Source organism: Cornus florida, unplaced genomic scaffold (genome assembly GCF_030987335.1).
Source record: "Cornus florida cultivar Cherokee Brave unplaced genomic scaffold, ASM3098733v1 CherokeeBrave_3.0.0_Hap2_Chr03, whole genome shotgun sequence".
NCBI lineage: Eukaryota > Viridiplantae > Streptophyta > Magnoliopsida > Cornales > Cornaceae > Cornus > Cornus florida.
Window position 1 is genome coordinate 22,260,599 of NW_026775573.1, and position 60,948 is coordinate 22,321,546.

General features: G+C 33.5%; 3 protein-coding genes across 13 annotated transcripts; 2 read left to right on the forward strand and 1 right to left on the reverse strand.

Annotated features, from left to right (window-relative positions):
• Nucleotides 1-7,315: 7,315 nt before the first annotated feature.
• LOC132298693 (receptor kinase-like protein Xa21) lies at nt 7,316-8,202 on the forward strand (the record flags this gene model as incomplete). The annotated part of the gene is made up of 1 exon (XM_059795080.1): nt 7,316-8,202. A coding segment is annotated over one exon (714 nt), but the record flags the coding sequence as incomplete, so codon positions are not given.
• Nucleotides 8,203-25,953: 17,751 nt separating this feature from the next.
• Nucleotides 25,954-30,942, forward strand: LOC132299901 (F-box/LRR-repeat protein 13-like). 5 transcript variants are annotated; one of them, XM_059796781.1, is made up of 6 exons: nt 25,954-26,259; nt 27,698-27,848; nt 28,041-28,127; nt 28,273-29,199; nt 29,369-29,515; nt 30,285-30,942. In XM_059796781.1, the coding sequence occupies exons 2-6, from the start codon at nt 27,789-27,791 to the stop codon at nt 30,582-30,584; spliced, it is 1,521 nt and encodes a 506-aa protein (XP_059652764.1). In that variant the 5' UTR covers nt 25,954-26,259; nt 27,698-27,788; the 3' UTR covers nt 30,585-30,942. The 5 variants fall into 5 exon arrangements, with proteins under 5 accessions (XP_059652764.1, XP_059652763.1, XP_059652761.1 ...); XM_059796780.1 differs by having other exon boundaries at nt 25,955-26,259; nt 27,682-27,848; nt 28,273-29,262; XM_059796778.1 differs by having other exon boundaries at nt 25,955-26,259; nt 28,273-29,262.
• Nucleotides 30,943-52,205: 21,263 nt separating this feature from the next.
• On the reverse strand, nt 52,206-60,543 carry LOC132299898 (putative pentatricopeptide repeat-containing protein At3g16890, mitochondrial). Of its 7 annotated transcripts, none has more exons than XM_059796772.1 (5): nt 60,427-60,543; nt 57,990-60,313; nt 55,907-55,965; nt 54,062-54,234; nt 52,206-52,605 (listed from the first exon to the last, which is right to left on the reverse strand). In XM_059796772.1, exons 1-2 carry the CDS (start codon nt 60,473-60,475, stop codon nt 58,140-58,142), a joined length of 2,223 nt encoding a protein of 740 aa, XP_059652755.1. In that variant the 5' UTR covers nt 60,476-60,543; the 3' UTR covers nt 52,206-52,605; nt 54,062-54,234; nt 55,907-55,965; nt 57,990-58,139. The 7 variants fall into 7 exon arrangements, with proteins under 7 accessions (XP_059652755.1, XP_059652757.1, XP_059652754.1 ...); XM_059796774.1 differs by having other exon boundaries at nt 54,199-54,234; nt 57,979-60,313; XM_059796771.1 differs by having other exon boundaries at nt 57,979-60,313.
• Between the last annotated feature and the right edge of the window lie 405 nt (nt 60,544-60,948).

The following is a 60,948-nucleotide window of genomic DNA, read 5'->3' on the forward strand; positions in this document are numbered from 1 at the left end:
ATACCCATTTATTTTCTCATCCGGATCCGATGTGGGACAAACTCCCTCTTTTAGCACATCCACAATACACCCATGATAGTGTCCACTAATGCACAGGACACACAGAGCTCAAAAGAATTTGTACTCTCAATCTCAAAGGCTATGCTTGGTATAGTGGAAAAGAAATGAAATTAAATAATAATATTAGTTAGGAAAGAAAATAAAAGAAAGGAAATGAGATAATATTGTTAATCATTTATTGTGTTTGGTTTACTAAGAAAGAAAAAGAAAGAAAATGAAACTATTTTAATGAATTTATTATCATACCCATTTTTATAGATTTTGTCTTTTATAAGAGTAAGGACAAAATTGATATTTATAAAGTTTCATTAAAAATGATTGTCTTTCCTTCCCTTATTTTCCATTTCCTTTCACTTTTGGAAGGATAACAAAACCAACACATGTTGCCTAAATTCAGGGTTTTTAAATTTAGTGGTAAGTGCAAAAAACCCTTTATCGGTATAGTGTAAAAAGGTCCCTGTGTAGTATAAAACTCCTATCAATTTGGTGCAAATACCCCCCTATTTGCATAAAAAGACTATGATACCCTCTTGTCAATGAATTATATTTATTTTTCCTATTAATCAAAGTATTGTGATACAATAATATGGGGACCAAATTTTTTTTTTTTTTATTTTATGAAAAATAACAAAGCTATATATATATATATATATATATATATATATATATATATATATATATATATTATATTTTGTTTCATCATAGACCAAAAAAAAAAAAACACTAAAGAACATAATTGAAAAGATAAAAGTAAATGATTTTATATGTATAATTGAAAATTTAAAATTTTCTTACCAAAATTTATTAGGAAGAATAAACAAATAATTTGAAAGCATTATATAAAATATGAAATTATATCTATATAGTTTTCATATAATTTTAGACCTAAATAAATAAATATATAGATTTAATATAATTAAAAGTAAAATTGTATAGTATTCATATAATCTGTGACCTAAAAAATAAATATTTACATTTAATATGTTTCATACTGACACCAAAACTGTAAAACATTCATATACTCTTTGACCTAAAGAAATAAATATTTGCATTTAATATGATTCATATTTAAAGTAAAACAAAAAAAAAAAAGCCAAAGTAAAAGAAAACATATTCTTTGATCTTGATGAAATGAGAAAAGGGCAAATTAGGATTTTTAAATTTACTTTATGTCAATTTTGAACAAAAAGTGGTTAGAGGAGCTTATTTGCACATTTTTTTAATTTTATGGAATGAAATACACATTTTAAAAAATGAGGGATGCATTGTGCACATAAACTATATTACATGGGTTTTTTTTTGCACTTAACCCTTAAATTTACTTTATGTCAATTTTGACTAAAAAGTGGCCAGAGGGGCTTATTTGCACCTTTTTTTGAATTTTATGGACTGAAATGTATATTTTCAAAAAGGAGGGACTACTTGTGTACAAAACCTATATTACAAGGGCTTTTTTTTTTTTTTTTTTTTTTGGCACTCAACCCCTTTTTTCAATTATTTAGGGTATAGCTACATGAATTGTATGTTTCAATTCTGCTTTACATAAAGTTTTAATCTTAGTCCATCCATATGCTATCATATATTTCTTTTTCTTCTCTTCCTTTTTAATATTATTCTTAATTTTTTTCCCCCCCCAAAGTATTACCTGAATTAGACTATGTCAATTTTTCTAACCTATACACACAAAAAGTCTTATTTGCACATGTCCAAACCATCTTAACCAATTTTCTTTCATAATATCAATAATATTATGCTACCAAATAGATAATGTCATTTAACAGTAACCTTAATATAAAGAACATGTAGCAATAAAAATTGAGAAGTCATTACATGTTACATGGTCCTGTGCCGAACACGCAACTAAATGTGTTAATTTTGTATCAGTTTTATTAAACTTTTTTGTTTACGTGAAACAATGATGGGTCGGGAACAATAATTCTAGGATCGTATAATAAATTCTTATATATATATATATTGTATTTTTGATTAGTTAAGACATTAGTATACTTATACACTGTAACGGATGGGCACTTGCATACCTATCCATTTTTTCATCTGGATCCGATATGGGACAAATTTCCCTTTGTAACATTATTCCCTACCTGAACTCGTAACGCCCTTATTGCAGCTCGGGCTACCCTGCCTACTCGGGGTGAAAACCTAAACATTTGAAGGCGCTTGACATGACACTGGATCAATTACTGAGTCTGCTTCTAATACTAACTATAACGGGTGGGTGCTTATCCATTTACCCAAAAACTTAAGCTATTGTGTAGTGCTGCATACCCATTTATTTTCTCATCCGGATCCGATGTGGGACAAACTCCCTCTTTTAGCACACCCACAATACACCCATGATAGTGTCCACTAATGCACAGGACACACAGAGCTCAAAAGAATTTGTACTCTCAATCTCAAAGGCTATGCTTGGTATAGTGGAAAAGAAATGAAATTAAATAATAATATTAGTTAGGAAAGAAAATAAAAGAAAGGAAATGAGATAATATTGTTAATCATTTATTGTGTTTGGTTTACTAAGAAAGAAAAAGAAAGAAAATGAAACTATTTTAATGAATTTATTATCATACCCATTTTTATAGATTTTGTCTTTTATAAGAGTAAGGACAAAATTGATATTAATAAAGTTTCATTAAAAATGATTGTCTTTCCTTCCCTTATTTTCCATTTCCTTTCACTTTTGGAAGGATAACAAAACCAACACATGTTGCCTAAATTCAGGGTTTTTAAATTTAGTGGTAAGTGCAAAAAACCCTTTATCGGTATAGTGTAAAAAGGTCCCTGTGTAGTATAAAACTCCTATCAATTTGGTGCAAATACCCCCCTATTTGCATAAAAAGACTATGATACCCTCTTGTCAATGAATTATATTTATTTTTCCTATTAATCAAAGTATTGTGATACAATAATATGGGGACCAATTTTTTTTTTTTTTTTTTTTTTATGAAAAATAACAAAGCTATATATATATATATATATATATATATATATATTATATTTTGTTTCATCATAGACCAAAAAAAAAAAAACACTAAAGAACATAATTGAAAAGATAAAAGTAAATGATTTTATATGTATAATTGAAAATTTAAAATTTTCTTACCAAAATTTATTAGGAAGAATAAACAAATAATTTGAAAGCATTATATAAAATATGAAATTATATCTATATAGTTTTCATATAATTTTAGACCTAAATAAATAAATATATAGATTTAATATAATTAAAAGTAAAATTGTATAGTATTCATATAATCTGTGACCTAAAAAATAAATATTTACATTTAATATGTTTCATACTGACACCAAAACTGTAAAACATTCATATACTCTTTGACCTAAAGAAATAAATATTTGCATTTAATATGATTCATATTTAAAGTAAAACAAAAAAAAAAAAAGCCAAAGTAAAAGAAAACATATTCTTTGATCTTGATGAAATGAGAAAAGGGCAAATTAGGATTTTTAAATTTACTTTATGTCAATTTTGAACAAAAAGTGGTTAGAGGAGCTTATTTGCACATTTTTTTTAATTTTATGGAATGAAATACACATTTTAAAAAATGAGGGATGCATTGTGCACATAAACTATATTACATGGGGTTTTTTTTGCACTTAACCCTTAAATTTACTTTATGTCAATTTTGACTAAAAAGTGGCCAGAGGGGCTTATTTGCACTTTTTTTTGAATTTTATGGACTGAAATGTATATTTTCAAAAAGGAGGGACTACTTGTGTACAAAACCTATATTACAAGGGCTTTTTTTTTTTTTTTGGTACTCAACCCCTTTTTTCAATTATTTAGGGTATAGCTACATGAATTGTATGTTTCAATTCTGCTTTACATAAAGTTTTAATCTTAGTCCATCCATATGCTATCATATATTTCTTTTTCTTCTCTTCCTTTTTAATATTATTCTTAATTTTTTCCCCCCCCAAAGTATTACCTGAATTAGACTATGTCAATTTTTCTAACCTATACACACAAAAAGTCTTATTTGCACATGTCCAAACCATCTTAACCAATTTTCTTTCATAATATCAATAATATTATGCTACCAAATAGATAATGTCATTTAACAGTAACCTTAATATAAAGAACATGTAGCAATAAAAATTGAGAAGTCATTACATGTTACATGGTCCTGTGCCGAACACGCAACTAAATGTGTTAATTTTGTATCAGTTTTATTAAACTTTTTTGTTTACGTGAAACAATGATGGGTCGGGAACAATAATTCTAGGATCGTATAATAAATTCTTATATATATATATATTGTATTTTTGATTAGTTAAGACATTAGTATACTTATACACTGTAACGGATGGGCACTTGCATACCTATCCATTTTTTCATCTGGATCCGATATGGGACAAATTTCCCTTTGTAACATTATTCCCTACCTGAACTCGTAACGCCCTTATTGCAGCTCGGGCTACCCTGCCTATTCGGGGTGAAAACCTAAACGTTTGAAGGCGCTTGACATGACACTGGATCAATTACTGAGTCTGCTTCTAATACTAACTATAACGGGTGGGTGCTTATCCATTTACCCAAAAACTTAAGCTATTGTGTAGTGCTGCATACCCATTTATTTTCTCATCCGGATCCGATGTGGGACAAACTCCCTCTTTTAGCACACCCACAATACACCCATGATAGTGTCCACTAATGCACAGGACACACAGAGCTCAAAAGAATTTGTACTCTCAATCTCAAAGGCTATGCTTGGTATAGTGGAAAAGAAATGAAATTAAATAATAATATTAGTTAGGAAAGAAAATAAAAGAAAGGAAATGAGATAATATTGTTAATCATTTATTGTGTTTGGTTTACTAAGAAAGAAAAAGAAAGAAAATGAAACTATTTTAATGAATTTATTATCATACCCATTTTTATAGATTTTGTCTTTTATAAGAGTAAGGACAAAATTGATATTAATAAAGTTTCATTAAAAATGATTGTCTTTCCTTCCCTTATTTTCCATTTCCTTTCACTTTTGGAAGGATAACAAAACCAACACATGTTGCCTAAATTCAGGGACGGATTTATGAATTCATTTTTGGGGGGGGGGGGGGGGGGGGATGGGAATTTATATAGAAGGGTTTTTTCATAATTTCAGTGGGGGCAATTTTAAAATTTTATGGGTATAAATGCAAAAAAATATAAATTTAAAGGTATAAAATGCAATAATAAAAAATTTCAGTGGTGGCCGATGCCCCACTGAGCCCTTCACAGATCCGTGCCTACCTAAATTGTATCCTTCCAAATTTTGCCCTTATTTTTGAAGGGTGATGGAAGTAAAAAGAAAGAAAAGGTAATATAAGGAAATGAAATATCAAGTTTGGCCATGCATCATTAAAGGAAAAGAAAGGAAATGGAGAGATTTGAAAGGATACAATTTAGGCATCTTGGTTGGTTTTTTTATCCTTCCAAAAGTGGGAGGAAATGGAAGGAAATGCAATATTTTTTAATGAAACTTTATTAATACCTATTTTGCTCTTATTTGTATAGAAGACAAAATATATAAAAACGGGTATGATACTAAATTCATTAAAATAGTTTCTTTCCTTTCTTTCCCGAAACATGATTAATATCATTTCATTTCTTTTCATTTCTTAATCAACCAAATACAATAAGTGGTTAACAATATCATCTCCTTCCTTTTCTTTTCTCTCCTAAGTAATGTTATCATTTCTTTTCTTTTCCACTATACTAATGATATATACCAAACATGATATTTCATTTCATTCTATTACATTTCCTTTCTTTTCCTTCCATCACCCTCCAACCAAACTGGGCCTCATACCACTAAATTATTCCTTTTAAAAAAATTAATCATTTGAGTTTTTATTTTTAATATATAAATATATATGTGTGGAAATATATATATATATATATATATATATATATATATATATATATATTAAAATTAAGATTTAAATTAATTAATTAAGTGTAACAAGTCTTAATAAAATTAAGGATAGAGGTTTCGGTCAATGTCACTCAGATGAGAGTCAACGACTTTTTAACAATAACAGCCCTTGTAGTTTCAAATGTCATATTTGCCCCTGATTATTTAATTCAATTAATTTACAAAATTTCAGCTCTATTAATTAACGAAACTATCATTATCATTAAGCCTCTTTCCCTACCCTAATATTTAAATTTTTTTTTTTTTCATTTTAGTACATAGCTGCCGACACTCATTCATTCCCCTCTTTCTTACTAAGTTGTTTATTATTATTATTTTTGATAAATTGCACCCCTCATCATTTTTCTCGTCGGTTAAGGAGCTACCGGTGACTGATGGAGGGAAACGTAACTGGCGGTGGAGGAGATGGCGGCTAGGGCAAGTTAATTCATAGGATTTGGGAGAAAAATGTTGCTGTGTGATGGTTGTGGTGGTGTTGGATTTGTGACTGATATGAGTAATAGAAGGAAAATGCGTGTGAAGGAGAGATGAGAATTGGTGGGAATGGTGAGATAAAAACAGGCATTATTGTTTTATTTTTTTTGTTTTTTTGGTGGTGGTGGTGGTGGTGTCATCTGGGGTGGACATGGCTTCTTTTTTTTTTTTTTTTTTTTTTTTTTTTTTTTCCTTATTGTTGTGGTGGGTCTAGGCTGGGCATGGATGTTTTTTAATTCTACTATGGTGGTGGTTATGGTGGTGTCTTGGTTATCAGGATATTTCAAAAAAAAAAAATTTCTATTGTGGTGATGGTGGTTTTGGTAGAGTCTGGTTATGTTGGTAGTGTTGTCTTGGTGTGGTGGTGGTTATGGTGGTATAAATATTATTAAATATAAATTATATCTATATGTGTAGAAGAGATGAAAAGATTAGTTTGGTCTATTAAATTTAATTAGAAGGTTAAATTTGTAATTTCATGATTTAAATTGAGTTGTTGACAAGTCAAAGGGTTAAAATATAATTTTATATGATTTAAGAGGTTTGGAAAGGTGTCAAAGTAAAAAGGGATAATTTCACTTACCTCCCCTAAGGTTAGGCGTAATTACAGGCAGTACCCTTTACGTTTCAAAAATTACACTGACCTCCCTCCAAATTGATCGGCATTTTATTCCGGCTATTCACCATGTTAAATGACTAAAACACCCTCTAATATTTTATTAATATATATCACATAAAGAATATTTTATTAATATTTTATATATCACTTAAAGACTGTGCAATTAAAGGTTACGACGGAGAAAGGGTCATTGCTTTAAAACGCCCTAAAAGACATGTCGGGATCGGATTTCTTCTCCACAAGGGATTTTACAGCAGAGCCCTGCGACTTCGCCTGCGTGTATTGTGATGGAGACAGGGTCATCACTTTGAATCTCGATGACCCGAGAGCCGGTTCGCCTGGTCTGACCGGACGCCTCAATCCTGCAATCGAAAAACTCTCCACTCTCGCCGAGTTCACCGTTATCCCAAGTCGGATCATTGGCGCTCTGCCTGAAACTTTATCTCAGTTGAACAACCTACGGTTTCTCGCCGTCAACAGGAATTTCATCTCCGGCGGGATTCCGGCGACTCTAGGTCAGCTTCGTACTCTACGAACCCTCGATCTCAATTACAATCAACTCAATGGAAGTATTCCTCAGTCGGTCGCAGGTCTACTGGCGTTGTCAAACGTCATTCTCGGTCACAATCGTCTCTTCGGTTCGGTCTCGACGTTCGTGTCACAAACTCTAACCCGCCTCAACCTCAAGCACAACGCACTCTCCGGTTCTCTTTCACCCACTTCACTCCCTTCTTCAATACAGTACCTTTCATTGTCTTGGAACCAATTAATCGGACCTGTGGATCGGCTCTTAACCCGGCTTAACCAATTGAACTATTTGGACATGAGCCTGAACTCGGTAACATTCCCTTTCATTGTCTTGGAAGAGGTGATGAAGATGAGTTCACGGGTATTTTTTTTTTTTTTTTTCCTGGGTATATAGGTTATTTTAATACAAAACTAAGGGTTAAAATGTCTTTGCAAATATAGTAAGGGCAAATGTGGTATTACATGATTAAAAATAACTGATGTCATCAAAAATCATTATTGACCGGCATTGACTTTCACAGGAGGGGGCTAAGTGTTACGACGAAGCAAACCTCGAGGGAGGACAGTGTAATTTTTGAAACGTAAGGGGTACCGCCTGTAATTACGTCTAAGCTCAGGAAAAATAAGTGAAATTATCCTAAGTAAAAAAAATTATTGACCATTCGCAGAGTAAAGTTGACCAAAATCTCATGGTGTGAGTGCAATTTATTCTAAAATTTAAAAACCTAATTCAACGACTACTTCACTTATGACTACTTCACTTGTAGCTTACTACTTCCTACCCATATTAAAAGTCTATCTCAGTAACACAGTTATCCAAATGGACATAATTACCAAGATGGACTTTTAATATGGGAGGGAGTATTAAGTTAATAGGAGTGTTAGGACTCCTCTTTAAGTTATTATATATTCAATATATACATGGTTGTCTGCTGAAGCTGTGAAGAGAGACAAAACCAAGAGGAGATCGGAAATTAAAATGTATGTATAACAAGGATTTTATTGTTTTAATTCAATATGCATGTTAAACCATTAACCAATTTAATTGGTATGGAGATTTGTTCTGCTAATAAACGTTTGTGTTGGCATACTGAATATATATATATATAAGTGTGTATACATATATATATAAGTAGCAAGGGTTGCGGTTGGGAATTTGTAAGCGATGAACGTATGATTTGGAACTAAGAAATTGTCCCAATTTGAATCTATAGATGTCATAGTGATCTAAGGTTAATAATCTCATTATTTTAGTAGGATTTGAGGATAATGGAGGTCGGATTTGACTGAAATCGCAACCTAGGGTTTACTGTGACCCAGCATAGCAATGCCACTCGCTATGTAGGCGCGTGAAGTGCGTACTAATTCTGGGTTTGGTCTGTTAGGGTTGCATTTTGGGCCATTAGCACTCGCCCAGTCTAGAAATTTGGTCCACTTTCGGGCCATCTGAGATGAAATCTTAATAATTTGACGCCATCATATGGTTAAGCTATGCTACATGGATTCTTGGAAGGTAGGGGAATTACTCGTGTCTGACGCACGACACGTAGGCATGGGTATAGATTTTGTGTCCAACACTTTCAGTTGTATATGCACATAAAAAAATATATTCAATGATTCAATTTTATTCATATTATTGTTTCAAAACGAGTAAAATGCCTATATTGAACACCTTGTTACCTAAAGACGATATTTTACTATAGAAATAAAATAAAAAATATTAAATAATATGGATATTTAGTAGTGTCCATGTATATAAAATAAAAATATTAAATAATATGAATATTTAGTAGTGTCCATGTGTTTTTATCTATCAAGATTTAACATGTCCTAGGCATGGATACATACCCACACCCGAGACACCTACCCGAATCCATGTAACATAGTGGTTAAGTTATACTATAGTGACGAGTTCAATTAAATTTGTCTTTTACCACATGTAATTTTGTGGTTGAGATTTGTTTAAGTAATAGAAATGTCAATTAATATGTACCATTTTATTATAAGGTTAATTACAATTCATAAGATTTATTGAATTACATTGACTTAATCATAAATACACATGATAAGTATTTTCGATTAGTTAGAATGTTGCTTACTGGACTTTGTCAAGCTCCCATCCCTTTTTCCTGCCATTTTAGATGCAAGTTGATTTGGCACACTAACAATGTAGACATAAGGAAAAAATCAAATAGATCATTATGTTTGGTTGTTGGATGAATTTAAGGAAGGCAAACAATCGTAAGCTTTGCAACGTGACATCCACATTTATTGAGGTTAACTTTGAGTGTCATCTGTGGAACTATAATTTTTTTTCTCTGTTGCAGTGAAGTCACATATATAAGCTTTATATTAAGAATAATGTTATATTTGCGTTTTGTTTTTCTTCATTTAGTTATCTTCTTGTTACTCGCAGGTCAAGGCATTTGCATAAATATAAACAGGAGCAGGAGCACGAGCAGTCATTACAATAGCTGAACGAAAGAGTGATAAAAGAGCATCTGATAAAGGAGCTAGCAAGAATGGAGTCAATATTTTCCATTCCAGAGGTAATTCAGGCTTAGACCGTCGTGAAAGATGATAAGCTCTAAGTTGCCTACTGTATCCGAATTTGAGTATCTTCTGTTGGCTTTTCAAAGAGACAATAACAATGACAGAAATATATATCATTAGATTCTTTCAGATTGATTAACTTGATTTATGTGATTGCATAATTAATAGAGCGTCATTTGGAATTTATATATTGACAAGATTTTGGAGGAACGTTTGTCAAGGAATGTGACTTACAGTCGAAAGAGGAAATCCACGCCAAATATTACTTCTGTTGAGGTGAGTAATATAAATTTTTAGGTTCTATTGTGATTAGATTTCTATAGTCCCTACATGTTAATGTATGCTACTCTGCAATAATAGGAAGCAAAATTTATCCCGACCATTTTCTTTGAAATGAATATAGAATGACGGTATCACAGTGGATGATCGAATTAGTAAGTTGCCAGAGGAAATTCTTTGTTCTATCATATCATTGCTGACTATGAGAGAGGCCGTCAGTACCAGCATTCTTTCAAGTGGATGGAGATACTTGTGGAGAACTTCTGTAAACCTTGTTTTTGATGTTACAAACATGAATGTAAATGATTGTGGAGATTCCGGCTCTGAAAAGCTGGAAAAGCATAGTTTTGTGAGATGGGTCAATCAAATTTTATTATTACATTGTGGTACGAGTATAGAATCGTTCATGGTGGAGTTCTGTTTGGGAGTAGAGTACAGTTCTGACATTGATCAATGGATTCAATTTGCCGCGGATAAGAAAGTTCAGAATCTTGATATAAGGTTGTCCCAAAAAAATGGTCTTTAAAAGATGCTCAAGAGCTCTATATATTTCCTTATTGGCTATTTACGAAGGATGGTGGATCAACCTAAAAGCACCTGTCTTTGAGCCTTTGTAAGTTTAGTCTTCCTCAAAGTTTTAGCAGTTTCAGCTCGCTCGCATCCTTGACTTTGAATAATACTAGGCTGACTGAAGAAAATGTTCAGAACATCTTATCCAATTGCTTATGCCTTGAGTGGTTCAGTGTGACATTTTGCTTCTGTCCAACACCATTGAAGTTTGCTGCGAGAGGACGTTGTTCTCTTAAGCTAAGACACTTAAATGTATCTGCTTGTGTAAATCTAATGGAGATTGAGATTTGTGATGCCATAAATCTTGCATCATTTGAATACAGGGGAAAATTGTTGCGCCGTTTATTGTACAAGAATAAAGCAGAACTTGCAAGGCTTTCTGTCTGTAGTTTCCTCCCCTTAGTTGGTGTGAGTTATGATCTTGGCAGCCTTTCAAGCGATTTTCCTAAGCTTGAAACTTTGATATTGACCTCATCTCGTCTAAAGGTATTTCAATGCATTATTTCTATTTAATGTTATTATTTTTCAACATTAGTTTCTTGTCATCGTACTACTTTGATCATATTTATGTCTATTTATGTCTATACTATATATATATATCAATCTCTCTGTTTGTCCCTCAGGAAGATACGGTACCTAAGCATTTACCAGCATTCACTAAACTCAAACATTTGGTGTTAATGTTCATTGGACCACATCCAAAAAGCCCCTTGGAACTGATCTCTTCATTGGTGAAGGCATCTCCTTTCCTACAAAAGCTTGAGCTTCACGTAAGTCTTGTTCTATGCATTGAGCACATGAAGGTTAAATGGTTGGAAGGTGAATTAATGGAGTTGTGTTCCTTCAATTCTGTGCACCAAAATATGTCCCCTTATGCTAACTATCTGTAATGCGATTATAATAACCCATGTTTACTATTGTTTTGGTCTGTTTGTTTGAACATCATATATGTTAACTAGCATCTACTCCAAAAGCTTAAGTTGTTAGAGAGAGTGTAACTTAAATATATAAATCATTCGTCACGCCCCCTTACGTGTGGCCTTCTTTTGGTCCAACACATGATACCATGTTAACTATCATCTACTTCAAAAGCTTAAGCTATTAGAGAGAGTGTAACTTAAATATATAAATTCTTCTACAATATAACGTCTTATGGATGCTTTGACTTGGTTATAGATAGGGCCATTTAATTTTCGCTTGCGTGGCGGTTTGTGATTAGCTGGGACCTGGGGACTACATGATCCTGGACCATGTATTAATTTTTGGTTATGAAGAAGCGAATTGTCGGTTTTTTTTTTTTTGGCAACTAATTCCCATAATGAACTTGGGGAGACTTGAATCATCTACCTTTGACTTTGAAAGAATAAATACCTAAGTCATATAAAGTGGGAGTGAGAGCGAATTTGAGAGCGAGAGTGGGAGAGCGGCAAAATTAAGTTATAAGGAGGGAGAATTTGAGCGAGAGCGCAGGTGGAGCATGAGAGCAAGAGCGCACGCATAGCTGGAGCGCAACACCTGTTTTGAAGGATTGTATGACTTAGGTAAATACTACTAGGACACGAGCCTTGGTGGTGCCATCTTGGAGTTAAAAAGAGAGAATGAGAGACTCTATGCTTGTTCAAATGTTAAAGAAAAAACAAATGAAAAGATTTGATGGGAATATAGTTAGCATTGCTTTACTAAGAGAAAGCTGCACATTCAATAATGAAGAAACATTGTTATCATTACTGTTCTTTCTTGATTATAAGAATAAGAGATGTCCAAAGTGTTGGGAAACGTGTAATATTTTAAAAACTTTTTGAGGGATTTAAATTCATAGATCTTGATTCATCACATAGAGACAAGTTTTATGTAAAAATAAAACATAATGTATCATTCAATTAAAAGATTGAATACTTATATCAAGGTTTGAGTAAACCTTAGATCTCTACTCTAAAGTGAATGTTCTCACTTATTATAGATCCCTTTTGTTAGACACCTTTTCCATGGATCTCCATCTTCTTGGTAATGTTCTTGCCTTTAGGAATCACTCATAAACCTCCATGAATGACCCTGGAAAACTAGGCTTGTGGGAGCCTCCATTAGATGAGAACACTAACCCTAATTTTCTAGAGAGAGAAAATTTATTCCTTTTTCCTTCTTTCCAAAAATCACCCCCAAAATATACATAGATCATGTATATTTATAGGCAACATAAAAATAAAGAAAAGGAAACAATAAATCCTTCTCAATCTCTAATTCATATGTCTCAAATCTAATATGATTCCAATATCAAGTTGGGCTATGAGTGAGAATCCATTGGGCCTATTATTTTATTGGCTACAATGAATTAATAATTGGCCCGGTCCATGGACCCAATTCAATTAATTCATAAATTAATTTCTACTCCACTAAAAGAAATTAATTGAACTCCAATTAAATAATAAATAACCTCTGAGTCAATATTGCGCTTTGACCCCTCTATGCATAATTTGTTATCGGATAAATAAAGCCATCAATCCGACTACTTAATTAATATATTTATTTTGGTACCATTGATTATTTCTGGCTCGATCACAATAAAACATTTGTTTGACAAAAATAATAATTTAAATAAATAAATATATAATAAATCATTTTGTCTAATAATATACGAAGGCCTTCGAATTTACTTTGTGATCAATCATAATCAATACAAAATAAATACAAGTAACAATGATGCAAATATTGAAAATATAACCCTCTAACTATTAATTACATAACTACCCAAAGTGTCAGTCTAAGGATCCCGAAAAATCCGCCGAACAAATCAAAGTAATTATTAATTAATAAAAGAGTCTATAATTTTCTCATGCTTAAGAGTCAAATGCCATGACGGTGATAGGGAGTAATTGCATACGACGGCTCTCGCAATATATCTCAACCTAACGCGGATCCAGTTCAAATCTTAATTAATTATGAGTCTATCCATAATTACCGACTATGAACCATTTATGATTACTATTTATATATCATGCATTGATTGCCATCACATACATATATATAAATATCTCTTGTAATCAAATGGACACTATCAATTCTATAATTAATCGAAATATAATACATTGAATTCACCAATTGTATAAAACATAAATATTTCAGAAACGTCAGGAACATATGTCACTTTAATACAAACAGGAATTTGCTATGCCAGGGCATATAAATCCCAACAATTCCCACTTGCCCTCATAGCCAATTCAAATTGCACCTAACTCCAATGTTATCCAGATGATGATCAAAATTATTGATCAATGACACCTTTGATAATGGATCAACAAAGTTGTGTTCCAATGCAATGTTCTAGCTACAAGTACATTTTCTTGCTGGACAATATCATGTAGAACATGATACTTCCTCTCAATGTATCTTGTTCCTCTATAGAACCTTGGGTCATTGGTTTGGACTACTTCTACACTATTGTCGCAATATAGCTCGATAGGCAGGCTAGTATACTCCACAACCTCTAAATCAGTGAGATCAAACCAATAGGCTTCCTTTGCAGCCTTTAAGGCTGCAATATATTCCACCTGCAGGTTTGAGTCAGCAGTTGAAATCTGCTTAACAATCTACCAACTGATTTCCCTTTCATTAAGTGAACATACACTAAGTCATGAACCTCATAGTATCTACTGCTGATTGAAAATCAGAATTAGCATACCTAACTAGGACCATATCATTACATCCATAAATGAGTATGATATTATTGGTTCTCCTTAGGTACTTAATGATATTTTTCACAACAGACCAGTTATCAAATCCAGAATTGGACTGATATCTACTGACTATCCCTACTATGTAGCGGATATCCTGTTTGGTATAGACCATGGCATATATGAGACTCCCATATGCCAAAGCATATAGTTCCAGTCTCATTTGCTCAATCTCCTCTGCTAGTCTTGGAAAACTACTTACTAGAGAGAGCAATCCATATTAATAAAGTAAGAACTCATTCTTTGAGTTATACATACCAAACCTAGTCAAACACTTTATCAATGTAGGATTATTAAGATAAGCCTATTTTCCTTTTAACCCGATCTTGCAAAAGTTTGATCCTAGGAATATAGTTTACATCTTGAAAAATCCTTCATTTAAAAGTAATTGAACAACTACCTCTTTATTGATGACAAAACTTCCACATCATCCTAAATGAGTAGGATGTCATCAATATATATAGAATCAGAAAAATAATGACATTCCCTTGTACACTCATCATTTATTCACTAACAAATCTTCTGATGTCTTTTTGTAGATTAACTTGCCTTCTATAGGTATCACCCTACTAGAAAGTTCTACAAGATCCCAGAATTTATTAGAATACATAGATTCCAACTCTGATTTCATAGTAACTCGCCAAAACGATCTGTATCCATATCGGTTCACGCTTCCGTGTAGTTTACTGGGTCCAACTCATGTTTAACAGGGATGTCCATAACGGTCTCACCTAAAAATATGATTCTGTCGGATTGGATGATAATCCTCCCACTACATCAATGTACCGATGCAGGAATCTGTGTACTAGATGATGCTAACGCATCAATAGGAAATTCATATATTATTCTCAATCTCTATTATAATAAGTGTGTTCATAGGTGGTACATCTAATACTCATACCATATTCTCTAACACTATGCTACTAGGTATATGATTCATAATATGATTCTCCTATAGATAAACAGTGAGTGTAAACAATCAACTTTTATCATTGAGATCATAAAATAATCCGTCCTAGTGACCTTTAGAGTAGCTATCAAATCTTTTATGCGTATGATCTGTTTCCAACTTACTTGTCCATATCAAGCGCACATGTGCAAGACTACCCCATATATGTATGTGATTCAAACTAAGATTTAGTCAAAAACACAGTTCAACAGTATCCTTGAGACAGACCAAGATGGAATGCAGTTCATAATGCGCATCGATGTCATTAACGCTAAACTCTTAAATGAAAGAGATAATGTGGCATAACTGATCATAGATCTAACCATGTTAAGTGGAATTCTGTTATTCCTATTTGACACCTAAATGCATTTAGCGTCAATTGCGAAAAACTGGTACACAACACCCTTATTGACCATATAGTCTTTGCACTATCCCAAGAAATACTCATATCCTCGATCAGATCGAAGTGTCTTGATAAGTTTACCTAATTTGTGCTCCACATCAGTCTTGACCCTCTCGGAATATACCAAAAGTATAAGACTTGTGTCGCAACAGGTAAATTTATCCAAAACGTGAGTAATCTTGCTTGGATGTTCACAAGACCACACGTGTCCTTGTGTACCGACTCCAATTGTTCTTTATGTCTATTTCATTTGGCTGATTAAGCCCTTAGAGTTATCTATCCTTCAAAACAGGATTCACAAGTTTGGTTTAGGCTCCTCTGCCTCACTAGGTAATAAACCTTCTTTGACCAATCTTTGAATCTCATTTTGATTGATAACAACCCAAAAATAGACATTAAAAATACAATGAGTTAGGAATAACAAATTTTCTCTTAACCTTCAATCTAGAAGATGCAACATTAATTTCTACATCCTGCAAATCTTAAGAGCTTGTGATTATAGTATATTAACCATCTTTCAATGCACCAGAAGCAATCGCATATCTATTCAATTTTATAAAACCAGTTTTACAAAATAACAATACAGTTTTATAAACCACAAGTGAAACATGAACTAGATTGCGTCTAACTTCTGTGCATAAAGATAATTCTCTAATACTAATATCCTCATACTCTCTAATTTCAGATGTAATACTCCCACTGACTTAGCTACAACCTTGACATCAGGTCAAGTATAAATATATATCCATATTATCGAGGCTTCTGGATTCCTGAAATCCTTGCAACAATTGCAAACATGTTTAGTGGCTCCAGAATCTATCCATCAGGAATTAATAGATACAACCACATAACATGGCTCAATGATTAAATATACATTTTCCTATGCCACGTCATTGCTTAGACAGTTCGTCCTTTAGTATCTTAGTTAGCGACAAAAGAAACAGTTTTCTTTGCCCTCAACATACATTGCCTTATTTCCTTTAACCTTTTTGAATATCCATGTTTTGTGCTAGCCTAGTCCTATTATCATCCTTCTTCTTTACTTTGCCCTTCCACTTGGGCCTAGAAGACGATGGTATAGACTAGGTTAGATTAATAGGATCGCCTATACTTTTGATTATTCCTATATCTGTTACCAATTCTATAAGAATATCAGCGAGTATGAACTCAAACTGATTCCTTATTTAGTTCACTCTGGAAAAACCGAACCACTTTGGTAACAAAGCAATAATTATGTCAATTTGAAACTTACCATTCAAATCAGCCCTATTGACCTCCTGTTCAATTTTTTAAATACTAAACAACCATTTTCAAAATACAATTTCATACTGGAGTTCCTTAGGCTATCTTGATGGTGTTCAAGTCTGACATAGTACTTTGACATATTCTCTATCTAATCTCACCAAAACATCTTATTGACATTTAACATAATGTTTGAAGAAATTAAATAATGTAAATGTTAGCTTTGGAGCGTATTAAAGATAAACTCTAAAATATTGCACCAAGTCATATCATTTGCCTTATTTCACTTATTCAAAGCATTAATGTTCTCTTGGGTTTCTTAAAGTAAAAGGATTAGGTTTAGGAGTAATAAATACATTTTGTACCACCATGTTGTGAATAAAATATCTAAGTTCCTTTTTCCAGTCAATATAAATAAGTCCAAATACATTAAATATGTAAGCAAGCAGATAAAATGGACTAGACATAATATCTGAATATAAATGCATTCATACAATATGCAAGGTGAATTATTAATACTATCATGCATATTTAAAATTAAAATGAGTTTGTTAACCACATAATATAATAAATCTCAATAAAATAAGAGATCATTATCATTATTAGTAAACAATCCCTTTTAATTAATGCGAGTCCCTCAACCCTGTAGTATAATAAATCAACCAATCAATATGTCAATAACTTATCCTGATGGAAGAGTTCATTATTACTATTGTTGGGATTCATTTGCTATTTGATGAGCACTTCCATTAAAATAATAATATGTGGGTCCCTTAACCACTGCATGAAAAATCAGATAATCAATACGCCAATAACTTATTCGGTTGGCGAAGTTCATTATTGTTATTGGCGGGCAAATCCCATCATCTCCATATATCTTAAAACAATGCCTTATCTATCTATATGAAATGATTCCCGATTATGTTTAGCCTTTTCTAAAATCACCTAGTGTAGACCACTCCGTTGGGGAGCTAACACTATTGATTTTAGATTGAGTGTATAATGTTATTAATGCTCTAATGAAAAATAAAATATTAAATATCTTGTCATTATAATCTAGACTCTTTAAATCCTGCGTAGGGCCTTATTTTTAAAGATCTAATTACAATGAACATTTAATATTATTATTTTCATGAGACAACTATTCTTGTAATATTAAGACTCTTCAAATCATGCGTGGGGCCTTATTTTTGAAGATCTAATTACAATAGTGTTAATAACGAAGGCCATGTGACAATGTATAAAAATCCCCGCTCCCACTCAATTTTTAATCATTCATAATTAGGGTTTTCATTTTATTCATTTATATGATATAATGCATGCAAAACGCCTTGATTTTAATCTAATTAAATTTAGAAAATAATTGGACTTTTAAATGATTCACTAATATTTAATTGGAGGCACACTTTAAAAATAATTTTTCGTTTCCCAATAAGTGCCTTCTAATTAATTAGTAATCAAATCCAATTAATTTTCATAATTTAATTAATATAAATCAAGCCATTTAAATAAATATCACGGATCCAATGCATGAATAATAATTAATAAACAATTATCTATTCCATGCATCACATACATCAATTAATGACAGATCAAGCAAATAAAAATGGCCAATGGAATCAGCTTTTAACATTTAATTGCTCTATGTATTGCATGAGTGTCTTTCAACGCCTTGTAAACACCCGCAGGAGGCTGGTACTCGTTTGGAAAAGCAAAACACCGCTTGGAATGCTCCCGGAGGGCCCCACACGCCCTCACACGCGCCGGGGGCAAGCAGCAGGACACTGCACGGGCCTCCACGCGCAGGCACGCGCCTGCACGCGCTAGGTGTGCGCGTCAGCGCGTGAGACGCGCCTGCACGCGCTTTGTAGATGCTGCAGCGCGTGATTCCACGTGCTTGTCTTGTAGTTGCTTCGCATCACTCGGCGCGGGCATCTCACGCGCATTCCCATTGGGCGCTCATATAGCGCACCATGGAATGCGCTGCATGGGATCTTTTTCGCTTCTGATATTTGATCTGAAGGTTGCTGGTGCGCGTGCTTATGCATTGCGCCACACCGGATCATCCGTCTACCTTCCGACAATGTCCCTCGCCGCCGGCATTACTCTGATCGCCGGTAAATTTCAGAATATTAATAAAAAAATCCCAGAAAATTATAATTAAGCCCAAAAAATTCCAGAAAAATTTTGAAAAATTTTGGAAAAATTCTAGAAAATTCTTGAAGCCTAATTTAACCCTTTTGGACCTTCCTGAAGCTTCATAGCATCCTTTTATGAAGATTACATGGCTTTAAATAAATTTACAATTTGAAATACAATGGAAAAAATTAAATTACATCATTGAACTTTCAAACGGCTAAATCAAAGCCTTAATAACATTCATCCAAAGATAAAATTACATTCCAATAACCTATAAGCTTCATCCATGGCCCAAACATTCATCAACATTCATCCAATCACAAATATACATACATCATGATCATATAAAAATATATACATATGCATATATAAATTTGGATCCATGAATGATGATTTTCATAAAATCATGATCTCTAGTAATGAATCAAACCATGCTCTGATACCACTGTTGGGAAACGTGTACTAGGTTAAGAGTTTTCTGATAGCAATTGATTAATTATTTTTAGCTGTTATGAAGTTTTCCTATTTGTTTTATACATCAAGTTTTCCTATTGTTATGTTCTTGAACATAAAGTGCTCCACTAAATATAGGTGTTACTGATGCAAAGAAAACTTATTTTTGCCATTGTACATTTTAATCTGGGTTAGAGCAGGAATGGGTCATGGAGACCTGGTGGATTTGGGTTAGTTGCAACCCAAAACTGATGTGGGTGACCATCAAGGTAAGGTGGTATAGGTTTTGAGAGTTATTGTTGACCCAATGTAATCATGTTATATAGTCTGAGTTACGATAGTAGTGTCCGGTCACTTAAAAAACTGAATAGTAGTGTCGGGTTAAATAATTTTTTTTTGGAAGGTGACCACAAGTGGATTCGAACTTCCGGCCTTCCAAACATAGGGAGAGGGGTTCAATATTGCTGTTTAACTAGTATTCCATCATCCATGTTATACAGTATGTTATCAATATTCAGATCGAATCAAGGTGAAGGCATGGACAGATGGTGCTTTTGACGGTAAATAATAACAGTAATAACAAATGTGTGTGAGTATTACATAATAAATAAATAAAAAATAAACTTAAATGTTATCACGCACTAATTAAATAAATGCATTCTTACTTATGGTAATCCATTCCACATGTTTCACTCAGTTTACCAAGAGATAAGCTAGCTTATCAAGACACAGCCAAGTAACCAACACTCAATCACAACGACTTGAAGACAAATGTGACGTCCCACATCATTCTTTCCCATTCCTTCTTTACGAACACAATATCGATTTTTCCAACTAGCTTTAAACTTGAATTGAAGAACACAATATCGATTTGGGATGAGTTTAGATTGAGTATTAGGCAACTAGAATCCAACCAAATTTATGTAGGTGTATAATCATATTTAATATATATATAAACACACACACACACCCATACATGATCAACCTTTTAATTGTTTCTTTAGATCAAAATTTTTAGTATTTTATTATTTTTAATTGTATTAGAGTAATGCAGGGTTTTGTGTGAACCTGTCAAAAAGAAAAAAAGAAAAAATAATCACTAAGTTTCATTAGGGTTGGCCATTCGTATGCACAGGTTATAATCACTAAGTTTCATTAGGGTTGGCACTTCGTATTCGCAAGTGTAGGTGCAAAAATCCGTCTGACTAAGAATAGTCAACAAAATCTCTACAATTACTACACCAAAAATATTTTTTTTCGTGGTTAGTACTCACACACACATGTCTCTTCTAAGACTTGAACTCCTGACCTCCCTTTAGGAAGTAAGATGCCGATACCGCTAGGCCACTAGCCCATTGGTTACTATATCCAAAATAATAATGGAGAAAAATAAGGAACTAGAGAAATTGTACAGAGATGAGGGAGTATTTTGATAATATGACCTAATCTAGGATTACCTAGATTGCCTATGTATTCCACCTCACAGAGCGTGGGAATCAGGTTGAAACGTAGTTTTGGCTATGAGAATTAGATATCTCTTGTGGGGGTTTTGCCCTTTTTTCTGTGTGTCCTTTATTGGTCCTAAAAAGTTACACAAAAAATTACCTCGGACTCACTAGAGCCGAAGTATAAATTTTATAAATGGCCTAAGACATAGAAGAGTGCCAAAGCAAAATACGTCTCCTCGAAAGAAAGTTCGAAGGCAGATTTTGCAAAAATAACGATTAAAGTAGCAAAAGGCATGAGAAGTCGATCATCAGTATGAAGAGTCTATACGCATGAAAAGTCGATTATTAATAAATAGTGGTAAACAGTGCAGAAGTTTGATCATCCGAAGTTGATCACCAATGTTAATCATGAAAGTTGAAGCTAATTGCTCATGAAAAAACACTAGGTTGATCTCCAGGCTGATCACCAAGGTTGGTCACCATTATTATTCATTAAAGCTAGTCACCTAAGCTAATCGCTAAGAGTGATCGCTATCAACCTGAGAAAATAAAAGCACTAATAGCTTGAACAAAAGAAAGCTCAACATAAGACGCCACCTTTGAGCATGGGGGCACTTCACCTACAACCTCCTCAGAGGCCTTGATTTTGGGTCTTCGTACTTTCTAAGAAGACAAATATAAGTCACCGCCATCAAGGCATACTGTCCCAATTTTCAACTAACATAACTTTTGGTTTATTATAGTTTTCATTACAATTCATTAACTACGATTAATTCCCTCTAGTTGTGACCGCCACGTCAAACTAAAGGGAATTGGAGGCAAAGTGTGGGGGCAAAAATCTCGCATTCCAATTAAGGCAAGACACATCAGCACATAAGGGAACCACCACAAACACTGAGACTATTCAACCTTCAAATTGGGCCTTTATAAGAAGCTTGGGTTGGGTTAACTAAGCATAATCGGCTGAACTCATTGAAAATGTCCGAAATGATGAGACCCCAAGCCCAATTACGAATATATTACTAAGCCCATTTTTAGTAACAGTTCTATTAGAAGAAAGATTATAATCTATGGAAACCAAATAATGTAAATCCCTATTATAAGGATAGTATAATGTGATTCAAAATTTTAAGGAACAAGCAATGCGAGTCCTAAAAAGACTCGATTATGGTTTTTCCTATATAAAAAGGGCTTAGGACCCTCAATAAAGAACAGAAAAAAGGGCAAAGCCTCCAAAAGAGAGATTCAATTCTCATTGCCAGAATTACGTTTCGACCTGATTATCACGCTCTATGAGGTCTCTGTACAATTTCTCTAGTTCCTTATTTTTCTCCATTATTATTTTGAGTATAATAATTGTAGAGATTTTGTTGACTATTAGTCAAACGAATTAGCAAGTTATAATCGTATCATGTCCATTGAAAAATATTCTACTAACAGCTCAATTTAAAAATATTCTACTAAAAAGCTCAATTCAATACTAGTCTGGCCCGACCTGTGATCGTCAGATGGTGGCGAAGGAATCACCTTAGCCTTGCTATCTCTGGTGGTATGTCCAATCCTCGCTCTCTTTCTCAAAGTTCCTCTCTCTGGTGTGTTTAGATATTATTAGTTATGAGAGAAAAGAAAAGAAAAGAAAGGATAGTTTAGTGAGAAAAGAAAAGAAAAGAAAAGAAAGGATAGTAATAATTTATATTTGTGTTTGGATAGGCAGGGGAGAAAAGAAAAGAAATGATAGTTATTCTTGTTTGGATAAGATAGAGGAGAGAAAAGAAAGGAAAGGATAATAGACAAATTACTTTTTTACCCTTTCATAACCATGGGACTTGAATGAAATAATAAATCTGTGTATTGATTTGTAGAGGCTAATTTTGGTATTATCAAAATACCACTAAAATCACTATCCTTTCTCTCCCTATCTTCTCAAAATTGAGGAGAAAGCAAATGAAAGATAGAGAGGGATAGCTATCCCTCCCTTTCTCTCCTTATCCCTCCTTATCCCTCCACTTAACTTATCCAAACACACACTTACACTATCATCTCTTTTCTTTTCTCTCCCTATCCCTCCAAATCAACCCTACCAAACACACCCAAAAGAAAAGAAATGATAGTTTAGTGAGAAAAGAAAAAAAATGATAGTAATAATTTCTATTTGTGTTTGGATAGACCGGGGAGAAAAGAAAAGAAATGATAGTTATTCTTATTTGGATAAGATAGAGGAGAGAAAAGAAAAGAAAGGATAGTAGACAAATTACTTTTTTATCCTTTCATAATCACGGGACTTGAATGGAATAATAAATCTGTGTATTGATTTGTGGAGGCTAATTTTGGTATTATCAAAATACCACTAAAATCACTATCCTTTCTCTCCCTATCTTCTCAAAATTGAGGAGAAAGCAAATGAAAGATAAGGAGGGATAACTATCCCTCCCTATCCCTCCTTATCCCTCCCTATCCCTCCACTTAACTTACCCAAATACACACTACACTATCCTCTCTTTTCTTTTCTCTCCCTATCCCTCCAAATCAACCCTACCAAACACACCTAAAAGAAAAGAAAGGATAGTTTAGTGAGAAAAGAAAAGAAAATAAAAGAAAGGATAGTAATAATTTCTATTTGTATTTGGATAGACCGGGGAGAAAAGAAAAGAAAGGATAGTTATTCTTGTTTGGATAAGATAGAGGAGAGAAAAGAAAAGAAAGGATAGTAGACAAATTACTTTTTTATTCTTTCATAATCACGGGACTTGAATGGAATAATAAATCTGTATATTAATTTGTGGAGGCTAATTTTGGTATTATCAAAATACCACTAAAATCACTATCATTTCTCTCCCTATCTCTCCCTATCTTCTCAAAATTGAGGAGAAAGCAAATGAAAGATAAGGAGGGATAGCTCTATCCCTCCTTATCCCTTCCTATCCCTCCACTTAACTTACCCAAGCACACACTACACTATCCTCTCTTTTCTTTTCTCTCCCTATCCCTCCAAATCAACCCTACCAAACACACCTTAAATGTCGGTCTCTCTCAAACTTCCTCTCTCTAAATGTCTCTCTCTCTCTATATCTCCTAGTTTCATGAGAGAACAGCATAGCCAATTCCCTGAATTAAAAAAGAGGTGCTCTCTCTCTCTCAAATTTTCTCTCTCTAAATCTCGCAGCGCCAATTTCCTGACTAAAAAAAGATTTGAGTGAGTGAGTTCGTTACTCTGTTAAAGACGGTTAGTTTTAGCCATCGACTCTGGTTAGTCAAAAGTTTATGAAACACCTGCCATGCATGTGATTAGAGAATTTAGAGGTACTATTTTGTCTACTTAACTCTTTATATCTTAGAAATGAGAAATATATATATATATATATATATATATATATATATATATAGAGAGAGAGAGAGAGAGAGGGAAAAAATGGAACAAAAAGAAGTCAATGCATCAAAGTATATAATGCAATCTACCTTCCGAATAAATACATATAATAGAACAACCATCAGTCTTTTTTCAATTAGTTAGGGTATCATGGATATATTTCAATTTCGCTTTATTTAAAGCCATAATCCTAATCAATCTATGCATTAATTATAACCACAAGTCTTTTTCAATTTTTGCTCATTTTTATCTCAACACTGGCATTTCTTTCACACTCACATTATACACGTGCTGTTTCTTAATAGTTGTTCAATAAAACTTCATTCCAATCGCAAAGAGATACGTCTATCATACAATATATTACATGCAGCCTATTCGATAGTTAATCATTACTGTCATCTCTAATTTTTCTCCGATTTTGATAATTAAGCTTAAATAACAAAAATGAAATGTTCACTTCAAAAAATAAAAAGTACCAACTCGAAGACTTTGGCTAATATAATTTTAATTTAAAATACTTTAATTATATATATTATAACAAAGGTGTCTTAATATTAGAAATGTTAGATTTTACAATGGAGAAAAATAGAAACACTTCTAATATTGTAGAGCTGTTGCACAAAATCTCAAAACAAAATGAACAAATCATTTTTATTTTTTTTCTCAGTAAATATAACAAAACAATTTTTGACAACCTAGGAAGTACGGATACTTGTAGAAGAGTAACATACCGGTACTCGCAGATACGTGTTTGATATATCTTAAACATAATTTTAAAACAATTTCTAATAAGTATCCGATACTTCTCAGATATTTCTTGATTATTTCGACTGCACATCCGACACTTCATTACAAGAGAACGAAGCTATTGTGACGGATTATTTGGGACAATTTAAAAATTGTCTCAAATGAACTTACTTTTTGGGACTAGGCCATTGAGATAAATTATTTGATACGGTTTAAAAATTATCTCAAATGAGCCTAATTTTTGGGATGACAACTTACATACCGTCCCAAATGAGGCAAAAAAAAACTGGGAATATTTTTGGTGGGAAAATTTGGCAACATTGTGTATTTCCGAAATTTTGACGCTCTGTTAGCTTCCGTCCCTAATTCCAAATTTCCACGTCCAAAATATTAAAAAATTTCCATACTACACCGTTTTGGGTATTGTACAGTTGTAAACCCACGGTCTCTCTCTTCTCATTCTCCTCTCTCTCACTCTACAACCTAACGTCGTATACTCTCTCTGTACAGCTGACGGCGCCGCACCAGTTGCAGATATTTCATGCCGGTTCGGCTTGCCACACTCTTCTCGGCGTGGAGCGATATACATACGAAAAATCAAGGCTAAGAAGGAATTCATTTGTAGAAGCATAGTGAGGAGGATCGATTGAATTTGGAAGGTCTGCTTTTTCGCTGCTTCTAATCTCTCTCGTGTCAATCGGAGCTCACTCTCTCTTTCGATCGGTGATTGAAATCGACAACTATCCGTAAGTTTCCGCAATCAATCTTACTGTTATTGTGTGCGTAATTTCTTCAATGGCCTCCACACTTTTGATAAATTACCCCCAAATTTTCACAGGCATGTATGTATATATATATATATATATATATATATATATATATCAGGTATGTGTTTTAGTACGTTGTTTATTTTTATTTTATTTTTTCTTTTTCAATTTTTATGCAAACAATAGCAATTGAATCCATATACGCAGGTGTGAAATCAACATGTTGAAATATTAATGACCTCAAATGAAGAAAAGACAAAAAAAAAATTGGAATCCATGTTGAGAAATTGAAAAACTGATTTACATTGGAATTGTTCAGTTGGTATCAAGTTGATTTTATGATTGTCTTTTGATTCGGAGGTATTCAATCCCTTGCATATACAAGCGAATTAAATTTGTGCCATAATCTTAGAAGTTGTATCATCTTGAAGTTTTGGCTCTTTTTATTTTGGTTCGATATCAATTTTGAGTTAGATATGTTGTAACCTACTTATCCATATTATCACTTTTCTTTCACTTTATTTAAGATCTGTTGGCTGTAGATATTACATTCAGAATGGTACATAAAACTATGTTAATAACTACTTTTCGCATTTCTATTTTTCTTTTCAATGCTCAAAAAAATTGTTTACCTCTCGAGTACTGTTAATGACCATTCATACCGAACTCACCTATCCATTAAGGCAGGGGGATGGAAGAACACTTGTATATAAAAAGGCAGGAGATAGAAGAATCAATCTAAAGCAATCAGAGCTGCAACAAAGGGCGCTGTTGGTGCCTCTGCAAGCCCTCTTTTCACTTTCAACACTACCATTTCGTTATTGCATAATCATACAAGTAATCTCACTCCCAACTACAATTGTCTCCAGCATTATCAGTACCATCACTGATCCTGCTATCGCCACTACTCATATCTTCTTCCTTCCTGTCTACTTTAATACCACAGTCTTTCACTTGTATTATCACTTCTTTCACCACTGTCTATAGTGAACAACAATTTGCATCACCGCAATTATTATGCCAATACATACTTCCACCTTTGGGAGAAAAATGATAATTGTTTGTGATTATCTAGCTGTGATTCTGTGAATGTTTCAAATTTATACTTTGCGGGAGAAATGTAAATTAGATTTAGAAAAGGAAAACAAAGAACAAGGAAAAAAAATGGCTAAAAGGAAGCAGATTCTTTCGTTTGTTTGTTCAATTAACTTAAGAAAGGCCACAATTGCAGATTTGCACCATGGCATCCACATCTATTGAGGTTAACTCTGATTGTCTTCTGTCAAACTATTTCCTTCCTGTTGCGGTGAAACCACATATATAAGCTTTGAATTAAGAAATGATGTTATTTTGGAAATTTTTTTTTTTTTTTTTTTTTTTTTTTTTTTTTTTTTCATTTAGTTATTTTGTTTTTTAGTTGCAGTTCAGGGCATTTGCATCAATATAAACAGGAGCAGGATCAGGGGCAATAGCTGGTCATTATTACAATAGCTGAACAAAAAAGAGTGATGAAAGAGCATCTGATGGAGGAGCTAGCAAGAATTGTCCCAATAGTTTCCATGCCAGAGGTAATTAAGGCTTAGACTTCATTAAAGATGTTAACCCCTAAGTTGCCTACTCTATCCGGAGTTGAGTATCTTCTATTTGTTTTGCAAAGAGATAATAAACAATTACAAACATAAAATTAAGTTCTTTCAGATTGGTTGACTTGATTTATGTGATTTTATGTTTAATAGAGCTTCATTTAAAATTATTTATAGCTTGACAAGATTATGGAGGATCGTTTGTCAAGGAATGTGATTTGCAGTGGAAAGAGGAAATCTAAGTCAAGTAGTATTACTGTTGAAGTGAGTAATATTAACTTTTAGGTTCTCTTGTGATTAGATTTATTTATTCCGTACAATATGTTAATTTATGCTACTTTGCAATAATTGGAAGCGAAATCTATTTTCCATCATATATTCATGACCATTTTCTTTGAAATGAATAAAGAATGACAGTATCACAGTGGATGATCTAATCAGTAACTTACCAGAGGAAATTCTTTGTTCTATCATATCACTGCTGACTATGAGAGAGGCTGTTAGTACCATCATCCTGTCAAGAAGATGGAGATGCTTGTGGAGAAGAACACCTTTAAACCTTGTTTTTGATGGTTCAAACATGAATGGAAATGGTTGTCAAATGGACCAACCGGAAAATCCAGATGCCAGCTCTAAACAGCAGGAAAAGCATAGCTTTGTGAGATGGGTCAATCAAATTTTATCATTACATTGTGGTGCGAGTATAGAATCATTCACGGTGGAGTACTGTTTGGGTGTAGAGTACAGTTCTGACATTGATCGATGGATTCAATTTGCCGTGGATAAGAAAGTTCAGAATCTTGATATAAGGTTGTCCCAAAATAACTGGTCTTTAGAAGAAGACCAAGAGAACTATATATTTCCTTATTGGCTATGTACACGGGGTAGTGGATCAACCTTAAAGCACCTGTCTTTGAACCTTTGTAAGTTGAGTCTTCCTCAAAGTTTTAGCAGTTTCAGCTCCCTCACATCCTTGGCTGTGGAGAAGACTAGGCTGACTGAAGAAAATGTTCAGAACATCCTATCCAATTGCTTATGCCTTGAGTGGTTTAGTGTGACAGGTTGCTTATGTCCAGCACGTTTGAAGTTTGCTGCGGGTGGATGTCGATCACTTAAGTTAAGACACTTAAATGTATCTGATTGTCCATATCTAATTGAGATTGAGATTTGTGATGGCATAAATCTTGCATCATTTGAATACACTGGGAAACGGTTAAGCCGGTTATTGTACAAGAATAAAGCAGAAATTGCAAGTCTTTCTGTTCATACTCCAATTCCTTTATTTGGTGTGATTTCTGAGCCTGACGACCTTTCAAGTGATTTTTATTTTCGGAATGTAAGCCTTCCAAGTGATTTTCCTCAGCTCGAAACTTTGATATTGACCTTAACTTATGTAAAGGTATTTCAGAGCATTATTTATTTGTTTATTATGTTTCAACATTTCTTGTCATCATACTACTTTGATAATATTTATGTCTATTTATCAATCTCTCATTGTCCTTCAGGAAGATAGGGTTCCTAAGCTTTTACCAACATTCACTAAACTCAAACATTTGGTGTTAATATTCTTTGGACGACATCCAGAATACCCCTTGGAACTGATCTCTTCACTGGTGAAGGCATCTCCTATTCTGCAAAAGCTTGAGATTCATGTAAGTCTTTTTATGCATTGAACACTTGAGAAGGATAAATGGTTGGAAGGTGAATTAATGGAGTTATGTTCCTTAAATTCTGTGCACAAAAATATGTTCTCTAATGCTATCTGTAATGTGCTTGTATTGATTAACCCATGATTGCTATTGTTTTGGTCTGTTCGTCTGAACCACATATAGCAACATCTTATAAATGTTTCGACTTGGTTATAGATAGGGCCATTTAAGAATTAAATATAGCAACATCTTATAGATGTTTCGACTCTGTTATAGATGAGGCCTGTTTAAGAATTAAATTCAAGGAAATCTCGGTTTCTTGTTATCCAAATGATAAAATATACACTTTTTTTGTTGACCACGAAGACAATATATTTGGAAGTTTCTATCCTTAATTTCTTGAAAATGCAAATGTTATGAAGAAGCGAAAATGGTTTCCATCTTGGAGTGAGATTTTTATGCCTGTTCAAATGTGAAGCAAAATTTTTTTTTAAATGTGTAGCCTGTTCAAATGTGTAGCCTTCTGTTCATAGTCTTGTCCTATGAACAGAAGGCTACACATTCTATTATGAGAAACACTTGTATCATTGAATCACCCTCATCAGTCATCAGGTCCAATATATTTTGGTTAGCTTTCACAGCTCTCATTATATATTGTTTATAAAAATAAATTTGTTATGTTCCCTCTTTTATCAATTTATTTAATTTTTGGCATGTTTTCTTTGTTGGGGCAAATTAATGAATATCTGTTTTTTTTTTACGTTTTTTTTAGCTTCCGGTGTTCGAAAATAAAATTGTGCAGAAAAAGATGAAACTGTATTGCCACAAGCATCTCAAGGAAGTGCAGATACACAATTTTCAGGGTTTCGGAATGAAAGTTGAGCCTATAGTATATCTGCTTAAGTGTGCTACTTCCATTCAGAATATAACAATTGGCCGTGATCTATGGAGTTACGAAGGCAACGGTGTATGGTCAATTCCTAGTTTTGATCGAGGTGAAATCAGAAAAAGGCAAGTATGTAAAAAATTTCGCGGAAAGGTGCCCTCCACCACTAGGTTACGAGTTTTGTGATAGCACTTGATTAATTATTTTTAGGTCTGGTGATGTTTTCCTGTTGTTATATTATGGTGGTATTTATTTGTTTGCACATTGAGTTAAAATGAGTTACTCTTTCTGAAAGAGTGACTTATTATTTTGTGGGGGATCTTTCCTTGAATTGTTTATTAAATAAATATGAGAAGTGATAAATCTTTCGACTTCAATTGCCGACTACTCCTCCGAATATAACGTGGTTGGGAATGAGTCGAAGAGAAAGAGATGTTTACGGGAATTTTTTTAAGTGTTCCAATGGGATCCAATCACGTTGTATTCGTAAGAAGAGTCGACAATTAACGTCGGAAGATCTATCATTTTTCAATAAATATTGTAATCTTGTGCTCCACTGAATGCGGGTGTTAGATTATTTTGGGGAGAGTTTGGTTTCACAATTGGGCTAATGGGCCATTGTTTTTTATTTTTATTTTATTTTATTATTTTTATTTTCCTTTCCCTTCTTCTTCTTCTTCTTCTTCTTCTAGCTAAAGTGGGTTGGAGACTTCAAGTAAAAAAGACTGGTCTGTTGTATGAAGTTTTGAAACTAAAGTATTTTCCTTCCTCAGATTTTTTGAAAACGGGAAGGGGGTATAATCCATCTTGGGCTTGGAGCAATATCTTGGCGGCTAGAACAATGGTGGAAAAGGCAAAAATATTTTTTGTTGGGAGGGATAACTGGATTCCTCAATCAAAAACTTTTAGGCAAAGCTCTGTTTCTAATTTTTTTCAGGCTTTTCGAGTTTCAGGTCTTATAGATGTTCGAACTAAATCTTGGAAGCCAACTCTCATTTCTTAGGTATTTTGCACTGATGCTAAAAAAAAATCTCTAGCTTCCATTTAATGTAGAGGAACGAGAGGATAAAATAGTATGAGAATATGACTAGGCTATTTTCTCAGTAAAGTCTGGCTTATTTAGTGGCTTTGGAACTTTGTGAAGGGCCGTATCAAAGTAGCAGTGCTCAAATTGAAAGTAGTAGCGTTTGAATTTTGTAGAGCTATTGGAAAAAGTTATGGAATGTTACCGTCTAAGATTACTCATTTCCTTTGGTGTTATTTGCATAATAAAATTGCGGTCTTTGAAAATTTGAAAAGAAAAAGATTGGTTGCGGATAATTTGTATATAGTTGGTGTGAACTTTAAACATTTATGCTATGTTCAATAGACATATATAAGGAAAGAAATAGTAGTCATCCTTCCTCCTTCACAAATAGTCTATTATAGAAGTTTTAAATTATTACATCACTCTTCATAAATATTTAATATATCCCCCATAAATAAAGTAAATGATGGGTTTAAGGGTAAAAATAACTTAAAAATTTGTCTTTCCTTTTATCTTACTGATTAAATTAAATTGTCAGTTTTTTTCTCTTCTCTTTCACCCAATCAAACAAAAAGAGGAAAAGGCTTAATCTCTTCCTTGAATGATGTCTCAATCATCCTTTCTTCTCTTCCTTCCATTCAATTTTTTTTTTCTTCCAACTGAATAGAGCATTTATGTGCGATTGCCTCATAGCTTCTATGGTTTGGAGAGTTTACCCCTCGGATGTGTTTCAAATTGATGCCCGGGGAGGGTTCTTTGACGGATTGGTGGTTAAATTTGGTAAATGAATGGAAAGAAGCCTCGAATGGATCGTCTATTCAAGGTTTAGTAGCTACTACGTGGTTCCTATGAAAAGCAATAAATGCTTTTGTTTTCAAGTCTGAGTCGTGGTATGTTGAAAAAATTGTTTATATGGCTGTTATTAGTTTTATGGAATATTAAATATGTTCGGGAACCTTTGGATTCGATATTGAATGTTCCTTCATCGATGGTGCCTATTGATCGATCTAGGGATGGATGAGGCCTTCTATGGGTGTTCTTATGACTAATATTGATGTGGTTCTTAACAAAGGAGGAGCTGAGTGGGCTGATCTCATCAAGGAGTACTAACTGCAGCATCAATCTTCTTTTTCTTTCATATTTGTGATCCTTTTGTGGCTGAAGCATATGAATTGAGACATACTTTTTTGAGGGTTGTTAGTTGGAGTTTTGCAAAGGTGCAATTTGAAATGGATGCTAAGGTTATTCTTCGGATGGTGAATGAAAAACTTTCTTATCCTTTACACTTGCAGGTGTATATGGAGGACATTTTTTGTTGTTTGAAGTCTTCTCCTTCTTTTGCAGTAGACTTTGTCATTAGGAAGGAAATGTTCCTAAGTATGGTAATTGACATTCAAATATTATATATATATATATATATATATATAATTAGTTTAAAATATTGTTTATCAAAGCAAATACTATTTCTTCAAAATAATTAGTTTAAAATATTGTTTAAAATAATTAGTTTAATTGACTTTAGTTTCTTCAAACTTGTTCGAAATTGGTTTGCTACGAGTTTCCTCCCAACCAACTACAAAAAAAAAAATCTCATTTTGTTTACAAACTTAGATATCCATCCTATTCCAAATTCCTAACACATTTTTGTCTACTAAACCTTTCTATCCTTCAACAACGTCATAGGTCAGATGACGATGGAGTAGGTTCAACGTGAGTGATAGCGACTCTAATGAAGGGTTTGATCCAGGTAATGATGATAATTTGAATTTGTTTAATAAGTTAATTAAAGTTAAAAATAGAGAACCAATACTCTAGTACAAAGATGCTAAGTTGTTCGAACTCGAAAGCAAAGGGGAGATTGAGTAAAAAAAGAAAGAGAAGATGAGTAACAGTAATTAATGAAAGTATTTTTTGTCTGCGGTAGAAAGTGAATGACATGAGTGACAGGAGGTTTGTGGACGAAGGAGCTAGATTGCAGGTTGGAGTTCGTAGTTCACTCTTCTAAAATATTTAGAATACATTAGTGCCTCTAAACTCTAAGCACGTTCTAAAATCTTAAACCACTTTACAATGTGACATGAACGCTAATGTGTTGGTTGTTTGACGAAACCTCCTTTATATATTGACCTAACAAATAATACTTTGTCAAAAAAGACTCTTAAAGCTTTGCTTGGAGCCAATTACGATCTTACTAAATTGTTAAATATAATTTAGTTGTTATAAAATGGTTCAAAACACTACAATTTAAAATTACCTAAAAGTAGGGATATAATATGCTGCTTGTAATGACCCGGTCATTTTCTTCCTTTTCCCTTTTTCCTCAAATTTTGCGGATAAATTTTTTCCGTTATCTTTTCTTTTTTGTGGATAGTTTTTCGTCGCTTAGTGTCATTTTGAGTGCTCAGAATTGGTTTCTGAGACTCTTTCATGTGAATTGACAACTTCCTTTGAGAATCGAGTCATTTTCACATTTTTCGTTTTTGGACACTATGCGTTATTTCGTCTTTCCCTTATTCTGCCATTTTTCATATTTCGTCTTATCTCCGTTTGTCAGTTTTTGGCACAACCTCACTTCTTGTGCTTGGAGTTGGTTTTTGACTTCACGTATCTTCGTCTTGAGTGGTTTCCACGAAATACATATCTTTACTTATTCAGAAAAGTACTCTGGTTGCTCCCGGTGTCCATAGGGGTATGGATGCATAATTCTTTGGAATTAATTTATTTTCTTGGGGTATTTTTCGTAAATATCTTTTGAAGATATTTTATTTCAGGGGTATCTAAAAAAATATCTTTTTCATTTTGTGGCAATTTCGCAGTTAACCCTTTTTGTAGGGGCCATTGTGCAATTAACGAAAGTTATTGCAAAATATCTCTTCTGGAGCCTGGATCCTCGTACGGGATTCATTTTCACTTTTCGTTGACTCGTAAATTCATAGAATTCCGTTCTGATCGTTTTTCTCTAGTTTCAGAGTTTCTGGACCCGGTTGCCGCCAAACTTGTTCGGGTATAACTTTCTACTCGGGACTCAGTTTTTGACGCTGTTTCTTCCCTTGTTCATATTTTCTTATTGTGAATCTTTTTCGTTCACAGAGTTTTGTCATTTGAGCACGTCTGCTCAAATTTTACTTTTCCGAACCCGGCGAGGCCCGTTCGGGACACTTTTTGGATTTTTCTATAAAAGGGGGGTGAGATATTTCATTTTTCATCTCCTCCCCTCTTTATGCACGACCAGAGCTTCCATGGCAGCCCAAGGGAGGCTGCCACCACCTCTCTCCTCTTTTGAATTTCATTCCTTTGTTAAAAAGTTGAAGTGTCTTTACGTTTTGTGTACGCGCTTCTTTTACCCTTATTAGAACCCATTTCCGACCAAATTTTGAGTTTGGTTTTGAAATCAAGCTGTGATTTTCATGGGTCCTCTTTGGAGTTTATCGTTTATGGTATTGTCCTCGACAAAACCCCGAAGTATTGTCGGATTCGGAACCATTTCGTTTTGATGGCTTTTGAGATTTTTATCTCAAATTGAGGTAGAGGGAGTCTTAGGATTATATTTATGTTATATTGATTGTATTATGAGTATATACAATTTGTGAGCATGTTTTGTTTAAGATTTAGAATTTAATTTAATTAATTTCTATATTTGAGATTTAATTCATAAGGTTGTGTATATAATTTGGAATTAAATTGTAGCATGCTAGAAAATTAAGTTTTAGTATGTTGATTAACATATATTAATTTTGGGCATTTGGATAAGAATTACAAAATTTATTTAATATTCATCTTTTTTGAAAGTTTAATTCACATGGTGATAGCAAGCATGAAATCATGATGCAATGTGATATTTGGATAGGCCTTGGCATGTTCCTTAATATAGATTAGATTGAGGGCATTTGAAATTGTTTAAAAATCTAGAGGGAATTAATTAATTAGCTTGATTAATTTTGTTTGAAGTGTTTTAATCACTTAACTTGTCACTTGATGTTATATATGTGATGACCATGACATGTCCTTCAATATATATTAAATTGAGGTTATTTGGGATTAATTTGGAATTTAAAGAATTTAACTATTTATGTTTAATTAAATTCTACTTTATTACTTCATGGATTTAATTACATTTTGGAAGTTATTTTTATATTTAAATCATGGATTTGGATTTGGTGTATGTTCACTTGATTACTTTTGAGCATAGAATAACATAGTTGTTACTTTTATATTCATGAGAATATGTTTTTTCTTATTGAATATATTGTTGCTATGTGTAAGGAATTGCACACTTTGTATTTGACATCTTTCATGCCATAGTAGTTGTAGACTTTGAGCATGTATTGTATAAGTTTCCAAAATTTGGATTGTGCTTGGTAAATAGTTGATATCTTGAATATACATATTGATATATATATATATACGTTGTTGCACAATTTGTTGATTTTGGAAACTTGGGGATGTCGTTGTTTGGTTACGGCTAGGACTTGGTTTTAGTACGAGGGATTGTCCCTCTATATAGTCTAGTGCGCACATAGAGAGGTTACCCATGGGCTAGTACCCCTAAAGTAACTATGTTGTCGGTCAGATCCGGCGTGACGTCCGAGTATCCACTTTGTTTGATTTCATATTTCATTTCAAATTGATAACTAGATGATATCGTAACTTGTTGTTCCTTATTTGATTTCCTATTTTGAGCTTAAAATGTAGCTTTGTGAAAGCATGCTTCATGCGTTGTATTGGAAGTTCCATTGTTGGTTAAATCGCATCGATATCATAATTTGTGTTTTGATGTTCAAATGTAGTTTAGGAATGATCCTATAGATTCATTTTGAACATAGACGTTTGGTGGCATGACCCATTCTTATTGTTTTCGTATTTTGAATTTCAAGTTGAAAACTTTGAGATTCTATATCTTGTTACTTTGTGTAATACCCCTAATTTTAAAATGATAGTCTCGGTATTTATTTATTTATTTTAATTGTATTTTTAATTATTTAATTGATTATTTGACTAATTGTTTATGTGTTTAATTGAATTAGATATTACTTGATTATTTGATTATGTGTCTATGTATTATTTGTATTTGTCTATGTGTTAATTGTTTAATTAGATTATGTGCTTAAATGGTGTTTTGATTAATTGTAAATTAAATGTTTTCTTTTCTTTTATAATTTTATTTTATTTTTCGTTTATGGTTATGGTTAATAGTAATGGGCCAACCAATTGGGTCCCATGGACTACTTGGATAGGAGGTTGGATGTGTATGGATTATTACCCATGGATAATTATATATGTATATATATATATAGATATATATTATATACATATATAAAAAGGAAAGTAATTTATTATTTACTTTTATGGTAACTTGGGTAGTAATATTTAATCTGATGTATATGTTTTATATTTAAATAATAAAAATATACGTAGATTTGATACGTGCTATGTTTTAAGTTACTTTATAATATTACGGTAATTTAAGTATTATTGGATAATTCATTAATAAATAATGGAATGTGTATAATTTATTTATATAATAAACATATACATAAATTATATACTTAACATATTTTACTTACCTTTTTAATATATATAAAGGGGAAGTAATTTATTAATTAATTTTATAGTAACTTGGGTAGTAATATTTAATCTGATGTATATGTTTTATATTTAAATAATAAAAATATACGTAGATTTGATACGTGTTATGTTTTAAGTTACTTTATAATATTATGGTAACTTAAGTTTTATTGGATAATCCATTAATAAATAATGGAATGTGTATAATTTATTTATTTAATAAAGATATATATAAATTATATACATAACATATTTTACTTACTTTTTAATATTTTAATATTTATTTTTTTTAAGTTGACTTGGATTGAGAAAAGGGTTAGGGTTATTTTATTTAGCCTATAAATATATAGTTATAGGTTGTAAAAGGGGGTTAGAAATATTCACGTGATATATTCGAGAGAGAGAGAGTTAAAGAGGGAATGAGGAAGAAAAAAACCCTGTAGAGAGAAAATCAAGGAAGAAAAAGTTTAACTTTCGATCCGAATGTTTAAGGCAAGTTCTTCTTCTATCTCTTTCCCTTTGATTCGTGTTTCTGTACATGCCTAGGAAATTTTAGGATTTATTAAACACATAAAATTAAATAATTATGCATGTTTAATTGGATTAGAACATAGATTTATGAATTTGGTTCATATCTGTTCTTGTGTTATAAATTGATAAATACATGATTTTGATTTGATTTCCGGTGTGAATTTTTACATGTTTAAATTATGTATTTTTCATATCTGTGGAATGATGGAACGTAGAAACATGCCTAGGATTTCTGAACATTAAATAAGAACTAGGTTTGGGTTTTAATAAATTTAAATAGACTCAATCATAATGATGTTTGCTATTTGAATGTTTTAAACAAAAGAATGAATTTAATCTTTTAATATGTTTTAGCAATTGAGATTAAATGTGTAGGATGAATTGGATATGAAAAATGCTTATTTGACGGTATAATAAAATATCATTATATGTATAAGATTCAGTTTATGTAGGACATATGATATAGGAAGCTTAAATAAATAATAAGTCATTCATATTTTGTGATAACTTGATATCATATTATCATAGTTATTTCTGGATTGTTTGATGTATTTCCTTAATCGTTACATTAATTGTTGGATTGTGTGGTTTAATACACCGGTATGGGACGGTGGCATTCTAGGGACGGATTAACTTATCAGTTAAGTCCTACCTATTTTATATAAGGGAGTGGATTAACTAAAATGTTAAGTCCTACTTATATTCAAGTCAGGTCAGCTGAACAAGTTGAATGACTTATGGAGGATTAATTTATACTGAATATGATGGTTACTAGATTTTATATATATAAGTATGGTGCCATAATATGAGCTTGAGTCTCAGGATCAGTGGTTAGGGATGTGTAGCTAGATATAGTGTAGTTGTGTACCCTAGTAGGTCTAGGTACTCATGCCCACTATATGTGCGTTTTGCATGTTGCCTACTATTCAGGTTGAGACAACCCTATAGTCTAGTGAGATTCCTTTAGTGTGTGTATATATATATACGGATTACTAGTTACTATTGGATTGACTAGGATGTATACGTGTAACGGATCTCTGCTTGGATTGCAGTAGAGTAGAACTTGTTTGTGAGCCTGACCCACCATTATTTTTCAGGTGTTCGTCAGGAGTAGAGGTTGTTCGTACTGAGCGGGGATCAGTCTACTTCATTCTTCCGATGCTACATAGGAGTTCCTTTATGATTCAGTTTCCTGATTTAGACAGTTATTACTGTCATTTGTTTAGTTTGGATTTTTTAGGGGTCCACACAGTATGGATTCTCGAGTTGTATTTTGGAGGATCAATTGTATCAGAAGAGTTTATTAATTAATGAAAATATATTCTGAGGTTTATTATTAGATTATCATTTAAGTTACTTGTCAACATTTTATTTATTCTTCTTAATTCTTTTGTACTCTGTATTCGTTTATTGCCGATTTGTTTTTGATATCCCCGGGTATTCAAGCGTGGGCCTGACCAACCCGCATTCGGGAATCCGGGGGTATCACAGTGGTTTTTCCCCTCTAACAAAAGGAATTCCGTCCTCGGAATTTGCCCTTACGTTTTTCCATTATGCTTAGAAACTGTGAGCGAAAAACATCCTAATATTCCCAAGTAGACGCAACCTCACTATAAGGGCTCCACTTAACTCTAACATACCAAGTGGTATACAGCGTTCCTATACTTTAAAAAACACAATAATCATACAATGCGTAGGTTGTATCAAATAACAACGTAATCCTCCCATGTCGACAAAGGAATGATCTACATACCTCCAAGTGCCATAGAATATACGCACAAACTCCTATGCACCCAGCGCTAATAATTTGGTAACGCTAATTCAAAGGCGACTGCCTCAATTACGAAACACAATCCTCTAAAAGTCAATATAATAAGTAAAATTAACCTTTCTCCAAAAATTGCCGTTCTTCCTACATGGAAAACAAAACGAGCAAACTACTCCCTGATAGAAAAACTCTAGTATACGAGTTCAACTATTTACAACATCCCATTGTTGCCTCCCAACCGCGCGCAGTTCAATACAAAGGGAAGTATCTTTTTCCGGTATATTTTTAAATGAAGTCGAGGTTTGATTGTACAACCCTTACTTCCATTTCCAACCAACAAATGAGAGGTATGCATTATGAAAGATACAAAACCTCCAAAGTTCTGTATCACAGACAAAATTCTGACAAGTGAAGTAAACACTTCGAACTGTCCATGAAAATCTAGGATATACGCCTCAAACATATCCTGTATAGTCTAATTTAATCTCTCGATTAATTCCTCCGTCTATAGATATGAAGTAGAGTTGCTGCTCCAAAATCTTCATAAAGCTCATTCGAAATAGCACTTTGCATCTACTAATATGGACATCCACATGCTATAACACCACTATCACTGAATTATAAAACTACTATGAAGTTCTAAAATAAGTATTACTCAAATTTATGTCCTCAAGCGATCTTTCTCAATCCACCACTTGGATTCCATATGAAAAATTGAAATTCCAAATCAATATCGATCCTTCCCACTGACCGTCACTCTTGTTTAGTTCAACTTCCATATTTGTTATAGGAAGTGGCTAAAGATTCATATGATATCCGATGATCAACTTTCCACCTTTGTAGCAGATTTTACACTTAGGGCAATTATATACACGTCCCTATTCGTACCTGTTCACCAAAACTGACATTTAATGTCGTGATGTACCTTCTAACCATTTGGGTGTACCAAAAAAAATTATAAATTTTCATCTCAGTCGCCCAACCATCGTATCACTATTTACAGAAACTACTAACTCTCCTCCAGTACCTTAAACTCCTTCTCTAGGGTCAGCTCCAATATTTAAAATTGACCTCCTGAACTACCTTGGTCATAACAAGTGTTATTATTACACCTGCTATACATTCAACTGATAACTCATCAACGAACCGAAAGATTTAAATATCTTATCGGTTGTTAAGAGCATCCACTTCCATAATTGCTTCCACCAGACAGAACTTAATATAAAGTGTGAATTACCACTTCTACTCGTGATCCATTCTATTCGTATGAACTAAAGCCTTACCAGTTCGAAATAGACAAGAACTAAGCTGACCTAACTTATCAATCAACCAATAACCCATCCAGAATCATGACCCTTGTGCAAAGTCAGCAATCCCTCAACCAAATCCGTGGAAAATGGTTTCATTTCCACTTCAAAATAGGGAATAGTTGTAAATGATCTAGTGATCTCTGATGGTCCATCTTGACTATCTAATAAAAATTACAATGGAAGACAAAATCACTATGTCCCCCCTCTTGTCTGTCCTCCAAACGTCTGTTTCATACCGTGAAACATCATATTTCCACTAGGATAAATAAAGAACTAAGAGTTGTGAAACTCAGTCCTTGCATCCTCCATCCAATTTGTCTACAGAAAGTACCGTTAATCCGGTATCACCAGCTTTCGTCTGTACCCATTGTTTAAATTGGAGCATCTTCAAAAGCGAATTCTGCAACTAAATCTATCCACCACTGATCTGTGATAAACTTACCGATATTGAAAGTCAATCGGTAATTTCATTTATCAATAGTCAACTATGACTTTAACTCAACAAAAGTCAACAAACTACGACATTTACATACATACCATGCACCTCATCTTTATATAAGTGTTTGGTCTCACCATCTTGTCTTTGACACACCCTACTTCTTTAAGACAAGTTAATGACAATCCAACTTCTTTGTCTAACTTCAAAAGAATATGAAATCTTTCCATCCTCTACATAAGTCATCAATTTCCTTGCAACAGTTAATTGTTGCAAATTGTGACTAAAAAAAAAATAATTCCATATTATTTATGGAAATGAAGAGACTTAGTTTCCTCCTCCATGTGAAACACCGGCAAATTCCTCCTAATGACACACCCTCTTGAATAAATTCTTGATTAAGAATTTACTGATGAATATTTATTCAGTCCCCTATCCTCACTCAGTGTCATTCTAATAAGTACTTAATCCAGTACGAAATCCTCCTTCTGACTTGGTAACAACTTCTGAAATTTTCAAGAAGATGTTCAACAAATTCAACACCTCTAATATATCATCATGGCGTTACAGTGATCTTTATTTACCACTACCTCACGCATACCGAAACATTAACAACCACCAATATCATGGCGTTATAATATGATACGAATCCATACCTAACGTAAAGTATATCAAACTAATCGTTCTAGATTGTTTGACTCGTAGTGATGGTTTAATTATCTCATCCCAAAATACACCATAATGACACATGTCCAGGTCCAATAGATTGGCTAGATTTATGTGTATCTACCAAATCCTACGACCGTATGCTCACAAATCTAGCGTAAATAGCGCGATAAGTCTATGTTATTAAAACAATAGTTAACTGATCACACACTTGTGTCCCCAACTAAACCACATACCAAATCCCAAATAATTAACAAAAAAAAAAACACGTATGATAAACACAATAAAACAAGATATACTCCTACTTAGGATATCGTTTTTTTTTTTAAAGAAAGTCTCCTTTGAAATCAACCTTACTAGATTTTTTTCAAAATTTCCTTTTATAGTTTCATAAATAATCAATCTCGAAACATATCCTTTAAAACATAGCTTAAAAACAAAAATATTTGCCTAAGCAAATACCAAGGGCTTAACCCTCATCCTTCTTATATGCGGAATGTAAACTGTCTAACTTGGCTTTTTAAAGCGAATTAGAATGTCATAACATAATACCAATGCCCTCTTGTATGTGATTTAAAAATTATGTATTTCATTCTAATAAGAACAAATCTGATCCCTAAACTCCTGAACAATACTTCTTATATACCTCTTTTAGAGATGATAAGAAAGCTTAATTATTTGTAGATTGATTAACCCCAATTCTACTAATAACATTCGCTATACTATTAGCAATTCAGATCACCTCGCGCGATCATCCATCTTCAAGATTTAGTACCCTCTCTATTGGATGCACATAATTCTCCTTCATTAGGATCCTCTTCGGATCTTACTCCTCGCTTGTCTCTTTTTTGAGATCAACTGAAGTCGTGTTGGCCCCAATATGCGATGACCTATTACGTACACCTAAATCCTTCATTGGCTTATACTTTTAAAGTAACGCCAAACGAACCTAAACCATCGATCCCTAACTCTGCCTTCTGGCAATGAAATCGATAACGTACTCCCTTACTCCTTTGGGTCTTATCGCTTTCGCCTTGAACCCCATCCTTTTCTTAGTGTCAACCATTTTATGACTACAGAATATAATTGACATCAGCTCCTCCTAACAAACCGTAAGTAGAATGCAACGAATCCTAATACGGGCTCTAAGTTTTAAGAGACGCAATGCGGAAGTCACATAATGAAAGACACTCCTAAGGACACTTGAACCTGGAGTGCTCTGATACCAACTGTGATACCCCCGGATTCCCGAATGCGGGTTGGCCAGGCCCATGCCCGAATACCCGGGGATATCAAAAACAAATCGGCAATAAACGAACACAGAGTACAAAAGAATAAAGAAGAATAAATAAAATGCTGACAAGAAACTAAAATGATAATCTAATAATAAACCTTAGAATATATTTCCATTAATTAATAAACTCTTCTGATACAACTAAACCTCCAAAATACAACTCGGGAATCCATACTGTGTCGACCCCTAGAAAATTCAAACTAAACAAATGACAGCAATAACTGTCTAAATCAGGAAACTGAATCATAAAGGAACTCCTATGCAGCATCGGAAGAATGAAGTAGACTGATCCCCGCTCAGCACGAACAACCTCTACTCCTGACGAACACCTGAAAAATAATGGTGAGTCAGGCCCACAAACAAGTTCTACTCTACAACAGTCCAAGCAGAGATCCGATACACGTATACATCCTAGTCAATCCAACAGTAACTAGTAGTCCGTATATATATATACACACACTAAAGGAACCTCACTAGACTATAGGGTTATCTCAACCTGAATAGTAGACAACATGCAAAACGCATATATAGTGGGCATGAGTACCTAGACCTACCAGGGTACACAACTACACTATATCTAGCTACACATCCCTGGCGATATACGCACCCTAACCACTGATCCTGAGACTCAAGCTCATATCATGGCACCATACTTACATATATATAATCTAGTAACCATCCTATTCAGTATAAATTAATCCTCCATAAGTCATTCAACTTGTTCAGCTGACCTGACTTGAATATAAGTAGGACTTAACCTTTTAGTTAATCCATTCCCTTATATAATAAATTAATCCTCCATAAGTCATTAAACTTGTTCAGCTGACCTGACTTGAATATAAGTAAGACTTAACATTTTAGTTAATCTATTCCATTATATAATAAATTAATCCTCCATAAGTCATTCAATTTGTTCAGCTAACCTGACTTAAATATAAGTAGGACTTAACATTTTAGTTAATCCATTCCCTTATATAAAATAAGTAGGATTTAACTGATAAGTTAATTCGTCCCTAAAATGCCACTGTCCCATACCAGTGCATTAAACCACACAATCCAACAATTAATGTAACAATTAAGGAAATATATCAAACAATCCAGAAATTACTATGATAATATGATATCAAGTTATCACAAAATATGAATGATTTATTATTTATTTAAGTTTCCTATATCATATGTCCTACATAAACTGAATCTTATACATATAATGATATTTTATTATATCGTCAAATAAGCATTTTTCATATCCAATTTATTCTACACATTTAATCTCAATTGCTAAAACATGTTAAAAGATTAAATTCATTCGTTTGTTTAAAACATTCAAATAGCAAACATCATTATGATTAAGTCTATTTAAATTTATTTAAACCCAAACCTAGTTCCTATTTAATGTTCAGGAATCCTAGGCATGTTTCTATTTTCCATCATTCCACAGATATGAAAAATACATAATTTAAACATGTAAAAATTCACACTGGAAATTAAATCAAAATCATGCATTTATCAATTTATAACACAAGAACAGATGTGAACCAAATTCATAAAACCTATGTTCAAATCCAATTAAACATGCATAATTATTTAATTTTATGTGTTTAATAAATCCTAAAATTTCCTAAGCATGTACAGAAACACGAATCAAAGGGAAAGAGATAGAAGAAGAACTTGCCTTAAACATTCGGATCGAAAGTTAAACTTCTTCTTCCTTGATTTTCTCTCTACAGGGTTTTTTTTTTCCTCATTCCCTCTTTAACTCTCTCTCTCTAGAATATATCACGTGAATATTTCTAACCCCCTTTTACAACCTATAGCTATATATTTATAGGTTAAATAAAATAACCCTAACCCTTTTCCCAATCCAAGTCAGCTTAAAAAAAATATATATTAAAATATTAAAAAAGTAAGTAAAATATGTTAAGTATATAATTTATGTATATCTTTATTAAATAAATAAATTATACACATTCCATTATATATTAATGGATTATCCAATAATACTTAAGTTACCATAATATTATAAAGTAACTTAAAACATAACACGTATCAAATCTACGTATATTTTTATTATTTAAATATAAAACATATACATCAGATTAAATATTACTACCCAAGTTACTATAAAACTAATTAATAAATTACTTCCCCTTTATATATATTAAAAAGGTAAGTAAAATATGTTAAGTATATAATTTATGTATATGTTTATTATATAAATAAATTATACACATTCCATTATTTATTAATGAATTATCCAATAATACTTAAATTACCATAATATTATAAAGTAACTTAAAACATAGCACGTATCAAATCTACGTATATTTTTATTATTTAAATATAAAACATATACATCAGATTAAATATTACTACCCAAGTTACCATAAAAGTAATTAATAAATTACTTTCCTTTTTATATATGTATATAATATATATCTATATATATATATACATATACAATTATCCATGGGTAATAATCCGTACACATCCAACCTCCTATCCAAGTCCATGGGATCCAATTGGTTGGCCCATTACTACTAACTATAACCATAAAAGAAAAATAAAATAAAATAATAAAAGAAAAGAAAACATTTAATTTACAATTAATCAAAACACCATTTAATCACATAATCTAATTAAACAATTAACACATAGACAAATACAAATAATACATAGACACATAATCAAATAATCAAGTAATACCTAATTCAATTAAACACATAAGCAATTAGTCAAATAATCAATTAAATAATTAAAAATACAATTAAAACAAATAAATAAATATCGAGACTATCCTTTTAAAATTAGGGGTATTACACTTTGTATAACATGTTTCTATGTTATTTGAATTGTATGAACAATGTGATCATGCTAGAAATGATTTAAAGTAGTTAGGATGCTCCTTGAGTCTCACTTGACATAGAAGTTAGGTGGCATGAGCCCCTTTAACATGTTTCACCTTAAGGTGATAAAATTGTAAAATGTTAGGTCAATGCATGCTCATCTCCTACGAGTAGCTTTATGTTACTCACCCCTACGTTACTGGGGTATATTTCAGGTACGGGATTTCAGACTTGAAGACTCCATTTGCCTTGGTTGATTTGTGGCCTCTTATGACAAAACTTGTATTTTCATTTTAAATGTGTAATGTGTACATAAGTACACTCATTTGAATGTAATTGATATGCATAACATGAGGCCAAAGGCCAAAGACACTTATGTGAAATGTATGCTAACTTTGAACTTCATTGTTACCTATGGAAGATATGTGGATTAATACATTGAAGGGTTCTATTTTGCATATGACATGTCATGAGGTCATAGGCCATTACAACACATCTATTTTATCACATTACATATGCTTGTATGCTCACTTTGGCAAACAACACCATCCTTAATGAAACAAAAACTCTAAGTAGGATTTTTAGGGAGTTTTACCCTATTCTGTTTCAGGGGCATTTCGGGTATTTCACAATGCTTTTTTTTTCTTTTTTCCTTACGAGTCACGTAGAAAACTCAATTTTGAGGGGGGTTTCTTCTTTGTATTTTCCTAGAAAATGCCATCTTGTCTCTCAAAAATCTAATTTTTTCGTAAAACCATTGCTGCCAGGTTTTTGTCGATTTTAGTGCAAATGTACTTGGTACTATTCATCAACTTTTTTTTGAAAAGTGTGATGACCGATCTGAAACTTCCAGGGGTCTTATGGGTGTATTTTAAGGTTGTATTTTCAATTTAGGCAATTTAAAAACCTTCCGAAGCCCCATTTCCTTTCTTTGGGTAGTAGCTTGAAACAATTTTCAACTTCTAGACCTGATTTTCTTGAGGGTATTTTGGGCATTTTACAATGCATTTTTTGGTTTCCGTCTGCGTTTCGGGTAGAAAACTTGATTTTAGGGGGGGTTTCTTTTTTGAGTTTTTCCAAAAAAGTCCGTTTAGTTACCCGTTTTTACTCTCAGTTGCAGCAGTAGTGGGTTGACGGCACTGTAACTGTCACGGCCTTCGTCGGGCCGCCGCGACGTCGATTTTGTTTTTGACCTTTCTCCCTCATCCGGACTCCAAATCAAGTGAATTTTTTTTTAAAATTGATTAATTTTTCATTTTCTATCCAACGGTGTGCTCAGTTACACTCAGATATTTTTGGATAATTACCAGTTTACCCTTTTAGCTTTATTACTCGTTTTTCTTTGTTTTGTCGTTTCTCCTTCGTCCGGACTCCGAATCATACAATTCTTGAGTCCATCTCGATTAGTTTTTTGTTGTCTTCCCAATGGTGTGCTCGATAGCACTTGAATCCATTTTTTTACAAAATGGCCATTTTGCCCCTAGGTTCCTTTTTGTCCGTTTTTGAAACGACACTTTCGCATTTGTTTTCCTTTGAGTTCTGCGACCTCATTGAAGGTCACATTGGTATCTTAGAGACGCATTGTATCTCTAGAGACCGTTGTTTCACCTTTCGCTTTCACATTTCGGATCCGTTATCGGGTCATCTTTTGATCATCACTTACGCACTGGGTTTACAAAAACTTGGGCCGTCACACTGCTACTTATTATTTATTGTGATTCTATTAGGGCATATGAAAAATTGATCTTTTGAGTGAAATAATTGCTCTTGTAAAATTATGAAGATGACAACTAATTGTCGATAAAAGATGAACCGAATTGTGCGATTTCTCGCATTGATAGAACATGCAAAAACTTTACAACTTGTTCCTCTACATAGCTATACGTGTTGTCTTTGAGACGACCGCTTCCTAGCTTAAAATATCCCAACAAGCATAGCAAATACCTTTTGTGTTATTGGATCCCCCATTAAAATCACTAATGGCCACGTTCGATTGGAACCACGTCATCCATGCTTTTACCCAATTTCTTCAAAGTAATAATATTAGACGTGGATTTCCTCTTTCTACTACAAATCACATTCCTTCACAAAGGATCCTCCATAATCTTGTCAATCTATAAATTGCAAATGAAGCTCTATTTAAGTATGCAATCACATAAATCAAGTTTACTAATCTGAAAGAAGTTAATTTTATGTGTGTGATTGTTAGAGTAAAGTGCAAAAAAAACCCCTTGAACTATATTTTATGCATAAAATCTCCTAAACTATCTCATTTGTTGCAACATACCCCAAAGACTATACTATACTTCATTAAATGACCATAATGCCCCTTCTTATTGAATTATGAAAAAAAATAATTTTCTTAAATTTGATGAGATATTTTATATTAAATTTGCATAAATTTACCTTTAATTTTCTTAATTATTTATTTAAATTAAAAATTTTAGTAAATTTTTAATGAATATATTACATGAATAGAATGTATTTTTTTTCCCGATAAAAATGTTTAAATTGGTTATAATATGTTTTATTATAAATAATAAAGCTTGAATAATAAGTTGATCAATTTAGAAAATGGTAGTTACAAATCTTTTTCCATTTTTATGATAAATTGATACTAAAAATAAAATTAAGGTAAATAGTATAATTAATATTTACATAAGAGAAAAGATAATAAAAATAATTTAATAAGAAATGAAAATTTTAATGAGAAAGGGTAAAATAGTCTTTTTTGATGAATTTGTCTTTAATTACAACAAATTAATAGTTTAGGGAGTGATTTTTAGTTCAGGGAATTATTTGCTAAAGGACAATAGTTTAGGGAGTTTTTTGCATTTATCCTAATTGTTATTATCTTTTTTAAAAAAAAATTGGTACTCAGACACCAAAATTCGAACCTGACTTCCTTTGAAAAGTAAGAATACCGCATTGTTATTATCTCTTTGCAAAACATAAAGAAGATACTCTAGTAGGTATGGCTGCCGAGTAGGGGTATGTTCAAGCTCGGCTCGGCCATCTAACCATAGTGTTTGAGCTCGGCTTGAACTCGACTCAAGCTTCTAAATGGGTGTCCGAACTCGACTCGATGATGTTTGAAAATGTTTCAGCTCAGTTCGATAACTCGATTAGACCAAAGCGTAGAACAACAGTTGCATGTGTGTGTGTGTGTGTGTGTGTGTGTGTGTGTGTGTGTGTGTGTGTGAGCAATAATACATATACCCGGTACCAGAAATAGCGACAAATCTCCAGTCACAGGTTTCAACATTCACTTCGATTCTTCCATCCAGTATGAGAAATACAAAAGAGGTGCGAGATTAGGGAGATATACGACCTAGAGAGAATAGAGAGAGAAAAAGCAAAAAACATCTTGGATTTTCAGCCATGTTGCAAAGTTACAGCTGGTTTCTTCAATGCCGGTGGTGTTGTTCCAGATTTGCCCGTGGTTTCTTAAAGCGATGCGGCACTTAGGCTTCATTTGGATACACGTGATAGAAAAGAAAGAAAAGGATTATGAGATAAAAGAATATAAAAGAAAAGAAATGATAGCTATAATTTATATTCATGTTTAAATAGATAGGAGAGAAAAGAAAGGAATTGGTAATATTGTTGTTTGGATAACACAAATGAGATAAAAGAAAGGAATTGATAATAATGAAATTACCATCTTACCCTTTTTGGTAGGGTTAGAGGGCAAAATCATTTCAGCCTCCTCCATCTCTCTATTCTAGTTCTCACAGATCCCCTCCCCCCCCCCCCCCCCCCCCAACTGCAAACTACAAAATCTACAAAAATCAGAAGGTCAAAACCCATATCGGCTCTCTCTCTCTTTCTCCAACTGCCAACTACAAAATCTACCAAAATTAGAAGATCAAAACCCATATCGACTCTCTCTCTCTTTTCAACTGCAAACTACAAAACCTACCAAAATCAGAAGATCAAAACCCATATCGGCTTTCTCTCTCTCTCTCCAACTGCAAACTACAAAATCTACCAAAATTAGAAGATCAAAACCTATATCGGCTCTCTTTCTCTCTCTCCAACTGCAAACTACAAAATCTACCAAAATCAGAAGATCACCCATATCAGCTCTCTCTCTCTCTCTCTCTCTAACTGCAAACTACAAAATCTACAAAAATCAAAAGGTCAAAACCCAATTAGGTTTATCATTTCAGATTGTTCCAAAAATCAAAACCCATATCTTTCAAGCTTGCCCCCCTCTCTCTCTGCAACTGCTAACTTGTATGTATGGGTTTTGTTTAAAAAAAATTTCTAAAATCAACTAATCAAAGTCTGTAATTCTTGTTTTGCAACTCTCTCTCTCTCTGCAACTGCAACTACATATATATATTTCAGCCTCCCCAATAGCCTCCATCTCATTCTCAGCCTCCCACTCTCTCTCGCTGCAACTGTAAACTATATATATAGACGATATATACAACACTTGCCCCTTCTGTAATTTGCTCCAAATCCCTCTCAATCCTTTCTTTTTTCTCTTATTCTTCCCATCCAAACACCTTAATCACTATCCTTCCCTTTCTTTTCTCTCCAAATCCCTCTAAATCCCTCAATCCAAACGATGCCTTAGGGTTGGGGAAGATATGGGGATGAGGGAGTTGTATAAGATTTATATCAATGGGCTTGAGTCGGCTGGAGTTTTCTTTTCAAGTGGGTTGATATTATAAACACAATTGGGTTGGGTTGAATCGAAATGGGTTTTTACTTTTTAGTTAAAAGGAAAAAAGAAAAGACCTAAACTATCATATATATACACATATATGTTTATATATTCACGAGCCCAATAAGGAGCAAGTTCCCGAACGTGTTCGTGAAGTATCAAGCCGAGCTGAAGAGTGTTCGGGATTGGCTCGTTTATTAATCAAGCATTCAAATTTTGTTCGAGCTCGAGCCGAACTTTTAGCAAACCAAGTCCGAGGGGTTCGAGAACAGCTCGGTTCGTTTGCAGCTGTAGATGCGAGGGATTGATAAGGGAAGGTAGGGATTCCTTTTGGGACCATTCATCGTTTTCCCACATTTATTCATCAAAAAGTAAAGGAGTCAAAACCAAAACATAAGCTGCCCATTCCATCTATCATATGGCAAATCGCCAACTGTGACTGCTGGTGGAGTGATTGGTGATCGGCGATGAGGTGGTTCTTTAATGGTCAATGGTGAAAAGGGCAATTTTGGGATTTTTAAAGAAAAAGTTGGTCAAAATGGATTATTAGAGGCTAATTTGCACCAAAGCACACAATAGGGAGTTTTGTGCACCAAACAAAACAATAGGGTTTTTTTGTACCTTTTGAATCTAAGAGGGGTATCCAAATAAATGATTATTATTTTTTAAATATCAAAACTACCCTTTCATATATAGAACTATCATTTCCTATATATTTTCCTAAATTAGAGAGTGCGAGCCACTATATGCAATTCAAAAATATAATGGTTGAATGCAAATGAAGAAAGTTATACAAATTAGCTCCAACCATGATATTCACACTAATACTCTGTTTAGTAGAAAGAAAGAAAATTGGAAGAGAGGGATAGAAGAAGAGATAAATGATACATTTTTAGGAAAGAGATTATATTATTTCTTCTTTTTATTTGGTTGGATAAAAGAAAGGAGAATAAGATAAATACCTTATTTTATTTGTTATGAGAGAAGACAAGAGAAAGTGTTAATTATAAAGAAAGTTTTTAATTTAAAAACGTTTAGAATAGTCTTTGCTTGTCTTTAGTTCATATTTGGAAGAACGAAAATTTGTGAAGAAGGATGACTTATTCATCATCTTTTCTCGATATCTCCTCTCTGCCAAACAAAGAAAGCTCTGCCAAACAAAGAAAGCTCGTCTCTTTCTTCCTATCTTCCCTCCACCCTCTTACTTCCTTCTTATCAAACGGAGCATAAATGTTCCTCCTACAATTATACAAGTTTGAATATGAAGAGCCCAAACTGTTAACGAATTGCTCATTTATAGCCCTAATCATGGCATCATGTTGGACTAAACTAATCTACGAATCTGTAAAAAAATTATAGTTAACAATCCAAACGGGAGTAATATATATCTCTGTTCCAGGTAAGAACCACTAGCATGTCAATTTAGGTGCAAAAATATAACATCTAATTCAACTAATACTCCCCTCATAACTTATATCGTATATACTCTAATGACAGATTACTATGATGATTAGCATAGGCAACAAGGAACCAGATCAAACAGACCACAATGCAAAAAAACATGGAATCACCCAAAATAAAGAAATAATGTAATAGTGCCAAAATTTGCCAAAAATCATACTAAGGTACAGTTTTTGACTTAAGAGTCCTAATTCAACTAGTAATAAGCTTTATTTACAACTTTGAACAGAGAAGAAACAAAGTAATATTCCAATTATAGATTCGTATGAGAAATTAGCATTAGCAACATGGAACCAGATCTAACAGATCACAATCCATAGCTTTTATTTACCCCTGCTCCAGCAGAACTTATGTAACATGCCCTAACAATTACCATATCAACACCAATTTCCTACAAATGCCCACAGGGCCATACCAGCTCATATCCAGAATTGAATTAACTATTGTATAACCATACCCAGTTGCTCAGCCATGCCATGTACAGAGTTTTAGGGGAAAAAATGCAGTCGAAATCCAAAAACAACTACGATGTCAACCCCTGTTGCTCAATCATGTACAGTGTTTTTGTAGAAAAAAGAATACAGTTTAAGACCTCTTGATGTCCAGCAGCCAATCAGACCAAGTACCCCTGCAAAATTGCAAACAGAAAAAGGGAAAAAGGAAATAAATTAGCGTTGTTTCACTAGTAGATATGAACCTGCAAACACTAATCCGTTTGTGATTGTATGTAATGTAACAGATATCATCAAGCAAGATTTTAAGACTTTTATACTCTTGTGGACGTCCTGATTGGAAGAAGTGATTTTGCTAAGCAAAATTTTTGGAGAGGAAATATTACTTGCATAAGCCACTGAGGACTAGTTGGACTTCTTATTAGAACATAGGTACACATAAACATTTGGAAGGGCTTGCATTAGTGAATAGGTATAATATGCTTTGTTGACCCTACATCTTTCTCCTAAGGGTAATCTAGCACTTTTGATGATAAAAAACCATTTATAGTGTTCAATGTACTAATATCTACATTGAGTTTCAATATATAGATCAAAAGGAACACATTAAGAGAGAAAGATCAAGTCCACACTACAATGATCACATCAAGGACATTGAAGTTGCAATGAACCTCATTCTGAATAATTTCATCAAAGCAACTCAGAATTGATGCAAGGAAGTCTCGGAAGCCATAATGATCATCAATGCGTACCAATGGGGTAGATAGGTTGGTGAGAGTCCTAGGAATTAAAGTGTAAAGAATCGGTGAAACCATTTGAAGCTCAAAATAGGATCATGCATCACTCACACACCTTGATTCTTCACTTTCATGCTATGTGAGATGCTATGCATTCATAATTTAACTGGCCTTAAGCATTCAATTACAAAATGAACTTGCATATTTCACCACTGAGCACACGCAATTAGTGGCATAATAAATTATTCTAGGTGGCTCCAAGAAAATTCAAAATCCTAACCTGTAGGAAGTGAGTTGAGAATCTTTCACATTAATCTTTTTTTTTTCTTTCTTTTTTTAATAAATATATATACACTATTGAGATTTAAATTAATCAATTACGCAGCAAGTACTGTAAGTCCTAATTCAACTAATACTCCTCTCATAACTTATATTGTATATACTCTAATGACAGATTCCTATGATGATTAGCATAGGCAACATGGAACCAAATCAAACAGATCACAATCCATAAAAACATGGAATCACCAAAAATAAAGAAATAATGTAATAGTGCCAAAAATGCCAAAATTCATACTTAGGTACAGTTTTTGACTTGAAAGTCCTAATTCAACTAGTACTCCATTTATAACTATACGAAGTTGTCTGCATACACTTTATTTACAGCTTTGAACAGAGAAGAAACTAAGTAATATTCTAATTATAGATTCGTATGGGAAATTAGCATTAGCAACATGGAACCAGATAACAATCCATAGCTTTTATTTAACCGTACTCCAGCAGAAATTATGTAACATGCCCTAACAATTACCATATCAACACCAATTTCCTACAAATGCCCACAGGGCCATACCAGCACATATCCAGAATTGAATTAACTCTTGTATCAACATACCCTGTTGCTCAGCCATGCCATGTACAGAGTTTTAGGGAAAAAAAATGCAGTCGAAATCCAAAAACAACTACGATGTCAACCCCTGTTGCTCAATCATGTACAGTGTTTTTGTAGAAAAAGGAAAATCAGTTTAAGACCTCTTGTTGCCCAGCAGCCAATCAGACCAAGTACCCCTGCAAAATTGCAAACAGAAAAAGGGAAAAAGGAAATAAATTAGCATTGTTCACAGTAGATGTGAACCTGCAAACACTTATCCGTTTGTGATTGTATGTAATGTGACAGATATCATCAAGCAAAATTTTAAGACTTTTATACTCTTGTGGACGTCCTGGTTGAAAGAAGTGATTTTGCTAAGCAAAATTTTTGAAGAGGAAATATTACTTGCATAAGCCACTGAGGACTAGTTGGACTTACTTATTAGAACATAGGTACACATAAACATTTGGAAGGGCTTGCATTAGTGAATCAGTTAAGCAAATAGCTGCAGGTAAAGTGATGATGCATAAAGTGCAAAATTTAAGTGACTACAAACCTTCAACATAAAGTATTCAAAACATTTTACATGGTCGTATTACTAAATTACAAAAAAATTGAAAGTACCACTACTACATCATGTTTAGTAGTGCAGAATCGTGTCTGGGCATTATTTTTTAACACTGGGCTTGCATTATTTAGTTGATTTGAGGTTAGTAGGTTTCTTTTAAATTAGCAGCTTCCACTGCTCAAATATCGCGCTTCAGTTACTTCATAGAGTAGCCATATAACGGTATGACATAATAACAACAATCATAAACACTACATTGCTACACCTTGAAGTGCTTGCACCGCACTAGTATATACATTGGGTAGCCTTAGTATTCCCGTTGCATTTTCATCAATTAACTATTGGTTTTGATGCACTTGATTTTTTTCTTTCTTTTTTATGCTTCTATTATATTTATTATATCATTTGCATTGTGTTAGTAAAAGGATTTTTATGATCTTATAACATATAGCTTCTATATTGTATCTATAACAATTTTATTACACTAAAATTGCTTATAGTATTAGAGTAAATGAAATGCTAGTACTATTATCAGGTATAATATGCTTGACATGCGGCCATACTGAATGACCACCTAGGCAGCTTGGCTAGCATATGGGCTTTTATTAGAACCATACCCTGTGCTTGCCTTGGATATTTGACTACCATGTTTCCCTAAGCTGCATTTTGGCCTTAAAATCCAATTACTCAAGTTTCCCGGTCGTGAGCATGTATTAAATGAATCAAGATTTGCATATCATTGCATGGGGCACTCAAGGAAAACGAAATGAAGAAATAATTTTGATGGAGCAGTGCATAACCCTTTTCTATTCATTATTTAATCTGGCCACACATGCTTGATGCAACATCTCATACTTTTTTTTTTTTTTTTACAAGGAAAACAGAGAGACACAACTAAGGAACAGGACTACACATCATATGCTGCGCATCTCAGGAAACTCAGGTGAATTCTTCTGGTTGTTACCCTCCTAATTTTTTTAGCAACGTTGACATAACTTGTACTTTGGTCATACATGTTGGTTTTTCTAGACGCCAAGTCAATCTCATGATGTGTTTTAAATCATAGTTTTTCATTTTTTTCAGTGGTTTATCTTGGTACCATCAAATCAGATAATATGTTTTACAAAAGACATTTAGCATCTACAGTATTTTGAATTTAATTTTTTTTCGCACATGTCATTTGTAAAGTTTGAGAAAGTTATTCTCTGATATTACATCATTAGCACTTAACAGGTTTGGCAATTTGTGGAAGATAGAATTGACATATCAAGTAGTCCTTTATCAAAACAGAATATACATACACTGAAATCAGAACCCTATCATCACCGCCGCATTCCAATACAATATTCAACCCTAAAAACTGCAAATGAAAAAAAAAGGAAATAAATTAGAATTGTTCAAAGTAGATGTAGATATGAACTTGAATACGCTTATCCATCAGTGATTGTATGTAATATGACAGATATCAGCAACTGTTGTGAGGAAATTATCAAATGACTCGAGCTAAATGTTAGACTTTTGTACTCTTGCGGACATCCTGGTTGGAAGGGGTGCTTTAGTTAATTTCCAATGAAAGCATTATCATAACTTTTACATCAATCATTTTCAGTAATAGTTGTGAAGAGGAAATATGTCTTGCAAAAGCCACTGAGGGCTAGTTGGACTTCTTTTTAGAACACAGACACATAAATATTTGGAAGAGCTTGCATTAGTGACCCAATCCCCCTCTTTCATTACAGAATTTACCAAATCTCCATTCTATCAGTTTGTATCCCTATCGATAAGATCAATTACTCTAAAATTATGAGAATCATTAGGAATTTGAGAAAACAATTTAGAATTTTTTGAGTCTGATGTTTATCGATCTTCCCAAACATTCACCAAATTACCATTAATGACCCTCCAATACACTCCCCTTCAATAACTCCTTTCAACTTCAAGTCTCCGCCAACCATTTTTACGCTCAAAATCAATCAGAAGGTCCAGTATCCTTCCTTAAATAATAGGAAGTATATGTTGTTCCATTATTCCAACTTTATATGCTGCCCCTTCATTAGCCCTTCAACATAAGCACTCGTAAGGGTAGGAAATAATAGGAATGGTGCTGATTTTCATTTTTCTTCTAGCTTTTTTCAGTTTCGAGAACCACCTTTTCCCTGCCTATTACTCATCTTAAAAAGCTGAAACGACCAGCACAGTCTCCAATTTAGGAGTTGGAGGTTAAGGCACTCTCCTTCGAAGGGGATAGGTGGAAGAGTAAATAATTCAAACATCTGATTATTCTTACAGAGTTGAGCTATTACAAATTATTCAATATTGGAATAATCTTCTTTTGTCAATCATAATGCCCTATTCAGTATGCTTGTATCAATACTTAGAAGTCATTTTAAATCAACTATTCACATGTACCAATGATATTGATCATGATGCGCTCCGCGAGACACGCGATATGCAAAAATTTTAGGCATTGGCGAAAGACTTCCAGGGGTAATTTTTAGGAATATTTTCATATTTTAGGGTTATAGTATCTGATAGGGATTTGAGTCGTTTGACTATCTAGTAGTTCTTTTATTATGTTCAAGAAATATACATGGCTTTGGTATAATAGTGATTTACAGCCTTATGATTGAATATTTGATTTACTAATGTCCTTTATCTCTCTCACACACACAAACATTCTTTTTCCCCTCATGTGTCACTAGGATTTCAACTAATTCTTAGATCATAATGGCAAAATTCACTTAAAAGGTGAAAAGGTTGAGATTCAAATTTTTAAAAAGCTCCATATAAAGGGATGTTATAGCTATAGCAACCACAACTATTCAGTTTAAAGTTGATTCCAACAAATGGCATGCCAGGAAATGCTGGAATGCTAAAATACCATAATCTCAAATTAGTTTATCATGAAAATAACATAGTCCACGCCAGCGAAATTTATAAGGAATTGCAAGCATGTATAATTGGAACTCATCTTTCTGCAGGCATGGCTAAATGATAGGTATTCCAATAACAAAACAAACCTCAAACTCAGTTAGAAAAAATCAGCCAAGGAATTGCAAGAATTGATCCATGTCACATCAAACATTAGTTTTCTTAAAAAATAAAATAACAAAATTTATCTTTTTACATAAGATCATTAATTCCTTCAGAAAAACTCAGCTAGTTATACATGAAGAAATCTCCAGGATAGTAAACACACAAAAAAAAAAAAAAAATAGCGCAGATTAAAAGAATTTTTAACTGCATACTATTAACTATCCAAATTCAGAAACTGTATAAGGATATCCACCAGGAATGCATGCAGCAAACAGCTAGGAAATAAGGGGGGTTAAAAAAGTTCAGTGTGGAAACCATTGGAGTTCGTGTTATGTACCTGAAATGTACCTGATTCCACAACGCAGCAGGCAACATAGCAGCCTGGTAATCGATAGCTCCACCTACTTTCAGAGCAAAAAGCTCTACTTAGCAGCCCAACCTCGTGAATATAAATCATAAGAATGTGAAGAAAACCCCATTATATGAGATAAGGATGGGTTATAACATAATTCCCCTCTCTTTGCATTTCTTGACTATATCCTTGGCCTCTTCAGAGTAAGCTGACTGAACTAGGGCATCAATCAATGAGTGACAAGTATAAGCATCTGGAACACATCCATTTGCTTCCATAGAGAAGAACAAGTTCTTAGCTTCATCAAATCTCCCCGATTCACACAATGCCTTAATAAAAGCACAATAAGTAAAATTGTCAGGACTCAAATCTGAAGTCAACATGGTTACAAGAACCTTCTGGGCTTTCTCAATCTTATTCATTTTACAGAAACTTTGGATAAGAGCATTGAAAGAGAATATATCGGGTCTTATTCCATCATCTTGCATCTGTTTCAAAAGTTTCATTGATTTGGCAACATCCCCCACGTTACATAACGAGCGGATCAAAATATTATATGTGACAGCATTTGGAATGATGCCCCACTCTGGCATTTCTGTGAAACAATCAAAAGCATCCTTGATCTGGTGCACGCGACAAAGGCCATCAATTATTGAACTAAAAGTGAAAATATCTGGTCTGAAACCCTGTTCTAAGAGCATCTCCAACAACTCCCGTGCCTTACCTACTTCCCCAATCTTGCAAAACCCGCTAATTAGAGTATTGAAGGTGACAAGGTTAGGAACAATATTTCTTTGTTGCATCCCTCTAAAGGTCTCCAATCCTCTGTCCATCATTTTAGCTTTGGAGAAGCAATCAATTGCCATGTTATATGAGAAGACATTTGTCACAAGTCCATCCTGAATTATCTTATTTAAATACCGAGTCCCTTCTTCATCTCGTCCGGACTTATACAGAGCCTCAGTGAGAAGAAGAAAAGTATTAAACCCCACTTTCACACCTCGATCAGTAAAACCATCGAGTATCTTACATGTTTCCTCAAGGTCCAGTCCCTTAATAAAACAAGTTATTGTAACATTAAATGTTGAACTGTCAGGAAAATAACCTCTCTCGCTAGCCTTTTTCAAAAACTCCGCCGCCTCTCTCGGCAAAGAATTATTAGAAAGACAATGCAAAATAGTATCACAAGCTACTTTAGGCAAAACCGGCTTCCCCTCCACAAATCTAGATAACAGCTGAAATGCTTTCTGTGGGGATAGACAACGAAACACACCATTAACCAATGATCTATATGTGGCTTCATTTGGACTCACATTTCGCTCCCACATTTTCTCTAATATTCTAAACGCTCCATCAACCCTTTTTGCATTACAAAACCCATCAATTAGTATCGTATAAGTAAACACATTGGGTGAATATCCCAAACCATCCATCTTTTTCAGCAAACGCATTGCCTCGTCCACTACACCAGCCTTACAAACTCCATGAATGAGGATATTATATGTAAACCTATCAGGATTGCAATTATCTGACTGCATCTGTTGAAATTTCAGATAAGCTAAATCAAGTGAATTCGATTTCACTAATGCATCTATAACTGCATTATACAACCTAGTAGTTGGACTAAGACCCAAATATGAAATTTGCCCGAAAACTTCATCACAGTATTTTGCCAGCCCTAATCTCCCCCAACTACCAATCAAAATACAAAACAAATCTTCAGTAACCGGACACCCAGAGCTTCTAATATCTCGAATCAACTCAACTGATAAGACTACCGGACCTTTCCTATAAAGGGAATTAACTAAGACACCCCTAATCGATTGATTTCTCGCGAACACAGGGTCGATATTTGAAACCCAGATATAAAATTTCAAAGGATGCAATGGGTTTTCCTGATTTTGTAGAATACTCACAATTAACTGATGATTCAAACTGATCCGCTTCACTTTAAACTCGTGATTTAGCAACAAGAACCAGTCTTTACTTGAAAGTATCTGAGAAATGTACTGATGGTCTATTGGTTTTTCATGTGATTTGTGTTTATTAACTGAAATGTGACTGTTTGTAATAGAAGGCAAGTTGGGGTTTTTGAATTGAGAGTTCAATGAAGACTTACCTCTAAAAGAAGCTTCGATGTTGTTGTTGTTGGTAGGCTTGTGGTCAACAGCCGTTAAATTTTCAAAAATTGGGGATTGTTTTCGCTGATTGTGAAATTTTTCTGATTGGTTTCGGATTGCAGGTAAAGCCCTAGAAGCCAAAGAAGAAAACCCTCTCATGTCCCTTGGAGCAACTGCTGAGGAAGTGACGACTAGCAAAACTGTGTATAACTTGGACCGGTCAATGAACCGGACTGGTTTTTCTCGCTACACAAAAGTTTAGTAATAGATATGATAAGGCAGAAGCTTATATCGAAACAGGTACGGGACTCACCATTGGCAAGACGGGTGATGCTTGAATGGAATCTCCCAGCTTCGTTCATCCGGCCGCCGGCAGAGCCTCCAGATGGTTTGAGTTAGGGCGCCGCTCTGATTTCACGCCCTAATTATCCTTGCACCGGAATGGGTCACGGCTTAGACATGAGTAGTCTACAAACCCTAGACTAGGAATGCGTTCGCTAGGTGATGGGCTGGACCCTGAGGTGTTATTCATGTTTTCATTGTTGGTCTCTTTGCTTATTGGGCCGTCTACAATTCGTGGGCTATGTCCATGCATTCTGTATTGCCTCGTATTTATATATATAAAGTTCAATTTACCTTCCGAAAAAAAAAAAAAGTTTAGTAATAGTACAAAGTTTATCTTGATTATGGCTTTATATCCTATTTGGACAAATTTTTTATTAGGGCTAATTTTATAAAACTCAAACTGCTTTCAAATTTTGATCATAAACCCCAATCTATGTTAAAAAAAATTTACGCTTTAAAAAGTGATCTACCTCAATATTCATATCCAACC

Coding starts and splice junctions, on each gene's coding strand:
- LOC132299898 (XM_059796777.1), bottom strand. CDS start 60,475: ATGAACGAAGCTGGGAGATTCCATTCAAGCATCACCCGTCTTGCCAAT. Junction 60,314..60,426: donor CATCACCCGTCTTGCCAATG/GTGAGTCCCGTA, acceptor AGTTATACACAG/TTTTGCTAGTCGTCACTTCC.
- LOC132299901 (XM_059796780.1), top strand. CDS start 27,789: ATGAAAGAGCATCTGATGGAGGAGCTAGCAAGAATTGTCCCAATAGTT. Junction 27,849..28,040: donor CAATAGTTTCCATGCCAGAG/GTAATTAAGGCT, acceptor AATTATTTATAG/CTTGACAAGATTATGGAGGA. Junction 29,263..29,368: donor TGACCTTAACTTATGTAAAG/GTATTTCAGAGC, acceptor ATTGTCCTTCAG/GAAGATAGGGTTCCTAAGCT.